The sequence below is a fragment of the Schistocerca nitens genome, chromosome 3 (genome assembly GCF_023898315.1).
Source record: "Schistocerca nitens isolate TAMUIC-IGC-003100 chromosome 3, iqSchNite1.1, whole genome shotgun sequence".
NCBI classification, from domain to species: Eukaryota; Metazoa; Arthropoda; class Insecta; order Orthoptera; family Acrididae; genus Schistocerca; species Schistocerca nitens.
The window spans coordinates 682,865,535-682,937,623 of NC_064616.1; positions in this window are offsets into that span (position 1 = coordinate 682,865,535).

Below are 72,089 nucleotides of genomic sequence, written 5' to 3' on the forward strand. Positions count from 1 at the left end.
CGACGATCACCAGTGGTGTACGGCCAGTGTAGGAGATCGCTCCCCACACCATGATGCCGGGTGTTGGCCCTGTGTGCCTTGGTCGTATGCAGTCCTGATTGTGGCGCTCACCTGCACGGCGCCAAACACGCATACGACCATCATTGGCACCAAGGCAGAAGCGACTCTCATCGCTGAAGACGACACGTCTCCATTCGTCCCTCCATTCACGCCTGTCGCGACACCACTGGAGGCGGGCTGCACGATGTTGGGGCGTGAGCGGAAGACGGCCTAACGGTGTGCGGGACCGTAGCCCAGCTTCATGGAGACGGTTGCGAATGGTCCTCGCCGATACCCCAGGAGCAACAGTGTCCCTAATTTGCTGGGAAGTGGCGGTGCGGTCCCCTACGGCACTGCATAGGATCCTACGGTCTTGGCGTGCATCCGTGCGTCGCTGCGGTCCGGTCCCACGTCGACGGGCACGTGCACCTTCCGCTGACCACTGGTGACAACATCGATGTACTGTGGAGACCTCACGCCCCACGTGTTGAGCAATTCGGCGGTACGTCCACCCGGCCTCCCGCATGCCCACTATACGCCCTCGCTCAAAGTCCGTCAACTGCACATACGGTTCACGTCCACGCTGTCGCGGCATGCTACCAGTGTTAAAGACTGCGATGGAGCTCCGTATGCCACGGCAAACTGGCTGACACTGACGGCGACGGTGCACAAATGCTGCGCAGCTAGCGCCATTCGACGGCCAACACCGCGGTTCCTGGTGTGTCCGCTGTGCCGTGCGTGTGATCATTGCTTGTACAGCCCTCTCGCAGTGTCCGGAGCAAGTATGGTGGGTCTGACACACCGGTGTCAATGTGTTCTTTTTTCCATTTCCAGGAGTGTATTTTATCAACATACTCTGAGAGGAACCTGACAGGTATACAATCTGGACCGGAGGCTTTGCCTTCATTAAGTGATTTAAGCTGCTTTGTTACGCCGTGGATAACTACTTCTATGTTTCTCATCTTGGAAGTTGTTCTTGATTGGAATTCAGGAATATTTACTTCTTCTTCTTTGGTGAAGGAGTTTCGGAACACCGTGTTTAATAACTCTGCTTTAGTGGCACCGTCATCAGTGACTTCACCATTGTTATCGCGCACTGAAGGTATTGATTGTGTCTTGCCACTGGTGTGCTTTATGTATGACCAGAACATCTTTGGATTTTCTGCCAGATGTTATATATGGTTTCATTCACAAGGAGTAAACTTGAAATCACCTGTCGTAAATTACGAAATGAAGAGACGAACGAATAATTTTTACCTTTCCAGCATTCGAACCCGGCACCTATCGCTCGTGCTTTCTAGCAAAAATGGGAGTTAGGTGTAAGTTTCTTTCAGTAGTGGTGAGATTTCGGCATTTTTCAACTAGTAATAGTGTGACTAAGAGTTCATTGCTGACCGACATTTCGTTGTTGATTACACAAGAAGACGTTAAATATCAATTTTTCCTGTGTTAGCTAGGAGTGAAACGTATGAACTTTCAATGACGTGACGGAAAGGTCTGTGTCTTACTGGAAGTTGTAACCGTCCCTTCGCGTTATTGTTGACGACAAATGAAGAGAAGCTAAGAATCAAAAATATTTTCCGCCAGCAATTAGGTGTGCCCATGCTTTAGCTTGGGAAGACATGGTGAAACATTTTGTGCTGGCTGTGGATTCGACACCAGACACGCTCAGAAGTGGAGACAGAGAGGAGTTGGGAATCTTGAGCAGAAAAAGAATTTATGGAACTGTATCGTCATGAAGGGACCAAATCCTGCGCAAGGGAAGATGTGAGTTAGAATACCAGTCCAGAACCGATATACTCAACATTTCAAGATCAAATAAAAGATCGAGCAAATATCCTGTGACATTACATGGCGTTTGGCTCATTAACTAAAATAAAGTTAAAGGTGTTCGAGAAGTTACTACATGCTGACAGTTCCGCCTCTGTCATGACCCAACATAATCTCTAGACGGTATCCAAGGGACCTTATGTTTAATGAGAATTTGCGACAAAGGTACAGAATTACGTTATTAACTTGGCGCTACAAGAGGTGAATAGGATCTGTTTTTGCCTCTTAGAAACCATTTTTTGAGGTGGGAATCGGACCCAGACCCTAAGTATAAATGGTTCAAATGGCTCTGAGCACTATGGGACTTAACATCTATGGTCATCAGTCCCCTAGAACTTAGAACTACTTAAACCTAACTAACCTAAGGACATCACACAACACCCAGTCATCACGAGGCAGAGAAAATCCCTGACTCCGCCGGGAATCGAACCCGGGAACCCGGGCGCGGGAAGGGAGAACGCTACCGCACGACCACGAGCTGCGGACCCCTAAGTATAAAAACCTACTATCAGTCCATCAGACCACGTACCTGCAGATGTAAATCACTCCTGGTTTTGTCATAATGCAGGTGCCCCACACTGGAAGAGTATTCTAACTCCCTGACTTCCTGGAATGGATTGCGACATGTTCAATGCATTCATTTTCTTGTTCAATCGAATCGCCACTAACTAGCTACCTCACATACCCAATGTGTACTTTTGGCTTGATATTGTACTCACTAAAATAAAATTACACTGTGGCCACCTACACAGACTAACAACTCTATAGGTTGCGCAGATAGTGTTACCTTCCACTTGAGCTACTGTGCAGCACTATCTGTTCGTGGTAAGCGTTGTGCAGTGCAAAAAGAAAAGCTGAGTTACTTAATCTGATTCTACCCGAATTTAGAAAACCACACCTTATCTATCTGTTAACATTATCAATCTGTTGGAACCTCAGAGGTATTTTATTTCGTTTTCTAATCAACCAGTAACAAGAAAACCTTGGAAAAGTGTTCCCGAGGAAGAGCTCGTAGCTGCTTGTCCTGATGAGAACAAATTCTGCTTCATCGGCCTACGGCCGCCTGATACTAGCTTGCATCAGCTCAGGTGATCGTGGCGCATCGCGTCTTGAGCCTATGATCTACAGCAGGTGTTTCTGTAAACACATTATCAAGCATAAGATTATTTAATATTGTAGTTTGGTTATCACAGCGAAATTTTTTCGATAAATTGAGTGAACACCGTATAGTAACAACATTGTAACCGGTGCTCATGTATTCTATGCAGTGAGGAATACTAAGTATGTAATCTACAACTGTGGGCAGACTTTATCCAAAAAGTGGAGGTTAGTGCATAGATTCATGAAAATTTTGTGTGTAATGTTGGTACGAAGATTGCTATAAACATATTTATCGATCGTGATTTTTTTATTTGAGGTTCTAGTATTGTTATTTGTGATGACATCTTCAACGTTTCATATACGAAGGTTACGAGTAGCGTTGTTTATGGGTTAGAAAATGGAGCGTTAAACGGAAGGAATTTTAACATTTGTGACATTTTTTCCTCTTTGGACTCAGCAGAAGTGTGAAAGCGCTGAGGTAGCTCGAACATTTGTGCCTTGTGCGGGGTGAGCATTATCGAAGAAATCACATCAGAAAATAATTTTTTCAGAAAAGAATTCAGTTGTCAGTTGCAAATACATTTTTCTTACGCTTTGCCGCTTCGACAAATTAATTTGCCGTCCTGAGAAGTTGAGTATTGGTTTATCAGATGTCAATATCTTCGTCACATAAGAAGCAATTGAGAGATTTATACCAAATAAATTAACAAGCGATGCAGATGATACCCCTCGGAACGAAAACAACATGCCAAATTTAAACAGACGCAAAATCTCCAAGACTGGTGACCTTTTATGAAAGCTCGGAATTTAGCGTAGACTTTAATGCCAGAGGATGATAATAGTTTCCACAACGAATCTTTTTCTCCAACCCTGGCAGAAATTCCAAACAGATTATTCTGGTCGTATGTAAAATATGCTAGTGGTAAGACACTTTCAATGGTTTCTTTTCGCGATAGCAATGCAAAAACTATCAACGACAGTGCTGCTAAAGCAGATTTACTAAACATAGCTGTCCGAAATTCCTTCATAAAAGGAGACGAAGTAAATATTCCAGAATTCTAATCATCGACAGCTGCCTACATGAGTAACGTAGAAGAAGATATCCTCGGAGTTGTGAAGCAGCTTAAATCACTCAATAAACGTAAGTCTTCCGGTTCAGATTATATACCAGTTAGGTTCCTTCCAGAGTATGCTGATGCAATAGCTCCATATTTAACAATCATATACAGTCACTCGCTCGACGAAAGATCCGTACCCAAAAACTGGAAAGTTGCACAGGTCAAGGAAAGACAATATGAGTAATGCACTAAATTACAGCCCCATATCGTTAGCGTCGGTATGCAGAAGGATTTTCGAACATGAATTAGCTCTAAGAGAACGGTCTATTGACAGACAGTCAACACGGATTTAGAAATCATCGTTCTTGTGAAACATAACTAGCTCTTTGCTCACACGAAGACTTGAGTGCTATCGACAAGGGATTTCAAATTGGTTCTGTGTTTCTAGTTTTCCAGAAGGCTTCTGAGGCCGTGCAATCAAATTGCGTGCATGTGGAGTATCGCCTCAGTTATGCGACTCGATGACAGGATTCGTGATTTCCTGCCAGAGAGGTCACAGTTCGTAGTAACTGACGGAAAGTCATCAAGTAAAATAGAAGTGATCTCTAGCGTTCCCCAAGGTAGTGTTATAGGCATTCTGCTGTTCCTTATCTATATAAACGATTTAGGAGACAATCTAAACGGCCGTCGTAGGTTTTCTGCAGATGACGCTGTCGTACATCGCCTACTAAAGTCAGCTAAAGATCAAAACCAATTGCAAAACGATTTAGATAAGACATCTTTATGGTGATAAAATTGGCAGTTGGCCATAAATAATGAAAAATGTCAGGTCATCCATATGAATGCTAAGTGGAATCCGTTAAAGTTCGGTTACACCATAAATCAATCAAATCTAAAGGCCGTAAATTTGAGGGTAGGCTTCATTCACGCATCTGCAGATTACATCACTGAGTTTTACATCGATTCTACCTGATAATTATAATTATATAAAAATGTATAATACCATAGAAAATTATAACTCTAAGTAAAATATCCTGTGATTTAAGGAATTGTGTTATTATAAGTTTATATGCGTAACAGTGTAATGAAGATGTAACTGTACCACATAATTGTCAAAGATGAAAACTCTGACGTAAAAGTTTTCGAGTGCTACTACAGTTATATTTCTAGGATTGCAAAACGTCGATGGTGGTTAGCACGTCAGTTTTCGGCAGCTTTTTGCTAAGAAACGCATATTGTGAGGTAGAGCCAGTACTTCACAAGTATGCCACAAACAGAAAGGAGTAGGAAAGATTGCATTATATTATTGGAACAGTTCATAGAGTATGAGTTAACAGTAAAAGGTGTCAGTTGTTGCTGATGTGTTAGTACTCAAGGATTGTTCGTTGCCATCTGACTACAGCAGATAGAGGTTCCTCATATTAGTACAAGTGGACAGAATTTAAGCCACTTTTTTTTTTTTACAAAAATAGCCGTTGTTCACTGTCAGTAACTTTACAGGAGGCAGAAAAAATCTTCTAGCAACTCACAGTATTCAAATAGTAAAACTGTCTTAGATTGTAACCTAACTAGACTATCAAAGCTATATTTTAATCTATGAATAGATTTACTCTCGAATACTTATGACCAAGGTATACTGCAGTAAAGATGACTATAGAAGGACATGGGCTATTTTTATAAGAAAACTATGGAACAGAAGTTTTTTTAAATGGGAAAAAAAGAAGTTATATTACTTAATAGCTTCATTTGTGTTAATTTTCATGTTACAACGTAAGTGAATTATTTAATTGCTTTCTTTGTGCTAATTTTTAATGTTGCAACATAAATGCGCACTATTAAAACGAGGAAATTTTGTTCCTATACTTTTTTGCTGTTTTCAGTTTATGACTCTTCACCGCTGGTATTATCTGACTCGTCAATATAAGCATGCCTACGTTATTTCGTGTAAGAGAGTTACCAAAACTTCGTCTTTTCTCTGTCAATAAGGGATATAGAGTACGCAAATCATTCATTTTTGTCGTATGATGATGTCCTCCATAGTACAGTATAAGTGTTAGGCACAGACACAAATTGATGTTGCCTTTCCTCTCTGTACAGTCTAAGTTTCTTCAGCTAAAGGGGTGGCGTTTGAGTTTTCGGAAAGTAAGAATCTACAGCTTCCTTTACGATGAAAATATTTTCTTGTACAGCGTTTACAAGCTTAAATGGGCTAGGTTGTCTTTTTTTTTTCTTTTTTTTCCAACATGAAGTCAATATGTGATTTCACCGCTCTGGAGTTTCTACAGCCTCCATGGCTTTTCTTTTAGAGATGATCACTGTGAAAATACGAACGGCTACAAACTGGAAACAGGTAAGTGACCATACTGAACATTTTCAAACAATTCACAAAGGGATACCTGAACTTAATCACGACATCGTTCTTATTCTGGCCATGACACCCATCGGACCCTAAAACAAGATCATCTCTCTTGTTTCCATATTCATAAAGCAATATAAAAGATGTGATGTTGCCTTGTTTTGACCTATCTTTCCAGTTCCCTCATGATACACCCATAGAGGTTCGATATTGTCATGGAAATTGTGTATACCAAAAACAAAATTCCACAACTGTCGAGTATAAAACATCTGGCTTTTGCATAGATGTGGTACAGGCTAATACCGTATATAATCAAACGAAATTACAGAACATTTTCCTTTGCGAGCATGCTGTTCCAGTTTCATTGTCTATTCCCGAAACATCTGGGCTTCTCGGTAACGCAACGCCTTCTACCTCTTACTCATAGCTTTGTCAGCACATAGTGACTGAATTTTGACTTTTACGCTTTGGTGTACATGTTTCAGAAATAGATACTCCTAATTTAATATTAAAAATTTGAGAAAGAACGGTATTTATGTAATACATCTCAAGAAAAACTGCATGTATTTTATTAATAATCAGTGTGTCTGGTGAATATTTGCAGTCAGGATTATCTCTGATTGAGCAATGGAAAGTCCTTGGTTTAAATAACTTAATACGTTCAACAATGGAGTTTTCTACCTCTTTGTGATACTTTCTTGGTCTATTACCACGTTTTCCTCTCTGATCTCTAGATGATGGTTTGTCAGAGACTAGAAAGTAATGGATGTACATCAGACGTAGGCTTGTAATCCAAAAAAAAGCTAAAAAGGCATTTCGACATACGGGTTCATCTGTGAGAGTGCCGTGTTCATTAATCCTAGCCATGTAGAAAAGAGATGACAAGTGGCTGAATCTTGCATTTCCGTTTTCGTTTCCTTTCATTCCTTTCCTGTGATGTACAGCGTCTGTCGTAATTAAACCATCTAAGTAAGTGCCCTGGGAATTTTTCTTCAGCAGTTTGGAGAACTCCAAGAAGCATTCATGGTTCACGTTGCTGTGTATTTATTCTTACAGAGCACTTGGACCGGATACATCTAAAAGAAACAATGAAAATAAGTTATTACTGTCTGTTATTTGAAGTTGCTTAAATATTGTTATTTGTTAAGTCAAACGCAATAGTGGAGCATTATGCTCGAACATTGCAGAGTTTTAGTAAAGAAATGCAAAACAAATAGTTTCCTGCAATCATCACCAATTCTTTTTTCTTTCATCATCTTCCCAGTTTTAATATGACTTTGTCCCTTTACTTTTATATCTCCGATATTTACTTTTTCGCATGCTTCTAAACACCCCACGTAACGTTAGTCTCATTAACCATACTGAAAAGGATGTATGCACATACAGTTCACAGCAGAGTAATCTAACAAAACCAACAATGGAAATGAATAACACTTGAAATGGAGGCAGTCTTCTTGTTTATCAAAATAGCCAACATTTCCAACAAAAACCGGCCGGACAAGGGACTTCTTTTAGAAAAGGAATGATTTTGAAGATCATGGAATTATTTGAACACCTGTATTTCGTAACGTGGACTTGTTTTGCCGAGACTAGTACTATAAGGATTCAGTTCATCACTGTATCTATAGATGGCGTCAGTATGTAAATTATTGTAAATGTTTGACAAGGGCTGTTTTTGCTGTTTTTGAAAGAAGCCTTTCAATTGTAATCCGCCAAATGGCACTGTTTTTATGCTTCTTGAGACAATCCAATCATCAGAGGGAAGTTGCCTCATTTTAGAAAAGACAGATAAAGTTGTACTCCTCCAAATGGTTCAGTTTATTTGTCCTGTGAGAGAATACAGCTGATATGCAAGCATTAGTTCTGATGTCTGTGAAATAGGACCTTAATATCATTATTTAGTGCCGGCGCTACCCCATATCAAAATGAACATGAATCAAAATGCAACACCCGTTCACTCATCTACATCTACATAATTACTCTACAGTTCACAATTAAGTGTCTGGCTGAGGAACTTCTCTATCCTTCCACTCTCGAAAGTCACGCAGGGAAAAAAAAAAAAATTGTTCAAATGGCTCTGAGCACTATGGGACTTAACATCTGAGGTCATCAGTCCCCTAGAACTTAGAACTAATTAAACCTAACTAACCTAAGGACCTCACACATATCCATGCCCGAGGCAGGATTCGAACCTGCGACCGTAGCGGTAGCGCGGTTCCACACTGAAGCGCCTAGAACCTCTCGGCCACACCGGCCGGCTAGCGCAGTAAAAACGAACTCTTAAATCTTTCCGTACGAGCTCTGATTTCTTTCATTTTCTGATGATGATCATTTCTCTATGTACGTGGATGCCAACAAAATATTTCCACACTCTGAGGAGAAAGTTGGTAACTGAAATTTTATGAGAAGTACCTGTAACATGGAAAAATGTCTTTGTTTTAATGGCAGCCATCCCAATTCGTGAATATATAAGTGGCACTCTCTCCCTTATTTCGCGATAATACAATACTCAAATAACTACTGGTCAGTAAAATTCATAACGGCGAGAGAAATATTGCAATGAACTGATAATTGCCGCGCGGGATTAGCCGAGTGGTCTCAGGCGCTGCAGTCATGGACTGTACGCTTGGTCCCGGCGGAGGTTCGAGTCCTCGCTCGGGCATGGGTGTCTGTGTTTGTCCTTAGGATAATTTAGGTTAAGTAGGGTGTAAGTTTAGGGACTGATGACCTTAGCAGTTAAGTCCCATAAGATTTCACACACATTTGAACATTTGAACTGATTCAATTAATCGTAACACATAGTACCTGAACAATGACTTTAATTCATTTGACACCAGAGGATACCGTTTGTTTTGGAAATATCTACATATTTAACATAATTATGACTACAGTGTATTCTGATGTCATTTTAATCGCACTTACCGCATAACACTTGAGATTTACTTTCGTTAAATCAGATTATTCAATCTGATATCATCTACCAGAGACGTCGGTAAAAGACTTAACTCCAGTGTGAACTATATCTAATTGTATCGTTTATTGCACAAAATTGTTATTTACAACTAAAGAGCGTAAATAAACTATTATTAAAATGAAAAACCATGCTTGTGAGGTACAGGTTGTCTCTTCGCAGGTTGTTTTGAGTGATATAATTTACAATAATTACTTATTTCAAACTTAACACCCGCTGAGATATATCAGTTTGCACCACGTTAAAAAAACTGGAAGTTTGGCAACAACAGTGGGCAGCATCTGGATTGTGTCTGCACATTGCAGCGGTAGGAGCGCATACACACCTTGACTCCATTGACGTACGTGACCGTGACCTCGAGCTTCCAAAAGAGACTTAGATGGTGTGAGGACATCGGCTGGAATATCTGATTTTCGTTCTCATTTTGCTCTTTTTGGGCATCCCCAATTTTCTCAGTTAAAAAAAAGCGAATCAATAATATCTGGAGGCAAACAAATGTAATCAGGAACTTCAAGGCATCATGAAGCCTTTACAACAGTCTGCAGGCTTTTTTATAGGTTTTGGACGTGGCGAACACTTCAAGGGAGGGGATCAAGCAATTTTGTTTATCTTTGTGTAGCATGTCTGTCCGCAGCGGAATTGATAGGGGGGACGGCATGTGATAAGTAGTTGGGATCCATAGTAATGTGATAACCTTTTACTATTGTTAATGGCCTCCACAATAAGATGACAGCCCACTATGGAAGGCATCAAATTGTCTACAGCAAGGTGTAAGCATGCGGCATGTTATTGTGATTAACAAAGCAAAAGTATCAACTGTGACAGGAAACCTACAACCATTATGTGTATACTGAGCCCTTGGTTTCCCACCACTTTAGTCGCTTGCTAACTGTTCATTTGTTGTCAAACATTTATTTGCTTACGCGTTTTGTGAATAAGCCATCATCAGACATCATATAAAAGCCTTAACACATAGTATCGTGTCACATGGTTTCAGTCTTAAAATTAAAAATCTAATCACGTGACTTAACCCTATGTATTGTGATTAAAACCGTCTAGATCGCTAAATATACTACTTTATTTATTACTTCGTCCTGGCTGCTGCCATCATCAGATCAGAAACTATATATGAAATTTTTTACGATGTTGTGATCATGGACTATGACAGAAATACGTGAATAAACAAATTTTTGAACAATAAGTGGACTGTTATTATTAACTACTGAATAAAGGAGTGACGAGAAACTTACACATTATTAACTACCATAAAAAGGACTGTGATGTGTGTGAGACACTAGGATATTGATGCCGTTCACGCTCTGCTAAGCATGTTCTCGCAATAATCTGGTTGGAATAGAACACTGTTAGTGAATCATAGTAGTCTGAATTAATGAATCGGCAGCATATGGGCAGTCTCAGCATATTGCACCACCGTCTGCCCATCTGTACCATCGCATTCGTATCCCCAGATGTTGCTGGTTGTCGCTTTGTGCAAAACGCCACACAAAGCTAATTTTTTTTTAGTTTCTTTATCTCTTTGTAGCTGTCTGCGTGATGTTGATGTACTCCTGTGGCCAGTAACATTCCCAGATGTGTCCCCAGTAGAATATGTGCTGAACCAGAACTGACGCCAACTCTGTCCTAGTGCCACTGCCCTTGATATCAAGAATCGTTTAATACAGTTGCGGACCAGCTTGCCTCAGGAATTGATTCAACGTTTCTATGTTACATTTCTCAAGCGAATCGGTGCATGCATCCTGGGCAGGAGGCACGAGACGTCACACTGAAAAGTGGATTCACACTACAAAATCCTTCGAAAATTCTACTTGGTTTTGTAATTATTGCAATAACATCACATACCCTCAGAAATTTTGAAGTTTCGGCTCTTGAAAAAGAATGGGCTGCCATTCCTACACAAACATTCAAACACCTCATTGGAAGCAATGAAATTCAGTTTAACAGGTGCATAACGGTGGTTGACTCTTTCTACTCCGTTTAAATGTGTATGTATATGTAAACTATGAACACACAAAGGTTTCCTGGAAAAGCGGAAACCGGTGAAGAGTAAGGCATGGACCAAAAAAGAAAAGAACATCATAGGAAACAAATAGAGGAGCGTTAACCGGCAGTCAAAGCACGGAAAAGGAGAGAGTTGAATTGACGTAGTCCCTAGTTGCCCGAAATGAAAAAGAAGAAGAAGAACGCTGTAAAAAAGTTGTATATTGCAAGGTTCACTTTCACTGATGGTCTATGAAGAAGTTTCTCTAAGGTCTTTAATTTCATTGTACATATGTACACAAGGGTAAGTAAGAAAACATTGAAAATAAATAACCAGTGAGACCAAAGATTAGCTCTACCCAACGGATATGACACATTAGAAACACAGACTTACTATCAAAGACTGTCCTTTTGGTAATTATTAGGTAAATTATGTAAATCATAATGAAAACAATTACGCAGTGATTTTACTTTTTTGTGTGAGTAGTTGATTTTTAAAAGAAAAGAATATAAGATGAAACAACAGCTGAGACTGAGTGGAATATATTAGGCCAAACTTTCTTGAAAATATTGAGAACTTTGGTATTTTTGCTGTTTGTCTTTTCCTTAAGTATGTGATTTTGTTGTGTAATTTTGTGCTTGAAAATTTCAAAATTTTCTAAAGCTCCGAGTTTCGGCTTTTGTTTCGTATGTGTTCGATCTTTAGGTCATTTTCAATAGTGCCAACAATGACTATAGTTTCAAGAAAACGGGAAGCTGCTCCTGATTTATTTAATGACATAACATCCCTCAAGTGCGATTGCTTCGTTAGTTAATAATGTAAAGCATCAGTAGAATATTAAGAACTCTTACGATCGAGCCTTCGCACTGCGACATGTGTCGGAAACAAAAACAAAGAAACCGAAATGCACTCGACGGATCTTTATTCATAAAATATATAAATTTGGGAAGTCCACGGAAACAACTGTTCTATATTTGTAAAAATGGTTAAAGTTTTGCTGAATTACGCTTTGTCCTGTAATTTTTCGTTGTTTGTTTCACAACTGTTGCTAGTCCTACCACTTTTAGAGCTCAAGTTACGACGCTAAGAGGTAAGAACATATTTTAACTACACCTCAACTGACGTACAGACGTTACATTGGGCCCTATTGTATAAAGAGCCACCATGAAAATGCCCACAAACAACTCTGAACAACTTGTCAATGTTCGTCAGTAAATTTAAGAGCTAGGGCTTCTGCAAGAAAAGATTCATTCATAGTTAGCTAAAGAAACATCGATGATTAAAGCGAAGAAGAAACTTACTATTGGAATTAATACTGTACGTAGGGTCATTACGATAAGGGGACCAAGCATAATGTAAGAAGCTTATTTCATGTTCCGTAACCAAGATTTCTGGCGGTAAGGGAGAATTTCTTTTTGAGACGTATATAACGAGAGGTTTCAGACCCTCACAGTCAACCCCCTTATTAACTGCGGAAGCTTACCTTAGATAACATTGGGTATTGGTTAAGGATACTTAAATTCTCATATTCATTTCCGTAAAAGAAGTTTTGTCCATTGGGAGTTTTCGTTTCTTTTCCTTTCCTCTGCAGGCATCAGCCGCCCTTGTAAAGACCCAGGACTTTTACGTTGTACAGTTACGTGACTCCTTGCTCCTTTGCGTCTCAGTTTCAGGTCAGAAACACTGGACGTGCAAACTGAGATACCTTTCGAAAAAAGGAAGATGTCCGCTGCCCGGGGAGTGGGTGTGGCCCTGACCTCGATCACCGTTGTTCCAGCGCTGCAGCCAGCCGCTGCTCCCATCAGGATGGACGTTTCCAACGTTAGAAAATTACTTTCTTTCTATTCAGAGTCCTTAATAAATACCGTGGCTCTAAGATGTATCGCAATACCTCGTCACACACAGATCGCTTCGGTAGTGGTAGATGCTTAAAAAAAACGTCGTTATCTTTCGTTGGCGGAACGCTGGAACACGTCTGCAGATTGATTTACATGAAACGTGCGACGTCCAAAGGATACAGTGAAAGGGACACACATAATCACACACTAATACGTCACGAAAAATAGGTAGTGGCGCGAGCAATTTTCTATTTCGTGCGTTGTTGTAGAGAACTTGTGCCAGTATCAGCTGTCCTTTCAAACTGCGTTTTGGTGAATGTCGTCAGTAAGATATTGCTGTGTGGTACTATGCAGTGTGTAGAACGTTTACCCTTCCATAATTAGCCGTTCGACAGGGAATAATTCCCAAATTGTCAGTTTTATGTTATATTTCTTCGAATCACATATTTATTTATATTCTTCAATGACTATAATTTATCTACTTATGGAGGGGAAAAATCTTGAATGTGAATATTTTTACATGTCTTGGTAGTGTCGTGGCAAATGATGGGTGTGCTAGTCCTGGGATTATGAACAGGGTAACCAAAGTATCCAAATTCTTCCATTTAGTATGAAGACCTCTCTGGGATAAGGATGTTCCTCTAAGACTTTTATAGACTGTGTTCAAAACTTTCCTTCTCTCTATTATCTTCTACGGAAATGGAAATGAGCGTTTGGCGTCATTGGCCGGGAGGCCCCTTGCGGGGGAGGTCCGGCCGCCTTGGTGCTGGTCTTATTATATGCGACTCCACATTGGGCGACCTGCGCGCCGTATGAGGATGAAACGACGATGAAGACAAGACAACACCCAGTCCCTGAGCGGAGAAAATCTCCGACCCAGCCGGAAATCGAACCTGGGCCCGTAGGACGGCAATCCGTCACGCAGACCACTCAGCTATCAAGGCGGACACTTGCTCCTATAGTCTAAAGAGTTGCGTTGTAAATAAGAGACACGTAGTTCAACTACAAGACTGTGACATAAAATTCCTTAGGCCTGATCTACAAACGACAAGGAAGAAACGTTCAGAAACAGACACAGAAGACGGGACATGTGAAGAAAGGACCATGGAGCAAAGGCTGAGTGCAGCTAGATTGACATGGTTCCGTTGTGTGAACCGGATGCAGCTTCACTGAATTCCCCTCAGGAGAGATGGATAGCGTCATAAAAATGTTAAGAGTGTCAATAAAAGTAACACAATGTTAATGTAATGTAATCGAATCATCCAGGTAATGCTGGGAGAACTGGCTTAGGTCTTAAGTAGTTGACAAGTTGTGCTGTTTGGACAGAAAGTAGCTGACAATTGTCAAAGCAGACGGAATATAAAATGCAGGATAGCAATAACAAGATAAGTGTATCTGAAAAACAGGAATATGAACTAAAGTGTTAGGATCTCTTTTCTAGAGGTATTTGTCTAGTGTGTAGCCCCGACGAAACTGGTATGTGGACGATATACAGTTTAAACAAGGAAACAATAGAATCTTTCGAAATGTAGTGCTGTAGGAGAATGCTCAATGTTAGGTGGGTAACTATTGAGGGATTACTGTATAGAATAAGGGAGAAAATCAATTTTGGCATAACTTGACTAAAAGAAGGGTTTCGTTGATATGTCGTATCCAGTTGCATTAAGGATCGCAAATTTGGTGATGGTGGGAGCTGTGGAATATTTCAGTTCAATTTTAGAGGGAGACCAAAGATTGAAGACAGTAAGCAGATTCGAATGGATGTAGGTTGCAGTAGTTAAGTAGAGATGCCGAGATTAGGATAGGTTAGCGTGGAGAGCTGTTTCTCACTAGTCTTCAGGCTGAAGGCTGAAGGAACGTGCAATAACACAAACACCAAGTGGACGTCCAAGAAAGAGGTTAATGGACCAGATTAAAGAGTGACTGTGGCAGGAAAGGAGAAACATGGAATGCTATGGTGAGGGAGAGTATCTACCAGGACAGAAACAGATAGTACTAAAACGTTCGAAAAAATCTTACCTGGTTTGCTGGAAGGACACCCTGACGATGATGAATACAAGGATGATACTTGTTATTTGCATCTAGCAACGTATGTCAACGATGACTTTATTAATGATAGTTATTCTTTAATTAGTGTCTGAGGAACAAAAGTAAACTCACAAGACTGTAGAATAAACTGAATCAAGATTTATTTTAAGTTTTGAATATAAAATGTTAATTAAGTGGGCCTGATGGTTCATATAGACTGTATCACAAAACGTTTGTATATAACTGGCTTTACCAAAAAATTGCAATTCCAAGCAATGAAAATTTGTTTCTGACTGTGCAAGATATGCTGTAAGATGAAAACTCGGTTAATCAGTCAGATAAATTCAGATTTTTTTCCTATTTTTTTCCGTTTTCTGATCGGAAGATGTAAGGTCTCCCGCTGAGCAAAACATATAACGGCAATGCCGATTAATTATTTTAGGCAGTCAAGTGAAAAGCTTGGAAATTTGTGGAATGACTCTAACCTCCGGCGGGGGTAGCCGCGTGAGCCGTGGCAAGGCGCCCGAAACCGCACGGCTACCCCGCGCGGCTCTCAGTCAATAGCATTTGCGGAGTTTTGTTCGCAAGTACTGATCGTTTGTCGGCCACTGCCCGTAGGAGAGCGATAAATTTTCGAACGTACTGATATTACAGCGATGTTGAAGTTTGTAAACAGTGTGATGTCATACTAATTAAAACATATTTTAGTTCTGACTTTTTGATTTTCCGGTCTAAAAATTTCGTAATGTTTATCATAGCTGCTATTGCGCATCTACACGAAATATAAACGTAGGTTGAATTTTGATTCGTTCTCCTGCAACTTTTAATAGGTGTCACACAAGAAAATTTTCTGAAATTTATTGAGTAAAATGACCATACAGTGTTACCGAAAGTAGGAAAGGGAACGCACAGAAATATTTATGAACTTCGTGGAAGTCCATACGCAGGATGTTCACAAATTCCCGTCACACACTTTTAGGACTTGTAGAGGGGAGTGAGTACATAATATTTTGGATAGGAACCCATGCCCACAGCCGTTTGAAAACATGTTTGCTGTGTAGGTTTGCAACAAGGAAGGCATGGTGGGGGAGGGGGTGTGCTTACGTCGTATTGGCTGATGTCATATGAAATCTGTCCTACCACTCTCACCTGGTTCAAGGCTCATTCACGTGTCTTCAAGTGTTAGAGATGGTATGGAGTGTCGGAGGTGATATGGTTGTGTTGGTTACCCACAACACACCAGACGGTGCTGGGAGCAACATCCATTTCACGTCCAATTGCTCGTGTATTCATTTACGGGTTCCCTTCAAAAAGATGCAGTAAAGCTTCTTCCAGTTCGGGTGTGCGGTGTCTCCTTGGAACACCACAGTCACGTCTGCTGACGGTGAAGGTACCCCTTTCGCGGAGCTGGTGCATAACTGGAACGAGAAGGTTATATGATGGAGTCGGACGTTGTGCATAACGATCTTGATAAAGGCGACGGCGCTGCTGTGGCCGAGCGGTTCTAGGCGCTTCAGTCTGGAACCGCGCGACCGCGACGGTCACAGGTTCGACTCCTGCCTCGGGCATGGGTGTGTGTGATGTCTTAGGTTAGTTAGGTTCAACTAGTACTAGGTTCTAGAGGACTGCTGACCTCAGATGTTAAGTTCTATAGGGCTCAGAGCCATTTTGAAAGGCGACGGGCAGCTCTTCCATTATCGTGAGCTTCGCCATACAAAACGGTTATGTCGGTGTAGTTTGCAAAAGTGTACTCAACCATGTTGCCCTGTCACTCACAGACACGTGAGTGGACTCGAAGCAGGTCAGAGAGGTAGGATAGACGTCAAATGACATCATTCCATTCCATGCAAGCACCTCCCACCATGAGTACCCTGTTACCAACCTCCCTGGCATACAAGTTTTCAAACGGCTGTAGGACATGGATTCCTATTCGAAATATGTACACACGCCCCTCTACCCCCATGAACCATGGACCTTGCCGTTGGTGGGGAGGCTTGCGTGCCTCAGCGATACAGATAGCCGTACCGTAGGTACAACCACAACGGAGGGGTATCTGTTGAGAGGCCAGACAAACGTGTGGTTCCTGAAGAGGGGCAGCAGCCTTTTCAGTAGTTGCAAGGGCAACAGTCTGGATGATTGACTGATCTGGCCTTGTAACAATAACCAAAACGGCCTTGCTGTGCTGGTACTGCGAACGGCTGAAAGCAAGGGGAAACTACGGCCGTAATTTTTCCCGAGGGCATGCAGCTTTACTGTATGATTAAATGATGATGGCGTCCTCTTGGGTAAAATATTCCGGAGGTAAAATAGTCCCCCATTCGGATCTCCGGGCGGGGACTACTCAAGAGGATGTCGTTATCAGGAGAAAGAAAACTGGCGTTCTACGGATCGGAGCGTGGAATGTCAGGTCCCTTAATCGGGCAGGTAGGTTAGAAAATTTGAAAAGGGAAATGGATAGGTTAAAGTTAGATATAGTGGGAATTAGTGAAGTTCGGTGGCGGGAGGAACAAGACTTCTGGTCAGGTGACTACAGGGTTATAAACACAAAGTCAAATAGGGGTAATGCAGGAGTAGGTTTAATAATGAATAGGAAAATAGCAACGCGGGTAAGCTACTACAAACAGCTTAGTGAACGCATTATTGTGGCCAAGATAGATACGAAGCCCACACCTACTACAGTAGTACAAGTTTATATGCCAACTAGCTCTGCAGATGACGAAGAAATTGAAGAAATGTATGATGAAATAAAAGAAATTATTCAGATAGTGAAGGGAGACGAAAATTTAATAGTCATGGGTGACTGGAATTCGAGTGTAGGAAAAGGGAGAGAAGGAAACGTAGTAGGTGAATATGGATTGGGGCTAAGAAATGAAAGAGGAAGCCGCCTTGTAGAATTTTGCACAGAGCACAACTTAATCATAGCTAACACTTGGTTTAAGAATCATGATAGAAGGTTGTATACATGGAAGAACCCTGGAGATACTAAAAGGTATCAGATAGATTATATAATGGTAAGACAGAGATTTAGGAACCAGGTTTTAAATTGTAAGACATTTCCAGGGGCAGATGTGGACTCTGACCACAATCTATTGGTTATGACCTGTAGATTAAAACTGAAGAAACTGCAAAAAGGTGGGAATTTAAGGAGATGGGACCTGGATAAACTGAAAGAACCAGAGGTTGTAGAGAGTTTCAGGGAGAGCATAAGGGAACAATTGACAGGAATGGGGGAAAGAAATACAGTAGAAGAAGAATGGGTAGCTTTGAGGGATGAAGTAGTGAAGGCAGCAGAGGATAAAGTAGGTAAAAAGACGAGGGCTAGTAGAAATCCTTGGGTAACAGAAGAAATATTGAGTTTAATTGATGAAAGGAGAAAATATAAAAATGCAGTAAATGAAGCAGGCAAAAAGGAATACAAACGTCTCAAAAATGAGATTGACAGGAAGTGCAAAATGGCTAAGCAGGGATGGCTAGAGGACAAATGTAAGGATGTAGAGGCTTATCTCACTAGGGGTAAGATAGATACTGCCTACAGGAAAATTAAAGAGACCTTTGGAGATAAGAGAACCACTTCTATGAACATCAAGAGCTCAGATGGAAACCCAGTTCTAAGCAAAGAAGGGAAGGCAGAAAGGTGGAAGGAGTATATAGAGGGTCTATACAAGGGTGATGTACTTGAGGACAATATTATGGAAATAGAAGAGGATGTAGATGAAGATCAAATGGGAGATACTATACTGCGTGAAGAGTTTGACAGAGCACTGAAAGACCTGAGTCGAAACAAGGCCCCCGGAGTAGACAACATTCCATTGGAACTACTGACGGCCTTGGGAGAGCCAGTCCTGACAAAACTCTACCATCTGGTGAGCAAGATGTATGAAACAGGCGAAATACCCTCAGACTTCAAGAAGAATATAATAATTCCAATCCCAAAGAAAGCAGGTGTTGACAGATGTGAGAATTACCGAACAATCAGTTTAATAAGCCACAGCTGCAAAATACTAACACGAATTCTTTACAGACGAATGGAAAAACTGGTAGAAGCCGACCTCGGGGAAGATCAGTTTGGATTCCGTAGAAATACTGGAACACGTGAGGCAATACTGACCTTACGACTTATCTTAGAAGAAAGATTAAGGAAAGGCAAACCTACGTTTCTAGCATTTGTAGACTTAGAGAAAGCTTTTGACAATGTTGACTGGAATACTCTCTTTCAAATTCTAAAGGTGGCAGGGGTAAAATACAGGGAGCGAAAGGCTATTTACAATTTGTACAGAAACCAGATGGCAGTTATAAGAGTCGAGGGACACGAAAGGGAAGCAGTGGTTGGGAAGGGAGTAAGACAGGGTTGTAGCCTCTCCCCGATGTTATTCAATCTGTATATTGAGCAAGCAGTGAAGGAAACAAAAGAAAAATTCGGAGTAGGTATTAAAATCCATGGAGAAGAAATAAAAACTTTGAGGTTCGCCGATGACATTGTAATTCTGTCAGAGACAGCAAAGGACTTGGAAGAGCAGTTGAACGGAATGGATGGTGTCTTGAAGGGAGGATATAAGATGAACATCAACAAAAGCAAAACGAGGATAATGGAATGTAGTCGAAGTAAGTCGGGTGATGTTGAGGGTATTAGATTAGGAAATGAGACACTTAAAGTAGTAAAGGAGTTTTGCTATTTGGGGAGCAAAATAACCGATGATGGTCGAAGTAGAGAGGATATAAAATGTAGACTGGCAATGGCAAGGAAAGCGTTTCTGAAGAAGAGAAATTTGTTAACATCGAGTATAGATTTAAGTGTCAGGAAGTCTTTTCTGAAAGTATTTGTATGGAGTGTAGCCATGTATGGAAGTGAAACATGGACGATAAATAGTTTGGACAAGAAGAGAATAGAAGCTTTCGAAATGTGGTGCTACAGAAGAATGCTGAAGATTAGATGGGTAGATCACATAACTAATGAGGAGGTACTGAATCGGATTGGGGAGGAGAGGAGTTTGTGGCACAACTTGACCAGAAGAAGGGATCGGTTGGTAGGACATATTTTGAGGCATCAAGGGATCACCAATTTAGTATTGGAGGGCAGCGTGGAGGGTAAAAATCGTAGGGGGAGACCAAGAGATGCATACACTAAGCAGATTCAGAAGGATGTAGGTTGCAGTAGGTACTGGGAGATGAAGAAGCTTGCACAGGATAGAGTAGCATGGAGAGCTGCATCAAACCAGTCTCAGGACTGAAGACCACAACAACAACAACAGCCCCTCTACAGCTCCTAGAAGTCTTTAAAGGGAATTTCCGAACACCGCGTGTAGTTATTGCGTTAAAGCGTCCAGACATTCCAATTCACTCTTGACAGAAACGACCTCTAAACATCATTCTAACTGCTTTAAGTAACTCCTTTATTCCCGTAAGATGCAATTCGGAAACATTTTGTTTTGTCTGGGAGCGTATTTCCGGCGTATCAGAATTCTTTGCCTTAAGAATCAAAGTTTGTGTTACGTAAATGAAATCGTAATATTTTACTGCCTTAACACTGTCATTCTAAATCCTTAGCATCTCATTTAAATGACCAGTCTGTCATCACTGAATGTAAAGAAATGTTCAAACAAAATTCTCTCTAGTGATTATGTCTAAAATCTTGGATCAGCTGTCGCAATAGTTACAGGAAGGAACTTGCAAAAGGTAGGATCAAGATTAAATTTTCTGTACATCCTTGCTTAAGTTGTCCGAGGTTTTCCCTTATAACTTTAGGCGAATGGTTACTTTCGTAGAAATGGTTACTACTGATTCCTTCCCCATCATTTTGTGACCTCAGAGCGGACGCAACGTTAATCGGTAAGTTGCATTTTTTTCATCTGCACAGCACTTCAACCCTTTCATAGCAAACAGTTCACAGTGCTGATGATGCTGTGGTGTATGGAATGGTGTTATCGTTGAGTAACTGTAGGCGAGTACAAAACGATTTAGACAAAATTTCCAGTTCGATATCATGAATGGCAGCTAGCTCTAAATGTAGAAAATATAAGTTAATGCCTATGAGTAGGGGAACAAACCTGTAATGTTCGAATACAGCATTAGTAGTGTGCTGCCTGACACAGTCATGGCAGTTAAATGTCTCGGCGTAACAATGCAGAGCGATATGAAATAGAGCGTGCATGTAAAGATTGCAGTAAGGAAGAAGAATGGTCGACTTCAGTCTTTTGTGAGAATGTTAGGAAAATGTGGTTTATGTGTGAAGGAGACCGCGTATAGGTCACTAGACACACCCATCATCAGTGCTGCTCCAGTGTTTGCGATCCCCATAAATTCGGTTTAAAGGAAGACATCGAAGTTATTCAGAGTCATGCTGCTAGATTTGTTACTGGTAACTTCGATCAAAATGCATGTACTACGGAGACGCTTCGGGAACTCAAAAGAGAAACACTAGAGGGAAGGCGACGTTCTTTTCCAGGAACACTATAGAGAAAATTTAGAGAACTAGCATTTGAAGGTGCCTGCAGAACGATTCTACTGCCTCCAACGTATACTTTGCGTAAGAACCACGAAAATAAGGTAAGATAAGAGAAAGTAGAGCTTGCACGGAGAGGCATAGACAGTCGTTTTTCTCTAGCTCTCTTTGAGAGTGGAACAGGAAAGGAAATGACTAGTAGTGGAACAGGGTACCCTCCGACACTTACCGTATGGTGGCTTGCAGGTTATGTCTGAAGATGTTGGTGTGATTTCATTGCGAGTCCCTGAGGAATCTCAGAGCGACTTTTCAGGTAGAGTATATTTTGTAGAATATCGTACTACCGAATCTAATTCCAAATTTTATCCTTGAATTTAATGGACACGAACTGGTCAGACAAGTATCTTAACAAACAACGAGCCACTATCGAGTGCCGCTAGAACTGCAGAGACTGAGGACCACGCCCAGATAAACTGAGCTGCCTGATTCGGCACCTTCGGATATTACTGGAGTGCAAGGTTAGCGCTTTGACAGCAGGTACTGTGTGCTTTGCGACCTGGTGGACCTATATAATGATAAATGATAGTTCATTCGACATTCGTTACATCTTTTGTTTGACTTGAATACAGGAATAGTTTCATACATGTTCACCCCCAAGTAATAGCTGATAATTCACACGTGGAGTAGGTGTACTGTTAAAGGGATAGGTCAAGTTTCCTTTAGATACAGTGGAAATCGTTACATAAAATTTACGTACTTATCTTACTTATCGTTATCCTGCAGTCCCACAACCCGTAAATATTATTAGTAGTTTCTGGTTCCAGGGCGATACGAAGAAATAGATATATGTCGTCTACTTCAGCGGCTGTCGCAGTTTAGGCAGTACTGGAATACGGTTCGAAGTGCTTTTTTTCTCTAGTCGCACTGTCTCTCCGTTTCCTGTAGCTGCGCCAAAAATCTGCAGCTAAGACATTTACGCAGACCGTACTACACATTGTCAGAGCTAAGAATCAAAAGCGTAAAGGTTTTAAATTGAGACTTTTTCGCTTATTACTTGTAGCCTGATATTTGCAAAGCTCATTACACACTTGTCAGAAGAATAAAAAAGAAAGGAAGGCAATTAATAAAAGCATTATCACATATAGTTTTTAACTGCGTTCGTGATACTACTTTTTTAAAACTGAAATGGTCAGCAACTTGTTATTTGCCTAAACACGAAATAAAAGTCCTAAAAACCTTTCAGTGTACGTCTGAAGGAAATTTTTTCAAGCTGTGAGTCAGTCTGGCACCATTTTTTGACTCCATTATATTAGTAAACAAGGTACGTGATTTTTGCTCCTCGCACCACTCTTTGTGTCACTCCTACCATTGCCAGTGCAGTTGAGACTGATAAGACAAAGAAATACGTTTAACGTTTACTATACTTTATAGACATTACCTGAACTTAGAATTATCTTTCCTTCGTATATACTTGGAACTCAGGCCAAGCAAAGTGTGTCTATAATGACACTAATTATGTGAGGGATTGCTTAAGGTACAATAGGCCCACATAGAGGTTGTCTTTATTCCTCGTTGTTTTAGATCTCTTCTTGGGAGACGATTAGGAAATGCACTTTAAAAGACTGTATTTGGCGTTACATCTTTCGTTTGACTTGAATACAGGAATAGTTTCATACATGTTCACCTTCGAATCTGACAGCAACACATGCTGCTCTCGTGTACTTTTCTACAAGAACTTTACAGATATTTGCAAGATACAAATAAAGATCTAGATATAGAGACGGTCTTGTTTCATTGCAACAGTTTCTACTGTAATAATGGGAAGCAGTTTTTCACGACATTCTTCCTAGTGGCGTCGCAAGGAGACTGAATGCTGTCTGTTGGCGCTGTTGACGTGTGGCTTGGTAAGGAAAGTACATTAGTGGAACAGAGACAAATGTGAGATCATTCTATTGATGATGTGACACATAATGGGAAACCCATTGACATAAACGAATTGTAAAAAGGGCAGAATGTTATAGCCTGGCACCTGGAAACTAGCATCATGGAAATGGCGAAGCTGGTGCGCTGTTAGCATGCTTGTGGCGTTAGCATCTGTGGAAAGTGGTTGAAGGATGGTGAAACCACGAATGGAGACAAGATGTGGGACTCCATGCCTCGTAACAGAGCATGGAGATCGGAGGCTTGCAAACTCTGTAAATCAGCATAGGTGGCGATGAACGAATGAATGAGCGTATGGCACTGGTGGCTGGGAGACCCCTCACGGGGCGGTTCGGCCGCCGCTCCACAAGTTCTTTAACGCCACTACGGCGACTTGCGAGTGAATGAGGACGAAATGATGATGAAAGACACACAACACCCAGTCATCTCGAGGTAGAGAAAATCCCTGACCCCGCCGGGAATCGAACCCGGGACCCAGTGCGCGGGAAGCGAGAACGCTATAGGTGGCGATAGTAGTAGAACAAAGAGAGTTTGGACATAGCAAAGTCAAGGTCAAAGTCACCCCTTACCTTAATGCCTTCCCTTCCCCACCCTTTCTAGACCAATTGGCTAACGTCATTTGACACCCTCTCGTGAGCCAAGTGTGACCACATTATATCAGGGGACTCCGGCCCCCAGTGGCAGCTGTCACCATCAGAAGCAGAGACAGTTGGCTTAAACCACCCAGCTCACATCCATATGTGTGTAGAGAGACAGCAAGAGCTTGATACATCAGCTTCCCACCCAAAGGCAGCACAATGTGGAGATACTTTAAGGGGAAATAGAATGTTGTAACTGGATAATGCAAAATTAGGTCCTGTAAAAGGTACATTGTCTTGGAAACCATGCAAGTAAAAGTTCTGAATCTTTAGGGATCACATACAAATATATACTCCCTGTGTAACTACTGAATTTGCAATAATGCAGTATTACCCTTGTAAGGGAAGATAATTTTTTTTTTCTCCTGGCTTGATTGTTTCTTTTACATTTCAGTCCAGTTTTCCTGATAAAGTGTGAAAAACGCAGCTATCCATATTACAAATAACTTCAGGTGATGCAAAATGTATGTTTCTGAATATTGTGAAAATTTTAGCTTTCTCGTTGAGACATCAAAACATGCCTGCTACATACCTTGGATCATCATGGTCCTCCTGATCTGTCAGTTGTGATTTCCTCAGGACACCGTTTTTAGTTTGTCTTGCCTTCCTATGGTACATCTTTAGCTTGTTTTCTGCATTTCTCAGTCTCGCACTGTCCAAATTTCTCATCGTCTCAATAGTGCAACATCTTACACATATTCCTAGAGATTGCAGCATTTCACAGATACCAATGTTCCCTTGATTGGACGTAGCAATGCCATCATACACCCTGAAGTGTAAAGTGTATGACGAAGGTTCTATCATACACCACGTGATCAAAAGTATCCGAACACCCCCAAAAACATACGTTTTTCATATTAGGTGCATTGTGCTACCATCTACTGCTAGGTACGCCATATCAGCGAACTCAGTAGTCATTAGCCATCGTGAGAGAGCAGAATGGGGTGCTCCACAGAACTCATGGACTTCGAATGTGGTCAGGTGACAGGATGTCACTTGGGTCATACATCTGTACGCGAGATTTCCACACGCCTAAACATTCCTAGGTCCACTGTTTCCGATATGATAGTGAAGTGGAAATGTGAAGGGACACGCACAGCGCAAAAGCGTACAGGCCGACCTCGTCCGTTGACTGACAGAGACCGCCGACGGTTGAAGAGGGTCGTAATGTGTGTTAGGCAGACATCTATCCATATCATCATACAGGAATTTCAAACTGCATCAGGATCCACTGCAAGTACTATGACAGTTAGGCGGGAGGTGAGGAAACTTGGATTTCATGGTCAAGCAGCTGCTCATAAGCCCCACATCACCCAGGTAAATGCCAAATGATGCCTCGCTTGGTGTAAGCAGCGTAAACATTGGACGATTGAACAGTGAAATACGTAGTATGGAGTGACGAATCACGGTACACAGAGTATGGCTATGGTGAATACCCAGTGAATATCATCTGCCAGCGTGTGCAGTGCCAACAGTAAGATGTGGAGGTGGTGGTATTATGGTGTGGCCGCGTTTTTCATGAATGGGGATTGCACTCCTTGTTGTTTGCATGGCATTATCACAGCACAGGCCTACATTGATGTTTTTAGCACTGTTGCCAGCCGCGGTGGCCATGCGGTTCTATGCGCTTCAGTCCGGAACCGCGAGACTGCTACGGTCGCAGGTTCGAATCCTGCCTCGGGCATGGATGTGTGTGATGTCCTTAGGTTAGTTAGGTTTAAGTAGTTCTAAGTTCTAGGGGACTGATGACCTCAGATGCTATGTCCCATAGTGCTCAGAGCCATTTGAACCATTTTAGCACTGTTGAAGAGCAATTTCGGGATGGCGATTATATCTTTCAACACGATCGAGCACCTGTTCATAATGCACTGCCTGTAGCGGACAATATCATCCCTGTAATTTACTGGCCTTCACAGAGTCCTGACCTGAATCCTATTGAACACCTTTGGGATGTTTTGCAAAGCCGACTTCGTGCCAGGCCTCACCGACCTACATCGATACCTTTCCTCAGTGTAGCACTTCGTGAAGAATGGGCTGCCATTCCCCAAGAAACCTTCCAGCACCTGATTGAACGTATGCTTGCGAGAGTGGAAGCTGTCATCAAGGCTAAGGGTGGGCCAACACCACATTGAATTCCAGCATTACCAATGGAGGGCGGGCGCCACGAGCTTGTCATTTTCAGCCAGGTGTCCGGATACTTTTGATCACATATTGTGCGAATGAGGTTCCCAAACGGGTGAGTGTCTCGACAACGAGTGTTCGTGAGAGACAGGGTATCGTTAGGAGTACCCAAGGTAAGGGTGACAGAACCGTTCTTATTCTCTCTTTACGTAAAGGACCTCACAGGCAAGGTGAACAGCAATTTACGTCTGTTTACTGACGACGCTGTTGTTTGTGAGAAGATATCATCACTGAGCGACTGTAGGAAGATTACTTAGACAGATTTTATAGTTGGTTTGATGATTGGCAGCTTGTGTAACTGCAGAAAAATGTAAATTAATACTAACGGAGTGGGAAAAACAATCCTCTAAGGTTCTAATGCAGTATTATTACCTGCTTGACACAGTCACATCGGTTAAATATCTAGGCGTAACGCTGCAAAACGATATGAAGTGAAATGAATGCCTCAGGTTGTTGGTAGGGACGACGAATACTCGACTTTGGTATTTTTTGGGTGGGGGGGATTTTGGGACACTGTGGGTCACCTATAAGGAGATGACGTATATCACGATAGTGCAATCCATTCTTGAGTAAGAAAAATATCTAAGCAATTCAGAGGCGTGCTGTTAGATTTGTAGGTTCGATCAGCGTGCAAGTATTACGGAGATGCTTAATGAACTGAAATGGGAATCCCTCGAGAAAAGACGACGCTCTTTTCGCGAGATGCTATTACTGAAACCTACAGAACTGGTATCTGAGGCCCGTTGAGGGTCAATTCTACTGCTGCCAACGTACATTTTCTGTAAGGACCATGACATTAAGATGAGAGAAATCAGGGTTCTTGTGAAGGCTTTTGGACAGTCATTTTCTCTCGCTCTGTTTGTGAATGGAACAGGAAATGATTATTAGTGGTAAGTAGCACCCTCCGCCATGCATCGTATGGTGGCTTGCGGAGTATTTACGTAAATGTAGATGTAAATTATAAACAAACCCATTACCACAGATTCATAAATCAATACTTTGTACATATTATTAACATACACACTGATTAACAACATGGTATTCTGTGCATTTTAATTGTTTAGTTTTGGCTAAGTGCTACACAATTATCTATGCCTCTTGCTGCCACACTATTGTTCCCGTGTAATAGAAATGATAGTTTCGACTCGACACCGTGGCTCACTGAGATTAGCTTGTACAGTTTACCACGTTGGTAGCCGTTAACTACACCACAAATTTCCTTTCTCAGATGATGCTATTGGACGCGTAACACCAGCATGCCACCTTTCTGCTTGTGGTCGAGAGTATTTCCATCATTTAATTTCTATCCCTGCTCCATAAGTGAATGTTGCGTGAATAGAATGACTGTCGGTAAACCTCCGTATTAACTCCCATTTCTCGGATTTTCTCGTTGTGGTCATTTCGCGAGGCATACGTGGGAAGAAGTAATATGTTTCTCAGCTCGCCCCGAAACATACTCTACAGTAAATCTCTCTGTAATACGCAATGCCTCTCTTGCAGCGAATGCCACTGGAGTTTGTTTACCATCTCGCACCGACTAACCAGCTGCCTGCGTGTTGTCCTGCGTTAGATCTTGTCTCTCTCTTCTATTAATCAAACCTGGTAATTGTCTGAGACTGACAAACAATACTCAAAAATCCGTGGACAAGTGTTTTCTAAATCACTTACTTTGTGGATGGATTACATATCCTCAAGATTCTTCCGATGAATCTGAGCCTGGTATCTCTGTTCCCTATAAGTTGTATTATGTAGTCATTCTAATTTAGGTTGATACAAACGGTTACTTCCACACATTTTACGATTGTTACTCTTTCTAGTGGTTTGTGTAATAGCAGAGTACTAGATTTCTTGGCCTGTTTATGTGTACTGCATCACATTTACCTATATTCAGTGTCAATGTCCAGTTCCGGTACCAATCATTCCTTCCTTCAGTAACGAAGTCTAATTACAAAGCATCACAAAACGTGTCTCTCCCATACAGTAATCGTTGTCTGACGGGCAAAGCGTCCATCGGATGGTGCAGTAGCTACAAAAACGCTTGTTGTGTATTTAGGTCATATATTCTGGACTATGCAGCACAGTAAAAAAAGCATACTGTAGAATGCCCTTTCCGTAAATGAATGAAAGTAAACCACGCCCACTTAATTATTTACCGAGTATTGTGACCCTTACGCGGTTCTTATGTTTATAAAAGATGTAACGACACCATTTTCAAAGAAAAAGGAGGATGTCGACTTATTTTTTTTTAAAATCATGCATTTACCATTCATATTTAGTCGTATGAAATATGCAGCAATGCATTTATAATTTCCAAAGCTTGTAATACTTTACTACAAAACACTAAGATGTTCGAACCAAGATTTTACTGCCGTCAGAATAGTTTGTTACACTTCTTTGCTGTAACACAGTGATTTAGGGGGTCAATTGTTGCAATTCAGTCTGTTTATGTGCAACCGAGAATACTATCGGAAATCCTAAAATAATCTACTATACGAATCTATAATGACACAAAATTCGTTCTTTTTGGTAAAAAGTCATTGATTTTGATTCTGACCAGTTGAGAAAGATTGCTTTAACATATAATTCTGATATCTTCAGAGTTTATGCTCTTAAGTTCTGTCCTAAGGCCTATAATTTTACGGAATATGGAGTAAATTTTCGCGTCATATATTTATTAAAGTATTGATACATGATGTCATTTCCCTCATACAGTGCTTTCATTAAAGTTCAACATATTCTGCTGCAAATTCGGAATTCTTTTGCAGGGCATGATTTCAGTCTGTTTGACGTATCAGTTCTTTTTATTAAGACATGTGAAATAACATTGTTTGTGGGAACCGATGCCAATTCGGTAATATCCATATTTGAGGTACTGTGGAAAATAATGTCGTCGACTGTGAAAAATATGTTTCTCCAGCTTTAATATAACACTGCTGTGTAATACTTTAATCATCTTTGTTGGCATCTCTGTTAACAACCCTCACTTAATTTACAGGTAAATAATTAAAACTGTAGGCAGACAGGATATAATTTATAATCTTTTCTCACTTTTGATTGTACAGAAGTTGTATATATACACCAGTTAGCTTTTGTGTGTTCTTATTTTCCCAGTCCACAAACTGCAAAACATTGGTAAATACAACACTGCAGCTGTTTTGTAAGCTGCTTGATAATTTATACCACACATAAATAATTGGCACAAAGGAAATTTCGTTTCCTTTACTATATATTTAAAAATTTTCTGCCTATATTTTAAAAAGCGGTTCGTACATTACACAATTTTACATGTAGTAGTATATTGTTCCAAATTACTAGCAAGTTAGTTTTGAGCAATGAAGCAAGGGTAATAACAATCAGTTACAAAGAAAATTAAATTATTTGGAGGAAATGGGGTGTTAAAATAAGAAAAGTTAGTAATTTAGAAGAAAATAATACACTCCTGGAAATTGAAATAAGAACACCGTGAATTCATTGTCCCAGGAAGGGGAAACTTTATTGACACATTCCTGGGGTCGGATACATCACATGATCACACTGACAGAACCACAGGCACATAGACACAGGCAACAGAGCATGCACAATGTCGGCACTAGTACAGTGTACATCCACCTTTCGCAGCAATGCAGGCTGCTATTCTCCCATGGAGACGATCGTAGAGATGCTGGATGTAGTCCTGTGGAACGGCTTACCATGCCGTTTCCACCTGGCGCCTCAGTTGGACCAGCGTTCGTGCTGGACGTGCAGACCGCGTGAGACGACGCTTCATCCAGTCCCAAACATGCTCAATGGGGGACAGATCCGGAGATCTTGCTGTCCAGGGTAGTTGACTTACACCTTCTAGAGCACGTTGGATGGCACGGGATACATGCGGACGTGCATTGTCCTGTTGGAACAGCAAGTTCCCTTGCCAGTCTAGGAATGGTAGAACGATGGGTTCGATAACGGTTTGGATGTACCGTGCACTATTCAGTGTCCCCTCGACGATCACCAGTGGTGTACGGCCAGTGTAGGAGATCGCTCCCCACACCATGATGCCGGGTGTTGGCCCTGTGTGCCTCGGTCGTATGCAGTCCTGATTGTGGCGCTCACCTGCACGGCGCCAAACACGCATACGACCATCATTGGCACCAAGGCAGAAGCGACTCTCATCGCTGAAGACGACACGTCTCCATTCGTCCCTCCATTCACGCCTGTCGCGACACCACTGGAGGCGGGCTGCACGATGTTGGGGCGTGAGCGGAAGACGGCCTAACGGTGTGCGGGACCATAGCCCAGCTTCATGGAGACGGTTGCGAATGGTCCTCGCCGATACCCCAGGAGCAACAGTGTCCCTAATTTGCTGGGAAGTGGCGGTGCGGTCCCCTACGGCACTGCGTAGGATCCTACGGTCTTGGCGTGCATCCGTGCGTCGCTGCGGTCCGGTCCCAGGTCGACGGGCACGTGCACCTTCCGCCGACCACTGGCGACAACATCGATGTACTGTGGAGACCTCACACCCCACGTGTTGAGCAAGTCGGCGGTACGTCCACCCGGCCTCCCGCATGCCCACTATACGCCCTCGCTCAAAGTCCGTCAACTGCACATACGGTTCACGTCCACGCTGTCGCGGCATGCTACCAGTGTTAAAGACTGCGATGGAGCTCCGTATGCCACGGCAAACTGGCTGACACTGACGGCGGCGGTGCACAAATGCTGCGCAGCTAGCGCCATTCGACGGCCAACACCGCGGTTCCTGGTGTGTCCGCTGTGCCGTGCGTGTGATCATTGCTTGTACAGTCCTCTCGCAGTGTCCGGAGCAAGTATGGTGGGTCTGACACACCGGTGTCAATGTGTTCTTTTTTCCATTTCCAGGAGTGTAGGAGGATAGGAAAGAGGTGATCTGCAAGTTTTCTTTTACTGTTAAAACAAAATATAACATATAAATTATGGTTCATGTCGCTTCTATTCCAGGTTGGTGGGGAGGGGGGGAGGGGGGGCTGAGCAGAAACTTCGAGCCTGTCCCACTTGAAGAAGCATACAAAATTATGTCTTATATTACTAAATGAATTACATCAAGAATGACTCTGTGTATATTTGTTTATACTGTCTAAGAACTAGTACTACTTATTAAACCCTTAAGTGCTTATGTAGGGCATACCCACTGCACTATTCATATTGCTATACCTAGCATAGCTCTACATGCTGTATGTGTGCTGTTATGTTGTATGTTAGTGTCCATGATGCTCTTTTTCTTAACCAGTGCCGTAGTCGAGAAGGGAGCCTCGGACCTTAAACTTCGAGTCTCGACTGCCGTATGGCGTATTCCTTAGATATAATGATTGTCTCGTTGCCTATATTAATCATTTTCCTTTACATTATTCAGCTATCATGTTAAAAATGCAAGTTAGATACATGAACCAATCATGTTCTATGTCTGCTTTTCTTATAATTATCTTATTTATCTATGTTAGATGCTATACTCCTTATATTATGAGTTTGTGGCTGATTTTGTTGGTGGGTTTGAGTCATTTTGGGTATCTGCATACAGATCAGTGTCCATGACTGTGTCTGAGTTTGTGTCATCCCAAGGATACCGTTGTCGTATTTGTTGTTTGTTTGTTCTAGGTCTGCTGTATTAATTTTCTTGTGTATAGCGATGTTGCCTAAAGCACACCATTTGTTTCGGTCTCGTAACATTTCTTTGATGTTATTATATTCTGTTACATGTCTTACGTACGTTAGGGTGTTGTAATTTAATGCCATATGTTCAGGAGATACATATGTCCACATGAGCACATAGTGCTCCGGCTAAGGCCCATGCGTTTCAAATGTGCTGGGTACATTCCGTGGCCCGTCGAAAAGTGAACCATGTCACAACTTGCATCCGCATGCTTCAGCTTCATTCGTTCCCGTATACTGAGAAAGAAGGAGAAAACGAGACGGCCTTTGTGGGTCATCCACCACTCCCATTGCCATATGACAAGGCGCCAGCCGTGTAATTTCCGCATGTCTTCGATGTTTCCACCAGTTAATTCACGAACCTTGTCCTGTCTGCCCCTCTTTACACAGTATGCCGCGTCTTGTGATGGATAGTGATGTCAGTGAGACAAGTTCACGGAACCACACACAAGAATTCTGTCGATGTGGAGCCAAAAGCACCCGCCGTTATGCTCCTTTCTCCACGACTCACTGTATTTCTATAGGTCACTAGAGACAGGTGGCGCGCCCGTGCACTTGATGCGATGCATACCATCGCTTCCATGAGAGCTGTGTGATACGACCGTAGCCTCTGCAGAGGTAGTCTGTATTGAGTGGCGATTAGTCTCGCAAGTTTGTGCATCAGTTTCGTCGTTGTGTCAATTGCCAGTCTGGTGTGCACATTGAAGGCACGAGTAAGTCGTTCGTCAATATTTATTCCTGAACATCGTGTTACTTGAAACTTCCTGGCAGATTAAAACTGTGTGCCCGACCGAGACTCGAACTCGGGACCTTTGCCTTTCGCGGGCAAGTGCTCTACCACTGAGCTAGCGAAGCACGACTCACGACCGGTACTCACAGCTTTACTTCTGCCAGTACCTCGTCTCCTACCTTCCAAACTTTACAGAAGCAGATCCCGAGTTCGAGTCTCGGTCGGGCACACAGTTTTAATCTGCCAGGAAGTTTCATATCAGCGCACACTCCGCTGCAGAGTGAAAATCTCATTCTGGAAACATCCCCCAGGCTGTGGCTAAGCCATGTCTCCGCAATATCCTTTCTTTCAGGAGTGCTAGTTCTGCAAGTTTCGCAGGAGAGCTTCTGTAAAGTTTGGAAGGTAGGAGACGAGGTACTGGCAGAAGTAAAGCTGTGAGTACCGGTCGTGAGTCGTGCTTCGCTAGCTCAGTGGTAGAGCACTTGCCCGCGAAAGGCAAAGGTCCCGAGTTCGAGTCTCGGTCGGGCACACAGTTTTAATCTGCTAGGAAGTTTCATATCAGCGCACACTCCGCTGCAGAGTGAAAATCTCATTCTGGAAACATCCCCCAGGCTGTGGCTAAGCCATGTCTCCGCAATATCCTTTCTTTCAGGAGTGCTAGTTCTGCAAGTTTCGCAGGAGAGCTTCTGTAAAGTTTGGAAGGTAGGAGACGAGGTACTGGCAGAAGTAAAGCTGTGAGTACCGGTCGTGAGTCGTGCTTCGCTAGCTCAGTGGTAGAGCACTTGCCCGCGAAAGGCAAAGGTCCCGAGTTCGAGTCTCGGTCGGGCACACAGTTTTAATCTGCCAGGAAGTTTCATATCAGCGCACACTCCGCTGCAGAGTGAAAATCTCATTCTGGATCGTGTTACTTGTTTCCTCTTTATGTTAAAGTTATCTAGTTTCATAACTGATTGCGTTTCAGTGTACCTTTGAGTTGGTTTGTTTCCAGTTATTTTGAGTTTGTTTTGGCAACGCTAATTACTTATAGTTATGAGAAGTTGCGTCGTTTTGTTTTCTAGGTGTACTCATCAGTTTACTGATATAACTAGTAGGTCATCTGCATAAACGGCTGCGCGTTTACCCTGTCATCCGCATCCAAGTTGTTTACGAGTCGCTCGATAGCAGTGTCCCAGAATATTGATCCACAGATTGAGCCTTACGTGCATCCTTTCGTTATTCTGTTGACTATTTTCTGGTGTCCTGTTTCCCTCTCTGCTATCCTATTTTGAAATAATCTAGCAAGCTATTATACGGGGTAGTTGGTAGTTGCATCTCCCTCAGCCTAGCGAACAACGCAATCTACCAAAGGTTATCAAAAGCACTTGCGCTGTCGGTTAAAACCGCAGCTACATATTTATCTTTTGCCATTTGTATTATTTCTAGTGTGCAGTTGATTGCATATCTTAGTCATGAAATCGTATTGATGTGGGCTGAGGCGAAAGAGGTGCCTGTGTGATTGTAGTCGATCACAAATGGGATGCTTCTGTACCTTAGCCAATGTGTTTAGGAGGTAGAATGCCCTGTATGTTTTGGGGTCAGTTGAGTCCCTGTCCTCTGATTTCTTAATGACGACGGCACTGGCTGTTTTCCAAAGAGCAGGGCTCCCTCTTGTTGTAAGGCGTCATTTAACATGCCCGATCTATGTGAGGGTATTTTTAAGAGTTGGGCGCCTTCCTATTATTAAGTCTAGCTATCTCTAACGCTACCTCTTCACTCTGCTTACCATCTCCAGCCCTGTTTCATACTGTCTCCCCGTTTTAATGTCGACAGAATTGTTGGGATCTTAATTCCTTTTTTTTTTTTTTTACTTAAACGTTTCTCCCCATATATTGTTTTGCAGTTGTGTTTTTACGAAGTTGTCCCAATGGACTTGTCGTTTTCTTTTTTAGTTCTTTTTTGTATTTTTGTTTCGCAATGCGGTATAGTCCAAGTCTGAACTGTAGTTGTTGTGCTATCTTTGCTCTTTTGTGGTATCTTCTTTAGTTACATGAGTATTGCCGTAGTCTAGTCAAGTCTGTAGACCGTGACAGTCTATGTTTCCGTCTGATTTTCGCTCGTGGAATGTGCTCTTTGGAGTAAGTCTGTTAAAACATGAGTTTGTAGTTTATACTACCTTGTATGGCGTGTAATGGAAAATCTTCTCCTGTGTCTCTAATCTCCTTCCAATCTGCTTTACCTAGAAGTAATCGCTGAGGTTGTAGGGTCGAAGTATCCGTGTTCATGTATGTGTTTGTATGAATGATTATGGCATTGTGATCACTGTGTGTTGCTTAGTCCAGTACTTCTCTTTTTTATGTGTACTAGTGAGTTTTTGTTTGCTAGTGATACGTCTATATTACTGATTCCTCCAGTGTTACTACAACATGCTGGTGCTTGTTCTTCTTGTTTAATACAAAGAGGTTGCACTCATTTATGATGTCAGCTATTGTATGTCCTCTAGTATGTGTTCTATCAGCATATCAGAGTGTAGAACGGACGTCAATGTCTGTGAGTATAAACAGCCTTCTGCCTATGGAAAATTGTGCAGCTTCTCGGATTGGGTCTGCAGGTGGTTCAATCTCGTACGAGTACTGTGCATACCTTGATTGGATTATCCACGTGTCGCGACTATGAGTGATTTCAACTGTGACTGTGTGCTCCAAAGACATCTGTGTGATCTTTGTTACCGTGAAGGTCTAGTTTGCAACTACTATTGCAGCCTTTGCGTCTTTTGCCACTGTGGGTGTCATGTAATGTTTTAGAAGTCCTAGAATTTTTCTACCACACATATATAATTCCTGTAGACATATTACATTCACTCCTACTTTGCCCAGAAGCCTGCTTGTTCGATTCCTACTAATGTACAGTCGTGCACAAAAGTATCCGAACGACCTGAATTGCATTTCGCCTGATTCGCATTAAACCAGCATAACGCAGCTGTCTGGCAGGTCCTCTAATCGCTCCTTGGTACAGTCGTTTGACTATTGAAAATGGCTCCAACAAGTCACCACTAGAAAACTCCGCTCTGTAACGCAATAACTCAAACTGTAAAGTCATATTACGATACTACAAATATCAGGGAACACCTTATCACAGATATGACTGTCCTTAAGGCTTGTAAGCTCACATTTATTGCAATGAATGACATACCTGAAATGTTACCACTCTCATTATTACGTCAGATAGGTAATGCACCTAGTAAGTTCGTCGTATTCCTGATTTCCTCTTCAAAGTAACATACCGTACTTGTTATTTAACAAAAAATGACATTAAAAATTTAAGTTAATCACGAGCAGCTAGTTGAGAATATGTATGAACTTCAAATGACACAACTAACCGTCTCGTTCTGCATATGAATTCAAACCCAGGTCATGCAGACTAAGATTTCGTGACTGACGCAAACTAACAGTCATTCATTCCTGACTAGGCATACAGAGAGTGATATACCTCGATTTTAGACAGTATCAGTTAGCAAATATCAACTTTAAATTACATAAGGTAAACATTTTTAACGGACCCAAATTCCTACCGAGCATCTATTGTCCCTGATAACGAACTGCCTGCCGAAGTGGCCGTGCGGTTCTAGGCACTGCAGTCTGGAACCGCGAGACCGCTACGGTCGTAGGTTCGAATCCTGCCTCGGGCATGGATGTGTGCGATGTCCTTAGGTTCGTTAGGTTTAAGTAGTTCTAAGTTCTAGGGGACTGATGACCTCAGAAGTTGAGTCCCATAGTGCTCAGAGCCATCTGAACCATTTTTGTTAACGAACTACGAGAGATGTTAAATATTGCTTCTTCACTGGTAACTTACTTGAAATGCCATGAGGTACAGCTTTGTGTTGGACGGGGATTCGAACCCAGAGCCTAATCGGATTGTTATCGAAGCACAGTCAACTGTCAAATACTGGATTTTTTCGTCAGTAGCTAGATGTTTTAACTGAATTGACGAGACGAAACATTAATTTTTTGCTTCCCAGGACTCCAACCCGGAACCTATCGCTGTTATATTCTAGAGAAAACGAACGTTAAATGTGGGTTTGTTACATCGGCAGTGACATGTGAGCATGTTTGAACTACAAATAATATGACGAAGAGTTCAGTGCTGACTGGGAATCGAACCCCACATATACCGTTGTTGACTACACACAAAGAGACGGTAGCTACCGAATTTTTCTCCACCATCAGCTCGGAATAACATCCTTGAACTTACAGTGATCTCTCAAATAGTCCTGTGTCTCACTGGGAGTAAAAACTGTCAGATATCATTAGCGTTAACAACGCATGAAAATTCATTAAAAATAAAAATTATTATTCACCAGCAGACCGGTAATCTCATGCTAGAGCCTGATAATACATAATGAAAACTTTAGTGCCGGGCCAGCATTCGAACCCATTCACGCATAATATGTGGAGACGTTGAGGAATCTGCAGTTTTGAGCAAACAACAAATTGTAGTCGAGCTGTGTTGTCACGAAGGGATCAAATTCCGCGTTAAGGGCGGTCTGAGTTGCATTCCAAGTTCAGAACCAATTTTCGAGAAATGGTTCAAATGGCTCTGAGCACAATGGGACTTAACATCTGTCGTCGTCAGTCCCCTAGATCTACTTAAATCTAACTAACCTAAGGACATCACACACATCCATGCCCGAGGCAGGATTCGAACCTGCGATCGTAGTGGTTATGCGGTTAGAGACTGAAGCGCCTAGAACCGCACGGCCACACCGTCCGGCAGAACCAATTTTATCGACATACACAAGCTCAAATAAAAGATGGATTAAGGGACCTGTGACCCTACATAGCGTTAGTTTCGTCACTAGAAATAAATAACTAGTATAAGGAAGGTTACTGGAGATAGAGTTCCCACATTTTGCCACTCCTGACTTTATTGTGGTTCAACCTTACGTCTACTTGGTAGAGAAGGAATATCAGACCACAATGCCATTATACCTTCTTCACTTGGCGTAGCCAGAAGAGTTTAGAATCAGTCTCTCCCTATTAAACATCATTGGCAGAAGCTGGAATCGAACCCAGACCATCATCAGAGGAAGCTATCACCAATCCAACTGACCACCAACGCCTCTTCTGTATAACTCATTTTCTATCATAACACTGTTGCGGCACACTCGATAAGAATTCTGACACACAGATCTCCCTGTAGTGGTTTGCAGCATGTTCAGTACATTCATTTACTTGGTTGACCGAATCGCCATGAACTAGCTGCCTCGGCTACCCAGTGCATACATTCGACTCTATTTTGTAATCACCGAAATAAAATCACGTAACTGCCACCTACACACAACTTCCAACAGTGTAGGATGCAGAAATTTAAATAGGAAGTGTTCCTTTCCAGTTGAGCTACTCTATTGCGCTATCTGTTTGTTGAAAACGTCCTGCAGTGCAAAAGAAAAGCTGTAACTGTCTGTCTCTCAGAAGTCTAGATCCGGCCATATGGATTATCTCTCAGCACTGTGGAATGCGGAAGTTCTGGAGGAACTGTTCTTGACTTCTGGAGGAGCTCACACTAGATGACAGCTAGTAGCGTCTCGGTAAGTGTTGTGTCCTGTAGCTAAGACGTCGCGAGTTCTATTGCATTCGCTGCTATATTTTTTACAGCGCAATTCTGCTGTCTGCTGAAGTTACCAATTTAATGGAACTTTGAACAAAATTCCATTCACTTCTCAACTCAAAATAGCCGCATGTGGAAAAAGGACTAATTTCTGTGACACTGTGACATTTTGTTGTTTTCAGGTTTAATAGACGGCTAGGGAGCAGATGCATCTCGAAGCTTTTATATTATGTATGGGGAGAGCGCATCGTACGAAAATAGTCAGAAAAGTATTTTCTACATTAGCTGTCGTCTGGAAGTGGCATTTTATTCTTCTTCAAACCTTGTTTGCCAACTTAAATTCAGAACAAGTTTTTTACATTCATGTCATCAATAAACTGCATGTGCATTGTCAGACTGTCATATATAACATCAGGGAATTCGCATATATCGTTGACGATTAATTTCTCTCTCATGGTTAGTATTGTTTTAACAACACTAAAAAAGACCTTACGAAACTGCAAATATAGCATTTTATAAATAAAGTTACATATTCCTAGAGACCCAAAATCTGCTTATCAGCAGCGGAACGAGGCGTTAACAGTTGTGCAGCATTGTAAGTTTTTCACCATTGCACTATGAGCTGAAAGTATTTTCTTGCGATTTTCTTATCGATGTTTGAGCTGACTGCTTGTAGCTCTTTCACAGAAGGATTAAAAACGTTACATTCAGCGAGAATGGAACCACGAACCATAACAGACTCTTTTTCAGAGGTCAGCACGTCACCACAGAGCTAGCGAAGAGGTATGTGTTTTGCAATCTTCTTACGAGACCAATAGTGGTTAGAAGTCGTAAACCGCTATTTAAAGGACGAGTTTCGCTGCGATTTCCACATGCAATGACTTTCCTGGGCTCAAAACCGTAAATTTACAATCTTTTTTTACACCTCAAGCGATAATAACTCAGATTATTCAATGGAAATGACAGGAAAAATCAAGTGAACTTTGAGGTTTAATTCCGTGCACACCAGGAAGTAACTCGTCGATCACAGAGTTGCCAAATATACCTTGCCTTGTTGCCAAATCTCAGTTACAGTACTAGCAGGAAGTAGACGAACCGATGTGGTCCAACAGCGGGCTGGGAAGTGACCATAGCTGGCCTCTGAAAGACGCGGCTGCTACGGCCTGGAATACGTAATGCGTCTGATTCGCATTTCTGTAACCAGTTTTAGGGACTGGAGCGTAGTTACAAATAATACTCAGAACTGACTGCAAACTAAGCATCATAAATCAGTAACTCTCATAGTTGTTTTTATATTTCTTTCGTAACTGTACTCAAAACTAAGAAACTCATTCACGGACGTTTTCGTGCCTCGCCGATAGTCGAGCACACCAAACAAATAAAAAAAAGTTTGTGTGTGTGTGTGTGTGTGTGTGAGAGAGAGAGAGAGAGAGAGAGAGAGAGAGCGAGAGGAAGAGAGAGAGAGAGAGAGACAGACAGTAATAAAGATAAAGAAGAATGAGAGAGACGGTAAAAAAATTTTGTAAAGAAATTGAATAGAAGTATGTAAAGAAATCTTTCATTAAAATAACACATTCCATAACACTACGGAATGTCGTATTCATGATCCATGGAACAAGTATTAATCTCATCTAATCTAATCATATCGCATTGCTGACTAGCCCTGAAGAGTCATGAATTATCGAAATTTTCGCCGATATCTGTAACCAAATCTAAACTTGAAAATAAAAGACGACAGCTCTTGTAATAAACCGGGACTCCTATCAAGACCCTTTCATCCCTGTTAACTAACCACGGAAGATGTCTGATATACCTCTATTCAGAAGTAACAAAGTGTGTATGCATGTAAAGATGAAGTGCATGATGTGTATTTCTGTGACGGAGGTACGAATCTAAAATAAAGATACAAATTTTTGTGCCTGAGCGACAATCGTAGCGCACTCCTATCGTTCTTCTTTATCGTTGCTTACTCACCCAATGTAAAAGGTGTCCGTGTTTGACCAGAAATTGTTGGCAACACATGGACAGACATTAAAAATATACGTTAATCTTTACTAGCAGGCCTGTGCGCACGTGATAGGGCTAGAAATGAATTTATGAACATTTTTGTACTGGATTTGGAATCGGACCCACATACTCACCTTTGGAGGAAACCTAGAGAAGATTGCAGTCTTGGAAAAAGGAACGAAATGATTGAACTATACTGTTCCGAGAGATTCAGATCCTCGAAAGGGGAGATACGAATTCGAATCACAGTCCAGCACCAAATTTTTCAACGTCTCTAGTTCAATCAAGTATAAGTAAAACAAGAGCCCTGTTTCTTTAAGTGGCTATCGGTTTATCAAATTGAATAAAATTTTGTAGTGAAAGTAAGTTTACTGGCGACAGTATTTCTGTTTACATGACCTCCGCCTATGTCATTTCTCAAAGCAAACCGGCTCTGTGCAGTTGGGAATGAAGGAACGTGATGTTTAATGCGGATTCTGGATTATAACGTCTTTGTCTTGAGGTTACCAGAGATAAAGTAAATCTGTTTGTGCCTCTTAAAAGTAAATGCCTGAACCCACGCATTGCACTTGTGATAGTTCGTTCCACCAGACCATTGTGGCCATATTTCCCAGCCCCAAGAGTGTGCTGTAACGGATGATGTTCATAGCTTACAAAATTAGTCACGGCGGTAAAAAAGGGCGGGTCTATTAAATGGTTAAGTATAAGCAAGCTTCTGACGCGGAGATTATGCTGTTCTCACGTCAGCAGGATGTAAAGACTGTTCTAGGCATCATAGCCTCGATGTGAAGCCATTTTGAAATTTTCATTAATTCAGGAAATTTCTTAGTTCGAGAAAATCCGCTGTGAAGAGTAAAGTTACCGGATAAATCGATTATTACCGTCATTATTACTATCATTTTCTTCATACCGCTGCTGGAACACATGTGCTTGAAGAGCATTTAAGGCCTTTTGATCATTATAGAGGTAGTTGCCCAAGAACAGGTTCTTTCCCTGTCTACTGAATCCTTTTCATGTTAATATCAAACATCAGCAACTATTCGTAGATTACATTAAAACTAAAGTGATTGATGAAGTCGTTACATGATAACAAAAACGCGCTGCCTTTCTCCATTTACTTGCGCCTAGAAATGGCTGTCGAATACTGCCAAACCAAAAGCCAAGGGATCTTACTGCCTTCCGATATACGTCGCTGTCAGTTCTTCCATATGATTTGGTCGACGTGACCTGTTTCAGGTTGTGTATGACAGAGAATGTTTTAGAAAATCAGTTGTTTTCCTTTGCAGTAAACAGAAAGATTTTCATTCTAGGCTATCCAAGTTAAAAATTTTCGCAATATTAGTTCAAATTTAATATTCGCTTCTATAATGTAGGAAAGTATTTCACAGTTTCAAAACCCCGCATCCGGCTCATTGTCCTTACACTTAGTTCAAAATGGTTCAAATGGCTCTGAGCACTATGGGACTTAACTGCTGACGTCATCATTCCTCTAGAACATAGAACTACTTAAACCTAACTAACCTAAGGACATCACACACATCCATGCCCGATACAGGATTCGAACCTGCAACCGTAGCGGTCGCGAGGTTCGAGACTGTAGCGCCTAGAACCGATCGGCCACTCCCGCCGGCTTACACTTAGTCGCTGACCATAAATTCTAGCCCAGAGGGACATCAGTTTAAGTAACCTAATGTAGCGAACACTGTTTCCCAGTGCTCTTTCTCACGGGTAAATCTGTAATTCACTCTTTGGTCTCCATAAGTACACTGTAACAGTGATTTCTGTGTGTATGCAATGCATACGGATTGTAGAATTTAGTGGTGCTCTCTCTTCCACTTCTGTATACAATATTCCTGACTTAAAGAGGCCCTTCATCATTACAAGCCCTGGGCGTTGCAACATCATACCTACAACAGTAATGTGCTGATACTGACAACCTCACTGTTCGTTTGACCTGGTTTTGTAATCATTTAAATAAAACAACATGACCTTCCAGTGGGAGACATCTCGTCCCCCTTCTCCTCGTGTGAAATTTGTCAGTAAACTTTTTGCCTTCCCACCAGTGAAATGCGGCAGAGCACGGCCGGTAAACGATTCACAAACCACGATTTAGTGCCGTTAAGACGATTTCTTTAAACATTGGCGTAGCTAAAGGAATTTAGTTTCTTCTTAAATCGTCTTATGCAGCAATGTTCACAGATATCTCAAATAGGAAAAGCTCTTTATCCAGGTACGAAGGTTGTAAAACAAACTTCCCAGAGTTTGTGTCAGGTTGATCTTTTCGTCTGATAGCACTGCGTAAGTATTTTGTCTAAGAGGTACCACAAGTAGTGTTCCTGTAGCTGTGGGAATCATTGGTTAAAACGAGTTTAACACCAGTGGGTACAGCACTGCTAAATATTCAAAATGATTATCAACCTAAGTCTGAGTTCATCCACAAAGTGAGGCGTATTTATAATATTGAAGCTAGGCTGTGTATCCTTGACTTCCTTGAGTGGGCATCGGAAGGCGTTTACACCCACTTATACGAGGGTAATCCCAAAAGTAAGGTCTCCTAAGGGACAGGCATGTGCCAACGCAGGCACAAATGAGAGATCCTTAATTTTAATGGTAAGCAGAGACCACAGTAGCAGCTGCATAGTGGCAAAGTGATAAAGAGCAAGAGAACGAATACGAAGGTATCAGGTTCAATCCCTCGTTAGGCCCACGATTTATATGTGCCATTTTGCACTTATTTCCCGTCAGGCAGTGTTTGTTGATGTGAAAAATGCCGAGTTGCACTGTGGTAAGAAAGCCACGTTAAACTGTAGGTACCCCTATTAACTGGCTAGGTACGTTAACTCAAAGGTCGGAGGAAAGCAACGGCATACCACCTCCTACAAGACCGTGCCTATTAAAGCACTGTGGTGTTCAAACCACTCTTCCGACTGATAACTGCTTTACTTTCTATGGGTTCCAAAGTTAATGATCTTCGGGTTATTAACATTTTTGTGCTTTGATGCTGTAGCTTTGATACCAGCAAATGTAAGTAACCGGCCGAGCACTGTCACCGTTCGAGTTTTCAAGGTGGTAGACGACGATGCTGTCGACCCCAGTTACAGTCTTGGTCATGGCTATGTTTCAGTCGAATACCTCCATGTGACTTTCTGCGTATTTCAAGATATACTTTTATACACTTGGTACGCATCCAAATTGATATCTGATAGAGCTGTATTTGGCAACATGAGTCAGATATGTTTTCCGTGCAATATATCGGACAACACGTCAGTGCAGCGAGATTCCGTTTGTGTGATGCGCATGGTGTAAGAAATATTTGTGTTTTGCTTGCTTCTGTGATAGGTTTCACCCCACTGAATGCAAGCAAGCTCACGAATAGACTGTCAATAACTGGAATTACGCAATAATACACTTAAAAGTTGTGTTTTTGCATTATGTGTCCCAATGAAAATAACAGTAAACAAGTTATATGCCTACTTGCTTATTACTCGCGCTTCTCCATGCTTTCTTAAAAAAAGAAAAAGAAAAAGAGAGAGGCAGATAGAGAAAACAGAAATGTATTTCAAATATCATCTCGGTGACGCCGTGTTCGTCTCGTGATGTAAAGTAAGGATAATTGATAGGTAATATCTCGTTGTATTAGCGATATGTGTGGTTAAAGGGTTCTTTCTTTTCTCTCTGCAAACAACCAGAACAGAATTCAGTAACAAAGTGGTAAGAACACCTATGCAGTGGGCCAATTAAACACTCAGCTTTTTCTTGGTTATTTTGTTAATCGTCTGTAATGCAGTAACATCCTTGATTACTGATTAGTTATTACTACCATATTTATTGTTATTCGTCACCTCACAACAGCTTCCCTATCACTCATTGCTGCCGATGCATGTAATGAATGGATCAGAATGAATGGAATATGGGATGTTTCGTCACGGAGAATATACACATTTATCTCGGCGCCCTGTGTTCAGGGCAATACGAAAATCTCAAATAAGAGAAGACGACAACGGGATGCCGGTGATGCAGGCAATAACACCCAACTATTTCTGTCGACTTAATACCACGACGACTGGACTGTGATCCGAATTCGTATCTCCCCCTTCGAGGATCTGAATCTGTCGGAACAGTATAGTTCAATCATTTCGTTCCTTTTTCCAAGACTGCAATCTTCTCTAGGTCTCCTCCAAAGGTAAGTATGTGCGTCCGATTCCTGATCCAGTACAAAAATATTCATAATTTCATTTCAAGCCCTATCACGTGCACGCCGGCCTGCTAGTGAAAATTAACGTGCATTTTTAATGTATGTTCATGTGTTGCCAACAATCGCAGTAGGTGTCGTTATTTCTGCTCAAACACGCACACATCTTACTCTTGGTGAGTAAGCAAGTGTTACTTAAGCTATGTTCGTGGATGATAAAGAAGGTGCGGTTCGATTGTTGTTCAGGCACAAAAATTTGTATCCTTATTTTAGATTCGTACCTCCGTCACAGACCTTCACATCATGCACTTCATCTTTACATGCGTACACACTTTGTTACTTCTGAATGGAGGTATATCAGACATCTGTCGTGGTTAGTTACCAGGGATGAAAGGGTCTTGATAGGAGTCCCGGTTTATTACAAAAACTGTCGTCTTTTTTTTTTCAAGATTAGATTTGGTTACAGATATCGGCGAAAATTTCGATAAGTCATGACTCATCAGGGCTAGTCAGCAATATGATATGATTAGATTAGATGAGATTAATACTTGTTCCATGGATCATGAATACGACATTCCGTAGTGATATGGAATGTGTTATTTTAATGAAAGATTTCTTTACATACTGGTATTCAATTCCTTTACAAAATTTTTTTACCGTCTCTCTCATTCTTTTTTATCTTTATTACTGTCTGTCTCTCTCTCTCTCTCTCTCTTCCTCTCGCTCTCTCTCTCTCTCTCTCTCTCTCTCTCTCACACACACACACACACACACACAAACTTTTTTTTATTTGTTTGGTGTGCTCGACTATCGGCGAGGCACGAAAACGTCCGTGAATGAGTTTCTTAGTTTTGAGTACAGTTACGAAAGAAATATAAAAACAACTATGAGAGTTACTGATTTATGATGCTTAGTTTGCAGTCAGTTCTGAGTATTATTTGTAACTACGCTCCAGTCCCTAAAACTGGTTACAGAAATGCGAATCAGACGCATTACGTATTCCAGGCCGTAGCAGCCGCGTCTTTCAGAGGCCAGCTATGGTCACTTCCCAGCCCGCTGTTGGACCACATCGGTTCGTCTACTTCCTGCTAGTACTGTAACTGAGATTTGGCAACAAGGCAAGGTATATTTGGCAACTCTGTGATCGACGAGTTACTTCCTGGTGTGCACGGAATTAAGCCTCAAAGTTCACTTGATTTTTCCTGTCATTTCCATTGAATAATCTGAGTTATTATCGCTTGAAGTGTAACAAAAGATTGTAAATTTACGGTTTTGAGCCCAGGAAAGTCATTGCATGTGGAAATCGCAACTAAACTCGTCCTTTAAATAGCGGTTTACGACTTATATCCACTAAGGGCCTCGTAAGAGTATTGCAAAACACATACCTCTTCGCTAGCTCTGTGGTGACGTGCTGACCTCTGAAAAAGAGTCTGTTACGGTTCGTGGTTCCATTCTCGCTGATAAGTCTGCTTTCGGCCGGTGAGCGGCGTGGACGTCTTGTTTACGTCCCGTCCGCAGAGTCGCGAGCGCGCGTATTTTGTTTACTTCCTCGCCGCAGCTAATACTCGCGTCCGTTAACACTGAGTCGCCATGGCTCATTCGTACAGAAAAGCTACCATCAAGATCAGCTTCCAGCCCGACTACGGACGACCACGAGCCTTTGAAGTCGAACGATTCATCCGTGACGAAGTTCAAATACCAACACAGCACATCATCGGTATCCACCTATCCATCACAAGTAGCGTCGTTTACGTCAAGATGGTCGATGACGAGTTATGTCACGCAGTTGTGAACAGATGGGCGAACACTCTCAAGTTCAAACACTCCGATGGTCACATCGGAGAGGTTACTGTTGACCATGCTGGACTAGGATTACGCACACTAAGAGTCTTCGAACTCCCTTTCGAAGTACCACCGGACGTCGTTAGCTCAGCTTTCCGCCCTTATTGGACGGTAATTCGCCACGTGACCGAAAAATGGAACACCTTCGAGACGTACCAGGTCCTCAACGGCGTCCGACAAGTGAAAATTGAATTAAAGAAACATGTGCCGTCCTACTTAGTCATAGGTGGCTGTCGAGCAATAGTAATGTACGACGGACAACCTCGTACTTGTTCTGGTTGCGGCCAGGAGGGTCATGTGCGCTCGGCGTGTATTCAACGTCGGGTTACACAACTTCCATTGCATGACACGACACCACCTCCTAGGCTCACGGCCCTCGCCCTCAATTACGCAGAGGTGACACGATCGACCGTCATGACTGACGACAACCCCCCCGGAAGACAGGAAGCGTTAGAATGCGCACCTGTCGCCGGTCCTGGATTGAGGAACACCATTACGGTGTCAGCAGAGGTTGAAGAACGCCGCCCACCGACTCCACATGAAGATTCGGACGAGAGGATAGAACTCGACGCTAGGGTTGTACCGACCTCTACCTTTCTACCTGAGGGGGATGCTATACGGGAACCACAAACTCTTTCGGACACAGAAACCCACGTCCGCAAACAAAGGTCACCGAGAAACCATAAAAAGCGACGTCGCACACCGTCAGACGATTGCCTCCAGCGGACGTCTTCTCCAGTTGACGACCGGACGGCCGACGATACGACGAGGAAAATGGATGACACAAGATCGCCCTCACCTGTCACTTTGTTTGATTTTGACAAACCCGATTCCACTCTCTCGGACAAACGGATGACCAGCACAGCGCCCGCCGTTGGTACACAACCGGAAACAACTGCGGATTCACCCTTAGTCACTCAGCCCACAAGTGTTCCACCGCAGCCACCGTTAACTTACGGACTTAGGCGGATGACATTGAAGACGATTCTACTGCCGCTGTGGTGGATGAGGAGAGGGGTCTCTCCTCCCACACCTCGGCCCCTCCAGAGTAGCAACAGATGACGGCGCGGACGCGGCCGGCAGATCACAGGCCCCACCTTTTACGGCGACAGTGACGGCGGCCCCCACCGCAGGAGACGATCTACAGACCTATCGCTTAACTACCATCAACATCAACACCATTCGGACACGTACGAAGTTGTCGCTGCTCCACGACATGCTCAATGCAGCAGACGTTGACATTGTCTTTCTCCAATAAGTCTTCGTCGCCGATTTCCCGGGTATGTATTGTTATACGGCTCATGTGTCCCACGCCTCGCCAACTAACAGTGGAGTCGCAATTCTCCTCAGAGAGGGCCTCGAGGCGGACGAGGTCCGTTATCTCCCCGACGCTAGAGGAATGGCCGTAACGGTGCAAGGCGTCCGGTTTATCAATGTGTACGCCCCTTCTGGAACGAATCGCCGTCGTGACCGATCGCTCTTCTACGCAGAAGGAATAGCACCGCTTTTTCAGGGCAGGCACGATGACGATATTAGGGGGCGATTTCAATTGCACCCAAGCACCAAAAGATCAGCTGCCACGCCATTCACCGTGCCCCGAACTTGGGACACTCATCGGCGATCTCCAGCTGGTAGATACATGGGAACATGTCCGAGGAAACAGACCGGGATACACCCATTTCACGAGTCACTCGTTTAGTCGCATCGATAGGATTTACGTCTCCCGTTCTCTCGCGGCAACAGCGAGTGTTGCGGAGGTGTGGCCAGTAACCTTTTCTGATCACGAGGCCTATATATGTACCGTCACCCTTCGTCGCCAACGGGTGTGGCGCAGCCGACATCCCTGGAAATTAAACCTTGCTCATCTCGCTTCTCCGGATTGTCGACGCGCCATCGAAGACACGTGGAGTTTGTGCATCCGCCGCCTTCCAACGTATCCTACGTCGATTAGTTGGTGGTTAACCTGCGCCAAGCCGGCCCTACGGCGAACCTTTATTACGTATGGTCTTGAGGCTGCTGCTTGGAGGCGGCAGACGCTTGATTTTTATTTCACCGTCCTTCGCGAATGCGCCTCCTTGCCACCCACACCGGAACGACAGTTGACAGTTCAACGTGCGAAAGCACAGATCGTAGCCCATATGGGCCGACAACTCGAAGGGACGATCGTCCGAGCGCGAACACAAGACAGACTCGCAACGGAACGACCCACCATGTACCACGTCATCCGAGAACGTACACTGCGAAGACGGGCGCTGATACACGCCATCACCACAGAGGACGGCCGTCATCACACCACACAACGCGATATTGCTGCAGCCTTCTTCGACCATTACGCACGACTTTATTCTGCTCAATGTTCCGACCCGACGACGGTGACAGCAGTCTCACAACTGGTTTACGGTATTGTCCCACAGGATTTACAAACTGAATTATTGAACGACACTACGGAAGATGAAGTTATCGACGCCATGGGTAAAGGAGCGGCGAATAAGTCTCCTGGCCCCGACGGGCTCCCTGTGCAGTTTCATAGAACTTTCCAGTATTTACTGGCTCCCAAGTTAACAGACAGCTGTCGGGAGCTTATGTCCCCCGCGGTGCCGCTCCCTGCGACCTTCGTAGAAGGAATAATTATACCGGTTCACAAACCTAAAGGTGGGGCTCGAATACAAGATTACCGCCCGCTAACACTCGTCAACCGCGACATGAAGATATTCACCAGACTATTGGCAAACCGTCTACGACCGACCCTACCTTACGTCATCTAGCCAGATCAGACTTCCCTAGGGGGTATCAACAACATCCACACAGCACTGTGTCGATACCGTGACTTAATAGCCCTAGCCAGGGCACGCCGCATCCCGGTAGCGCTGGCATCACTAGATTTTAGCCAAGCTTTTGATCGAGTGGATCACGCTTACCTAACGTCCGCTCTGCAGCACGTGCAGTACCCACAGCAATTCACAGACGCCGTGATGCGCCTCCTCCGAGGGGCGACTTCCAAAGTGTTCGTTTACGGGCGTCTCTCGCAGTCCCTCCCGATTTTCCGCTCCGTGCGTCAAGGCTGCCCCTTGTCAACGTTACTATATGCTCTGGCACTGGAACCGCTCCTCTGTGGCCTCTGTCAACGCCTCACCGGTCTTACCCTACGTGACGTCACATTTCGCTGTACAGCATATGCAGACGACCTGGTTCTCGTGTTCCGCAATCGCGACGATGTCAACAGAGCACTCGATTACCACGTACGGTGTGGCTTCCGGCAGCTGTCTCAACGTCGCCAAATCGGTCGCCATGGCCATAGGAGACGGGTTGACCCCAGCGTGTATCGAACCCCTACAGCTTCGTGGCACTATCAAATGTCTCGGAATAGAGTTTCACGACGACATACGGCGCACTGCGGCTCTTAACTACCGCCGCTTATTACAACAAATTCGGGTCCAGATCGTCAACCTTCGTCTGCGGACCCTCGACATTCTTCAAAGGACACACTTCGTCAATGTTTACCTCGCATCGCGCATTCCACACATAGCACGTGTTCTTCCAATACCGTTCATGATGGCTCGACGTCTATTCGCGGCATTCGGAGCCTACGTCAGTACAGGCATGCTCTTCACAGTCAGTTATGAGTCACTGACCCTTCCCCCAGAAAGGGGAGGTCTTGGTCTAGTCCATGTCCACGACAGAGCTGTGGCTCTGTATGTCAGCTCACACATCAAGCTGTGGCGCCACCACCCGGAAAGTTTGACAGGTTTGCTGTTGGAGTCCTTAGCTCCGCCCTCCCTTATGCCCCCACTGACGACGCAAGATATACCCCCACCCTTCTACTACTTCGGGGACTTTTACATTGAACACAGCTATGTCCGTATCGCAGTACCACCGACGAAACAGGCGTCGGCGCGGGATATATGTCATGTCCTACAGCAGAGGCGCCCACCGAACATCGTGGAGACCAAAAGCCCTCAGGTTAATTGGAAGGTGGTGTGGAAGACGATTCACGCGGTTACACTGGACACAGCCGTCCGATCCACATGGTACATCACAGTCAATGGTAAACAGATCACCCGATCACGCCTCCACAAGATAAACATGGCGGAATCGCCTCTCTGCGTTGACTGCGGGATACCAGACACGGACGAACACCGTCTCACATGTGGCGCGGCAGAAGACGTATGGCACTTGGTGCGACAAATTTTGTCGTATTTTCTACGAGTGACTCCGGAACACATTCCACCTCGGTTTCTACTATTTCCGGATCAACAGTATTTCCCGCGCGCCAAGACCAACGCTGTCACGTGGATCCGTGCGCATGCGGTACACTACTTATTTCACGAAGGACCTAAAGATGTATTCGGCTTTTGGAACTACCTACAAGAACGTCATTGCAAGATCGTACGGAACCCAAAATACAGACAGTATTTTTCTAATTACTTAGGGAGTGCCCTACGCGATCCTCCACGCAGCTGGATCATCAACAGGTAGGAGAAGATACCCATTGAGTGAGCTGACAAGACTAAGTTCGATTCTCGGTGGAATAACATGATATACGTGAAGACGTACCTGGATGATGAAGCGTAAGGAGAGTAGCGACACACACTTCTGGACCCTGTATGAAGCACTTTTTTTTTGTTTTCCCCATATACTTTACCTCGGTGTAGGAACGTGCCGAGATATTGTTTTCTTTTTCTCAGAGCACGATGCGGTGCTAGATACATTTATTTTTGCTGTGGTGCAAAGTAAAACCACATTAAGAATGTATTAAAAACAGTAAATAACAATAAAAAAATAAATAATAATTCCCACAAAAGATTTCCCCTTCCCATCCCTGATGCCTTGATTCCTTGACGGTCGAGGGGGACACTGTGACGAGGCCTCGGGTTACGACCCCTGATCGCTCTGCCTTCCCCGCCCTCCACCACCACATTAAAAAAAAGTAACGTTTTGAATCCTTCTGTGAAAGAGCTACAAGCAGTCAGCTCAAACATCGATAAGAAAATCGCAAGAAAATACTTTCAGCTCATAGTGCAATGGTGAAAAACTTACAATGCTGCACAACTGTTAACGCCTCGTTCCGCTGCTGATAAGCAAATTTTGGGTCTCTAGGAATATGTAGCTTTATTTATAAAATGCCACATTTGCAGTTTCGTAAGGCCTTTTTTAGTGCTGTTAAAAGAATACTAAACATGAGAGAGAAATTAATCGTCAACGATATATGCGAATTCCCTGATGTTATATATGACAGTCTGACAATGTACATGCAGTTTATTGATGACATGAATGTAAAAAACTTGTTCTGAATTTAAGTTGGCAAACAAGGTTTGAAGAAGAATAAAATGCCACTTCCAGACGACAGCTAATGTAGAAAATACTTTTCTGACTATTTTCGTACGATGCGCTCTCCCCATACATAATACAAAAGCTTCGAGATGCATCTGCTCCCTAGCCGTCTATTAAACCTGAAAACAACAAAATGTCACAGTGTCACAGAAATTAGTCCTTTTTCCACATGCGGCTATTTTGAGTTGAGAAGTGAATGGAATTTTGTTCAAAGTTCCATTAAATTGGTAACTTCAGCAGACAGCAGTATTGCGTTGTAAAAAATATAGCAGCGAATGCAATAGAACTCGCGACGTCTTAGCTATAGGACACAACACTTACCGAGACGCTACTAGCTGTCATCTAGTGTGAGCTCCTCCAGAAGTCAAGAACAGTTCCTCCAGAACTTCCGCATTCCACAGTGCTGAGAGATAATCCATATGGCCGGATCTAGACTTCTGAGAGACAGACAGTTACAGCTTTTCTTTTGCACTGCAGGACGTTTTCAACAAACAGATAGCGCAATAGAGTAACTCAACTGGAAAGGAACACTTCCTATTTAAATTTCTGCATCCTACACTGTTGGAAGTTGTGTGTAGGTGGCAGTTACGTGATTTTATTTCGGTGATTACAAAATAGAGTCGAATGTATGCACTGGGTAGCCGAGGCAGCTAGTTCATGGCGATTCGGTCAACCAAGTAAATGAATGTACTGAACATGCTGCAAACCACTACAGGGAGATCTGTGTGTCAGAATTCTTATCGAGTGTGCCGCAACAGTGTTATGATAGAAAATGAGTTATACAGAAGAGGCGTTGGTGGTCAGTTGGATTGGTGATAGCTTCCTCTGATGATGGTCTGGGTTCGATTCCAGCTTCTGCCAATGATGTTTAACAGGGAGAGACTGATTCTAAACTCTTCTAGCTACGCCAAGTGAAGAAGGTATAATGGCATTGTGGTCTGATATTCCTTCTCTACCAAGTAGACGTAAGGTTGAACCACAATAAAGTCAGGAGTGGCAAAATGTGGGAACTCTATCTCCAGTAACCTTCCTTATACTAGTTATTTATTTCTAGTGACGAAACTAACGCTATGTAGGGTCACAGGTCCCTTAATCCATCTTTTATTTGAGCTTGTGTATGTCGATAAAATTGGTTCTGCCGGACGGTGTGGCCGTGCGGTTCTAGGCGCTTCAGTCTCTAACCGCATAACCACTACGATCGCAGGTTCGAATCCTGCCTCGGGCATGGATGTGTGTGATGTCCTTAGGTTAGTTAGATTTAAGTAGATCTAGGGGACTGACGACGACAGATGTTAAGTCCCATTGTGCTCAGAGCCATTTGAACCATTTCTCGAAAATTGGTTCTGAACTTGGAATGCAACTCAGACCGCCCTTAACGCGGAATTTGATCCCTTCGTGACAACACAGCTCGACTACAATTTGTTGTTTGCTCAAAACTGCAGATTCCTCAACGTCTCCACATATTATGCGTGAATGGGTTCGAATGCTGGCCCGGCACTAAAGTTTTCATTATGTATTATCAGGCTCTAGCATGAGATTACCGGTCTGCTGGTGAATAATAATTTTTATTTTTAATGAATTTTCATGCGTTGTTAACGCTAATGATATCTGACAGTTTTGACTCCCAGTGAGACACAGGACTATTTGAGAGATCACTGTAAGTTCAAGGATGTTATTCCGGGCTGCTGGTGGAGAAAAATTCGGTAGCTATCGTCTCTTTGTGTGTAGTCAACAACGGTATATGTGGGGTTCGATTCCCAGTCAGCACTGAACTCTTCGTCATATTATTTGTAGTTCAAACATGCTCACATGTCACTGCTGATGTAACAAACCCACATTTAACGTTCGTTTTCTCTAGAATATAACAGCGATAGGTTCCGGGTTGGAGTCCTGGGAAGCAAAAAATTAATGTTTCGTCTCGTCAATTCAGTTAAAACATCTAGCCACTGACGTAAAAATCCAATATTTGACAGTTGACTATGCTTCGATAACAATCAGATTAGGTTCTGGGTTAGAATCCCTGTCCAACACAAAGCTGTACCTCACGGCATTTCAAGTAAGTTACCTGTGAAGAAGCAATATTTAACATCTCTCGTAGTTCGTTAACAGGGACAATAGATGCTCGGTAGGAATTCGCGTCCGTTAAAAATGTTTAAGTTATGTAATTTTAAGTTGATATTTGCTAACTGATACTGTCTATAATCGAGATATAGCACTCTCTGTATGCCTAATCAGGAATGAGTGTTAGTTTGCGTCAGTCACGAAATCTTAGTCTGCATGACCTGGGTTTGAATCCATATGCAGAACGAGACGGTTAGTTGTGTCATTTGAAGTTCATACATATTCTCAACTAGCTGCTCGTGAATAACTTAAATTTTTAATGTCATTTTGTGTTAAATAACAAGTACTGTATGTTACTTTGAAGAGGAAGTCGTGAATACGACGAACGTGCTAGGTGCATTACCTATCTGACGTAATAATGAGAGTGGTAACACTTCAGGTATGTCATTTATTGCAATAAATGAGAGCTTACAAGACGTAACGACAGTCTTATCTGTGATAAGGTGTCCCTGATATTTGTAGTATCGTGGTATTACTTTACATCTTGAGTTATTGCGATACAGAGCCGAGTTTTCTAGTGGTGACTTATTGGAGCCATTTTCAATAGTCAAACGACTGTACCAAGGAGCGATTAGAGGACCTGCCAGACAGCTGTGTTATGTGGGTTGCATGCGAATCAGGTGAAATGCAATTTAGGTCGTTCGGATACTTTTGAGCACGACTGTACTCCTCATACAATTTCATTTCATTTTCCTCAGAATGGATATTTAGTTTATGCGAAACACTGTAGTGTAGTCTCCTTGGTGATGAAGTAGACGCATCCATGTTCTCGTACAAAGTCCTTGTATACACTTTATAGGTTCAAGCCCTCTCCCCATTCGTATGCAAGCTGATCCCAAGAGGTTGCAGAGTTTACGTCTGACGGTTGGGAGGTTTATAGTTCGGAGGATCATACAGTCTGTCTGCTCAGTGGTCGGGCAGCATATTGTGTGTAAGTTTGGATGAGTGAGACGTGTAACTTATCGTAGTGCCCTTTGAAATATATATTTATTTTTGAGCCTATTGATATGTAAGTTTGTCTCAATGTCATTATAATCGATTACGTTTATTATGTTAGTCCATGTTTCTGGCCCGCGTCTGGTGATACCTCCTGATTGTTAGCTTTATTAGTTAGGAGTAGTACTGTGGAATTTATACCTATTTCTGATTGATTGATTGATTGGTTGGTATTATTAATACACGTAACACAGGTGGATGCAGATTATCTTTGTTTGCAGTGTTTGTATTTTCATATGTTTTATATGTCTGTGTGGATCTTGTCTCCATGTATGTGTTTGTTGCATCTACACTACTGTTGGCTTCACTCCTACTAACTGTTACTGGTGTTGTTTTAATCTTTGCTTTGTATGTATTCTGATCGTATGTCGCTGAGCTGTCTATTACAGATACCTGAATGTGTTGACTGTGTGTAGATCCTCCATAAGCAAGGCGCACTGGATTTTTGTAAGGTCTACGTTTTGTTGTATCGTATTCTGGTTTTAATCTCTATGTGCTTGCTGTGGGAGTGTTGGGACTTTGTGTTGTATTACTATTTGGTAACGTGTTAGTGTGAGTACAAGGTGTATATATGTCCAGATGGGCAGTTGTTTCATTAATTTAGGTTTCCTGGTGTTGAGTACTACAATTATTCCATTGCTTATTCGTTGTGTCTACATGTGTGTGTGTGTGTGTTATCAGTATCTAGATGGGAGATTTACGCTTCAAATACCTCCATTCTGAGTAAGACCCCGATGTGAAAGATGGCCCATTGACACATGTCGTGTGTGATTTGCCTGGCTGTGTAGTAGTCTATGGCACCTTTCATGTATGCATGTATACATACATACATACATCGTTGATGTAGTTTGTGATATGAAAGTATCTCGGCTAAATTATATCATATGACCATATGAATGAAGTGATGGCAGTTTGCCTGTTTCTAGGTCCACCTTTGGTAAAAGTCCTATGTGTTGCCTCCACATGACCGCACGATGCGAAGCTCTGGTTCTAGTTGATAGTGACTTGTTCCTGTTTTATAGTCTGTACCAACGTTTGAGTGGGGGATGTTGTACCGCCAGTGTGGTTATATCCTGTATTAGCGAACGTTGTCTGTGATTTCGCATTCAGTGCATTAAATCTGCCGTTCATATAACTGGCTCAAATGGCTCTGAGCACTATGGGACTCAACAGTTGAGGTTATAAGACCCCTAGAACTTAGAACTACTTAATCCTAACTAACCTAAGGTCATCACACACATCCATGCCCGAGGCAGGATTCGAACCTGCGACCGTAACAGTCGCGCGGTTCCGGACTGAAGCGCCTAGAACCGCTCGGCCACCGTGGCCGGCGTTCATATAACTGCCTGTATGTTGGAGATTTCGGTTCCCCAGCCATGTCACATCCCCTATTTCGATATTCGCAAGGAAATTCTCTATGTCGATATTTGCAAGGAATACAGCCAACAGCTGTTTCTTTGCGGCAGTCTGCCCTCCTGCAGTATTTTTTTGCGCATCTTCCATGGAGCTGTCCTCTGTCACAGAGTTTTGGAGGATGGCCTAGGCCCCAGCAGTTGAAACGCTTCTGCGCTGCTATGAAATCTTTGATGCCTCGAATTGGGTATACACTCTCTCACTTTGTAGCAGCAGGAGACAGGCCCTGAAAGAATACTGTTCACAGTACGTTTTCTTCTCGTTCCAGTTTTAAATTTAATATTTACTTCGCTTGGTCGATCAATACAGTGGCTGTTAATGCGGTTTGTCGATGACGCTGGAGATGTGGGCCGATGATGTCCCATATATGCTAGATTGGAGACAGATCTCGCTATCGAGCAGAACAAGACAACATGTCAACACTCTGTAGAGAATGTTATATTGCAATAGCGGTATGGGTGAGCGTTGTGCTGTTGGAAAGTACCCCTCGAATGCCGTTCATGAATGACAGCACAACAACCAGAACCACCAGAATGAAGTGGAAATTAGCTGTCAGGGTGCGTGGGGTAAGCGCGAGAGTGCTCCTGCTGTCATACGACTTCGCACCACAGACCATAACTCCAGGTGTAGGTCCAGTATGCCTAGCACGCATACAGATTGGTTGCAGGCCCTCGACTTGCCCCCTCCTAACCGACACAAGGCCATCAGTGGCACCGAGGCAGAACCAGCTTTCATCAGCTGTCCTCCATCCTGTCCTCCAATGAGCTCTCGCTTGACGTCACTGAAATCACAAACGACGGTAATTAGGGGTCAGTGGTGTTACGTACCGCCCGCATCTCGTGGTCGTGCGGTAGCGTTCTCGCTTCCCACGCCCGGGTTCCCGGGTTCGATTCCCGGCGGGGTCAGGGATTTTCACTGCCTCGTGATGGCTGGGTGTTGTGTGATGTCCTTAGGTTAGTTAGGTTTAAGTAGTTCTAAGTTCTAGGGGACTGATGACCATAGATGTTAAGTCCCATAGTGCTCAGAGCCATTTTTTTGTTACGTACCAACCCTGTATCAGGCAGCTGGCAGCAGAATTTCATAATTGCGAGATCTCGTTCACTTTGTATTCCGTGCGGAAGTGTCAACAAGCGCTACACGAAACAGCAGCGTTTCATCACGTTAGCAGGTCAGGCAGAAAGCAGGACACCAGCGCTTTGCGCGAACTGGGTAGCTAGCATCAGCAGGAGTTTAGTAAAGCATTACAACGGCGAAATATCACGTCACCTTGTTATGTGAAGTAAGAGGTCGCGTCGTTAACGCAAGAAGGCGTGCTGAATATTGTTATGGACCAGTCTGTTGGTATAACAAATGTTTTAAGCAAATAGGACACGATATGAAACGCTGATACATTTGTATTAGGAAAACCTACGCGGTCATTTACGAGTGGCGTTGGGTCAACACCAGCCGATATTTCACACTATAAATATTCCAGCAAATGAGTTCAGAAGGGAGTTTGTCAGAAGGATCTATGGCGTACAGGACGCGCGTACTCGATTCTCTGACACGGTATTAACGCTGGGTATAAGTCTGTTGTAGATTTCCTGCTCGTATTCAACACCGCCAACAGCCGCCGGAGAGATGTCTTCCTCTCCACGAGCACTAGTCACAAGTTCGGACCTGCTGGCAGCTTCCAACGCAGATGGGAAGGCCTGGTGGTCTCCCGTGTCGACTTGGGCGTGGACACCAGCGTTCCTGATACTTCAGCGGAGCCACGGGGCCTACCTGTACGGCAGGCCAAGGTCGGTGTACCTCTCGACCACACGACAACCGTCATCGCGGTTCAGAGAGCAGAGGTGAGCCACAGTTACGAGAGGGGATCGAGGACCTCCTAAGCTGGCGTGTGTAAGCCACATACGCACGCGCCAACTTCTTCGAGTGCGGAGGGTGGAGACGCAGCATCCACTTCCTGAGTAGTTGCCGGGCTCTCGCAGCGCACCCGGACAAGCAGCGGCAGAGGACCGCCGTAGCATCGCTAAAGGAGAGATGTACACTGCTGGCCACCGTAAATGCAACACCAAGAAAGACAAGAGGTAGCAGAACAAAATTTATTTTGTAGATAACATGTTGACCAAGTATCAAATGATTACGTTTACAGACGTCTGTGACATGTGGTTCCTGCCAGAATCAGTAGCCAGAGTAGCCGCCATTGTTGGAGATCACCGCTGCCACACGTCTCGGCATTGAGTCAAAGAGACGTTGGATGTGTTCCTGGGGTACAGCAGCCCAAGCAGCTTCCACACGTTGCCAAAGATCATCTGGTGTGGCAGCTGGGGATGTAATCTGGGTCACTCGTTGAGCAACCATGGACCACATGTTTTCTATCGGCGAAAGATCCGGAGAGCGAGCCGGCCAGGGAAGCAATTCAATCTGGTTATTGACGAAGAACCTTTGGACAATGCGTGCCACGTGTGGTCGCGCATTATCCTGTTGAAATATGGCTGTGGCCGAGCCCTGAAGGTAAGGAAGAGCAACTGGCTCCAGCACCTCGGATATGTAGCGCCGGCTATTTAAAGAAACCGGCAATTCGTACTAGAGGCGTGCGAGAGTAATATCCAATACCGCCCCATACCATGATACCCGGTGCAAGGCCAGTGTGGCGGTGCATAATGCAGCTGTCCAGCATCCTCTCTCCACGGTGTCTCGACACTCGAATCCGACCATCGTGGTGCTGCAGACAGAAGCGTGCCTCGTCAGTAAAGACAACGTCATTCCATTCTGCCGTCCACATCCGTCTGTCATCACACCATTGGCGACGGAGACGTCTGTGGTTCTGCGTCAATGGTAGACGAAGCAATGGACGTCTTGCGGACAGACCACTCTGCTGTAAACGGCGTCGAATGGTACGCGCAGACACTGGATGATGCGTTACAGACGCAATGTGCTGTGCTATGGTTCGGGATGTCACTGAGCGATCCGTCACTGCCATGCGCACAATTTGCCTATCAGCAATTGCAGTGGTGCACCGAGGTGAATGCGATCGACCACGTCGGTCCGTCGTACCCTCCTGCATCCAACGGTCACATATCCGCATTACAGTTGTTTGGTTTCGTCCAACACGACTAGCGATTTCTCTGTATGATAATCCACAATCTCGGTAAGCCACTATCCTTCCTCTGTCGAACTCGGATACTTGGTCAAAAGATGTTCGCTGTTGTCTACGAGGCATAACTGATCGTCTTGTGAAACAACCACAACGTAAACACACGTGCCGAACGTACACTCGTCGAAATCGCCAAGCCTTAAATGGCGCTATGAGGTGGCGCCACAGGCGCGCGTGATGTGCGTCTGCGCTGAAATTCTAATCAGTTGCATATCTCATCGCTGCAAACTCATGGTGTAAATTTCACTTGATTCGGATGCTTCCTTCAGGGTGTTGCATTTACGGTGGCCAGCAGTGTATTTTCAGAAATAAATGGTTAAAAGTTACTCTTCTTTTGCTGCTCCAAGCGGCGTATACAGGCTAGAACCACCTCCTCTACCCTGAGGAACCGGCAAGTAGCGAACTGGGACAGTGCCTCCTGACACGCCACCCATCTGCCACGCCTCCCAATATTCGCCACCTGTAAATGGAATGCACGCCACAGGACGTCTGGCTCGGTTCTGTCCTTAAAGTAACCGATTTGTAACTGTTCGTTGTGTCGCTGTGGTGTTGCTGCAGATGCAGTACGATTTACCAGAGCCATACACCGAAAACGACGGTCTTCCGTCTCGGTAGTGCCACCTGGCCGTCCAGAGCCCGATCTTATTGCGACTGTAGGTTCTTACACTCCTGCCAAGTCTTCCTGCGGTATCGCAGAAGGAACATACAGCTTCTCGTAGCCCTATTACACGACCTCGTTCAAACTCAGTGAGATGATGATAATGGCGTCTTTGCCGCGTAAAAGGTATTCTTGACTAACATCAACTCACTACATTCAATCTTAAACGTGAGTAACGCTAACGATGTCACACCGTGTATATAAAACAAACCTGATTTGCATCCTCATGGTGGCGTGCTAGCGCCACTCTTATCCGACTGGCGCGAAATGTGTATAGACATCATCTTTGAGACGTAGAAACACGCATCACAGCTCCTTCTTGCCGTTGCGATTTTTTTTCCTTCATTGTAATTCATAAAGCTCTTTCAGAAACTCCAGGTCCGCCAGTGTGGCAGGTACTTAATATACTGTCAACAATGGTCTGAATTTCCGAGATCCCCACAGCATATATTTTTTTTAATTTTGCTATCTTCTCAATGATTTTCTTTTTGTATGCTTGCGATGCTGCCTCTAGAATTATTGTATTTGCAGTTGATATGACGGTTTTTATTTTGACGTGGCTTGGTGGCTGCTGCTGGCGGTTCGGATTCCGCTGTCGATTGTGAGGTTGCCGCATGACATGACACCGTACGGCGTACTGAAACGCAAGAACCGACGAATCTGACCCGTGTAACCGACATGCGCCAGGCCAGCGAGTCATCGTCGCCCTCTCTCAACTCATGCGGCGGACAATTGCCATCCGACGAAAGCACTTCAAATACTTTAATCACTCTTTCTGTTTGAAGTACAGGATCTAATGATTAAGCGAGAAGCGCACTACATCAGAGACATCTACATCTAGATCTACACTCCTGGAAATTCAAATAAGAACACCGTGAATTCATTGTCCCAGGAAGGGGAAACTTTATTGACACATTCCTGGGGTCAGATACATCACATGATCACACTGACAGAACCACAGGCACATAGACACAGGCAACAGAGCATGCACAATGTCGGCAATAGTACAGTGTATATCCACCTTTCGCAGCAATGCAGGCTGCTATTCTCCCATGGAGACGATCGTAGAGATGTTGGATGTAGTCCTGTGGAACGGCTTGCCATGCCATTTCCACCTGGCGCCTCAGTTGGACCAGCGTTCGTGCTGGACGTGCAGACCGCGTGAGACGACGCTTCATCCAGTCCCAAACATGCTCAATGGGGGACAGATCCGGAGATCTTGCTGGCCAGGGTAGTTGACTTACACCTTCTAGAGCACGTTGGGTGGCACGGGATACATGCGGACGTGCATTGTCCTGTTGGAACAGCAAGTTCCCTTGCCGGTCTAGGAATGGTAGAACGATGGGTTCGATGACGGTTTGGATGTACCGTGCACTATTCAGTGTCCCATCGACGATCACCAGTGGTGTACGGCCAGTGTAGGAGATCGCTCCCCACACCATGATGCCGGGTGTTGGCCCTGTGTGCCTCGGTCGTATGCAGTCCTGATTGTGGCGCTCACCTGCACGGCGCCAAACACGCATACGACCATCATTGGCACCAAGGCAGAAGCGACTCTCATCGCTGAAGACGACACGTCTCCATTCGTCCCTCCATTCACGCCTGTCGCGACACCATTGGAGGCGGGCTGCACGATGTTGGGGCGTGAGCGGAAGACGGCCTAACGGTGTGCGGGACCGTAGCCCAGCTTCATGGAGACGGTTGCGAATGGTCCTCGCCGATACCCCAGGAGCAACAGTGTCCCTAATTTGCTGGGAAGTGGCGGTGCGGTCCCCTACGGCACTGCGTAGGATCCTACGGTCTTGGCGTGCATCCGTGCGTCGCTGCGGTCCGGTCCCAGGTCGACGGGCACGTGCACCTTCCGCCGACCACTGGCGACAACATCGATGTACTGTGGAGACCTCACGCCCCACGTGTTGAGCAATTCGGCGGTACGTCCACCCGGCCTCCCGCATGCCCACTATACGCCCTCGCTCAAAGTCCGTCAACTGCACATACGGTTCACGTCCACGCTGTCGCGGCATGCTACCAGTGTTAAAGACTGCGATGGAGCTCCGTATGCCACGGCAAACTGGCTGACACTGACGACGGCGGTGCACAAATGCTGCGCAGCTAGCGCCATTCGACGGCCAACACCGCGGTTCCTGGTGTGTCCGCTGTGCCGTGCGTGTGATCATTGCTTGTACAGCCCTCTCGCAGTGTCCGGAGCAAGTATGGTGGGTCTGACACACCGGTGTCAATGTGTTCTTTTTTCCATTTCCAGGAGTGTATGTTAATGACTTGCCACTCTGAATTCGTGAAGATGCAAAGCTGGCTCTTTTTACTGATGATAGAAGTATAGTAAACACACCCAACAAACAATCAGCTGAGGAAATTGTAAATAACATCTTTCAGAGAATTATTAATGATAATCTGCAAACGGACTAACAAACTTTTGAGAATATATAGTGTATACAATTCATAACACCATTGCTAAATATATCCTATGAACTGAAGTCTGTTGCTGAGGGAGAATATGCAAAATTTCTGGGTGTGCACATTGATGAAAAACTGAATTAGAAGAAACACATTGCTGATCTGCAGAAATAGTTATGTTCAACTACTTGTGCTATTAGGGTTATTGCAAATTTTGGTGATAAACATATCAGTAAATTAGCCTATTTTATTCACTGCTTTCATATGACATATATTGAGGTAATCCATCATTAAGAGAAAAACAGAAGTGTGTAATCAGAATAATAGCTGGAACCTACCCAAGATCACCTTGCACACATTTACTTAAGGAAGTACCTCCTCAATACATATATTCACTTATGAAATTCGTTATTAATAACCCACCCCAGTTCAAAAATAACAGTGGATGCATAGTTACAACAGTACAAGATAGGATGATCTTCACTATTCTGGGTTAAATCTGACTTTGGCACAGAAAGGGGTGAATTATGCCACCACAAAAATCTTTGGCTATTTGCCAAATAGCATTAAAAATTTGGCAGATAGCCAACGAACATTTAAGAACAAAAGAATTTCTGAATGACAACTCCTAAATATTTCGATATGAATTAACAACTAAATTAATTATTTTGTGTAAAGAAAAATTATGTTAAAGTGACACATTCCACATCACTACGAAATGTCATATTCATGGTAGAGGGAACAAATAATGTATGAAACTTCCTGGTAGATTAAAACTGTATGCCAGACTGAGACTCCAACTCGGGACTGTTGGGCAGGTGCTCTACCATCTGAGCTATCCTGCTACAGAAGCAGGAGAGGCGTGAGTCGTGCTTGGATAGCTCAGATGGTAGATTACTTGCCTGTGAAAGGCAAAGTTCCCGAGTTCGAGTCTCGGTCCAGCACACAGTTTTAATCTGCCAGGAAGTTTCATCTCAGCGCGCACTCCGCTGCAGATTGAAAATCTCATTCTGGAAACATCCCCCAGGCTGTGGCTAAGCCATGTCTCCGCAATATCCTTTCTTTCAGGAGTGCTAATCCTGCAAGTTTCGCAGGAGAGCTGCTGTAAAGTTTGTAAAGTAGGAGGCGAGGTACTGGCGGAAGTAAGGCTGTGAGGACGGGGCGTAAGTCGTGCTTGGGTAGCTCAGAAGGTAGAGCACTTGCCTGCAAAAGGCAAAGGTCTCGAGTTCGAGTCTCAGTCCAGCACACAGTTTCAATCTGCCAGGAAGTTTCATATCAGCGCACAGTCAGCTGCAGAGTGAAAATCTTATTCTGTAAATATTAATTTATGAATGTATGTAACCAAGAGGTTGTATCAGATTAACAATATTAAACTTACAACAGACCCACTCTATGCCACTTAGAAAATAAAAATGATTTCCATTGACATACTTATGAAGTAAAAGAACATGGAGCTAGTAACTGTTGGATGCACTTAATTCTTATAATTACAGCTTGATTATAAATTTAGTTTAGGAAGATAATACTTTTCAGTTGCTGAATTTTTTGCAAAATGATTAGTAGCCAAGAGGATGTCGTCATCCAGTGGTGCCATAAAAATAAAATGGCGCCATACATTCTTACTTCCATCCTATAATATTAATCAGTTTCATATTGTAAGGGTAATTCCTCAAAGTAAGCTAGTGTATTCTGTGCACAAAACAGTATAAAATTTATTTGTCAGTTTAGCTGAAGAAGATACTTCAACACCTGTTCAGAATATTCACTATGCTAAGTGCACTTCATGGTATGTTTATAAACCTAAAGAAATTTCTTCTAAATAGTATTTTTTTCAACCAGCAGACCAATTCAGGAACTATTAGGGATAACTTAACAGAAAAGCATGTTGCAAGTTACGTTGTTAAGAAAAAGTGTTTATTATTAACAAAAAACCATTATAAACAATGTGGAAAACAATCATAAAACTTAAGTTACTAGAAAGCACATTCTGATAGGTGCCTACAGGCATTATTGGTGACCAAATTCTCCTACTTCATCAATGAGTTATTATCACAACTAGTTTATGAAAATAACAGTGATGATATTATAACATATAAGTTGGATGTAATATTAAACTTCTGTTCACTTTAAGGGGTGTAATGTGATCAGTATAAGTTAACATTGCAAAACTCATTTTCATTTGTTATTTGTCTACATTAATTAAGAACTATTTTTTACTTTAAAATAAGTACATTTACATGTCTATAATGACTAATGTGTTAGTCTACAGATGAAAGAATAGTTTTAATCTTGCTTATTTCTTCCATGATAGTCCACCAAGAATGAACGAAATGAATTCCACAGCTTCAAGGATATATTCATGTTAGGTCTACAGAAGTAAGGAAACATTTTACGTAATCTATAGTATGTCATTGCTCTGTGACCACAGAATACGTTATTAACCATTCCTTTGTGAGTTCTGAATGTAAAAACATTTTTGAATAGTGTATATTTATGTTACTTTACACATTAATGGGAAGTGACCTCTTCTCATGGCAACTAGTTAAATTTTAAAACCCTTGAATGTCATGTTTCTTGAAGTTCCTAATTACTGTAATATGTGTTACAAGTTGATAATTAGCACTTATGAATTTCCATACTCTTCTGTCTATAGACTACAGCTTCATATTCCATATGAATGAAAGAAGCATCTCAGAGATATAGTCTTCAAACATTTACTCTGATATCAGGATGCAGCAATGGCGTTATTTATTTTATACATATGCTCACCACTCTGCAGGTGACAGGAATTTTCTGACAACATTTAATAAAATTTTTAATCTAATGGATAGCATTCATTTCTCCGAACTTACATTCCTGTGACTGCTATAAAATTGACAAAGATTTTAGTTTCTAAATAAAATTTGCAAAGTGAAGACAAGAATGTAACTAATGTGAGACACTATATATAATTCTTTAGACAGAAATACAGCTCACGATTTATAATGTAAATTGATGAACCTATGTAACTTTAGAAGTTCTTTGTCTTTACTTTCTTCATTTAGTTGATAGTTCAGATACATACATTTATATGATAGACCCTTCACTTGCAAATATCCCCTGTTCAGCCATATGACAGACGGCTCAATGCTAAAATTTTTAAACAAAGAAAGAAAAGCTATTTGTCGAATTTCAGCGAAACCTATGTATCATTTTACGTTATTTATTTTGCTATACGTCACAAACAAGTGATTAACCACAAAAGCAATATTTTTCAATTGTTATGGTTTCTTTCTTTGGATGAAGACCATATATGTTCATGATAAAAATGAATGTAAGTCGATGGTACCTGCATTTCTTTTATTTTAATTAAAATTATGTTTAGAATTGGAGACCTGATAGAGATATTGCAAATTACAAAATTTGAAGCTCCAGTTTTAATAAAAATGTACGCACTAGAAGATATGTTTTCAGATAAACTATACTGTTCATAATGTTTATGTGGGAAAGAAAAGACTACCTATGAGCAGTAATGATCTAATTTCATGCACATGTCTTCCTAAATTATTAAGCAAGTACATTTTTCATTGAAAACAGTTACCTTTCTATCAGTGTTATAAGAAATTATTGATGATACACCAATTACGTGTTATGGAAGAAATTGAACAGATCAACGTGTTTCACAGAATTATGAAGTTCACTGCTGAATGCGAAGAAAAAACCTCTGTAACGTTTCTTAGTATTAGCTCATATATATAGATTGCAAACCTACGCTAGTATCACTATATACATCTCACCACCACACGAGATACAAATATGCCATCTTTACATCAACAGATAATGTAAATACTACCCTTTACTAAGGTCAACCTCCAGTGAGAGTTGAAAACAATAAAGAATAGCAAAAAAGATTATTATAAAGAAAAAAATACTTATAACCTATGCAACAAAAGCATGAACTAGCTCAAAATTAGAGGAAACAAGGATTGCTCCACAAAAAGTATGAGAGCAAATCGTATCTCGGAAATGATTCCAAAAAATAGTCTACTTTCAAGAAATGTAAGATCTAAATTTATTTTTACACAAACAACAAGCTAGGACAATGAATAACTCAACACAAATTCACACAAGGACAAAAAAGAAAATAGTTAAATACATAAATTATGTTCAAAAACTCGCAAAATTTAATAGCTTAAGTATATTTTCATAGCACATATAAAAACATTAACAAAATAATTTATGTCTGAAGGAGACTGATTCATCATAAGAATTACCATTTGCATCATGGAAAATGTGAACTGTATTAAGCCATTTTCATTATAAACAACAGTAAAGGAAAGCTATTTGTTTTCTACTGCACTATATTTTACACAAAACATGATTCAAGTGCAAACAAGACGCCAGAGAGTTATCTGAAAATACAGTGCAATTGAAGATGGAAATTTCAGCACAATGTAGGTTGTGCTTAATAGCCACATCTGTTCGGTATTATTGAGATTATCTGAGATGTGGCGCAGAAACGTGAATTGCACGCGTTCCCCACGGAGTGAAATAAAAAAGCGGAGCAAAGAGGCATCAGTGAGCATCTGACAATTAATGTCCATGTGTTCACTATACTCTACTATCGTTATCATGCTACTAGTACAAGCGCTTAGGGATATGAGTGGGCAAACGCGGCAACCTTTTTCGTCTCCTTTGTGCTCTTTTCTGTCGATGTCCTTTTGCTGGCAAATGTTTTCCACGCCGCCCCCGGAGAGCTCTGAAAAAAGGGAAATTATCATTATGAAGTTTCTTCTTCTGCTATATCCCAAAATGAAAATCTCTAAACATATTACATTCTCAACTGTCTCTACATAACATCAATTACTACTCCAGCGTAATAATGGGAAAATCTCACAGATCATCATCTCTGCTCAGGATTGTTTATAATATCAAGTTTTTTCTCAAAACAATAACGTTTGTATTTGTATGACTTTCTCATGTGTTGTTCATTACTTTCTACTGATTGTGGAACGAAGGTATTGAAACTAAGATTTCCGTATCTTACATTGCCATTATTACAGTTTACAGGTTCCTTCGAACGGTACTGCGTTAAATGATAAAGACACTAGAGACTGTCACAGTCATATTGTACAATTTATAGCGAATGGGCAAAATATTGGAACCACGTCAATGATTCTCTATTCTTAATATCATTGTCCACCCTATTGTTTTACTGCAGCTCGACTCGACAGAAACGTGTATGAAGTGTCAGTTGAATGTTTCGAGTGTGTTTAATGGAATGTGTGACTTCGCAGCTGCACGGAAGAAGGAATTATGTTTGTTCTTTTTGCTCTTGTAACGGAACTTCCTTCTTCCAGGAGTAGTCGATCAAAGTATGTAGGAGAGCTTCTATGAGGCTGAACAGTAGGACAGATGTATTGTTATAATCGAAACTGTAAGGGCTTGTCGTGAGTCATGCTTGGGTAGCTTAATAGATGAGCACATTCCCATTGAAAAGTAAGGCTCTGGGTAAGGGCTCCGCTTAGCCATGCCAACTAACCACGCTGTGTTGCCTCCGCTCACAAGTTGTGAGCTGTTATTTGTAAGATAGACGCTATGAACACTACTTATAATTTGCAGATTAAACGGATCTACTGGTAAGAGGAAGGATAAATGTAAGTACATGTGATTCGATCGCATGGCAACAGCGACAAGCTATAGCTATTCAGCTAACGATGACACAGTTTAGCTCAGCAGTACGCAAGAGGTGAAATCTTCCAGTACTATACGCCAGCTGAGGTTAGCTTTGTACATATACACACTCACACACACACACACACACACACACACACACACACACACACACGCACACTCCGCAACCCTGTGCAGAGTACTACGTATCGTTTTTGGCCACTATCTTCTGTGCAGTTGCCGGCCGTTGTGGCCGAGCGGTTCTAGGCGCTTCAGTCTGGAACCGCGCGACCGCTACGGTCGCAGGTTCGAATCCTGCCTCGGGCATGGGTGTGTGTGATGTCCTTAGGTTATTTAGGTTTAAGTAGTTCTAAGTTCTAGGGGACTAATGACCACAGATGTTAAGTCTCTTAGTGCTCAGAGCCATTTGAACCATTTTTTTTTCTGTGCAGTTTGGGAATGGAACGATGGAGATGGATGACATACTCCAAGAACGCCATCATAGACTGAATATGGTGCGCCTAAATTGGTCAAGTACTTCATGAGTAGTTTCTGATAGCTATAATCTGGATTTACAAGGCATCGCATTGAGTCACCTACGCCCGATGTACAGTGCATTCGGCATCAATGGACGATAATGACGTACAAACAGTCAAGACGGAAACTGCTAGACTTTTGCTAGCTGACCATAAATGCATAGTTTGAGCTCTGTATCTAGTTAGCTATCCACACAACAGACCTTTCTTCACAAAGAGAGTCTTTCATAATAGCTCGCTCCATGTGGTAAACGTAGCATAATCTGTTTTACATTTCGATCAATGACAGAAGATATTGCACCAAGCAGTAAAATTCTAGCTTCTATCAGCTAAACAGCACATAATACTTTTAAGTTTTCTCATAGGGCATGCACTGATCTTGCTAGCTTAAGTTAACCAACTTCCTTTTAAGTTTGTAAGAGTGGCGAACTTCAGATAGGTCTACACTAACGATGCCTCTCACCACTGCAAAGGAGTGGCAGTTGACACAAGTAAACTTCTAATGGTTGGTTGGTTGGTTTGAAAGAGGGGCGAAGGGACAAAACTACAAGGTCATCGGTCCCTTGTTCCTAATAAAACAATGTCACAAGTGTGAGAATAAAACAGACGAGATATATAACACAAAACGGAAAGAAAGGAAAACCACAAGTACGAAGGAAAGGCCACGAACACTAAGCGGAACAAAGGAGGACAAGAAAACAATGGAGAGACGCTAGAAACAGAAGAGAGTAAAACAGGAAAGTAGATTACAGTGGCTGGCCGGCCACGACAATAAAAAGGAGAAGTCAGCCACTCTACAACACATTAAAACCTCCACCCTAAACGCACTAGGGTTGAGGACACAGAGGGACAAAGGATATGTGCTAAAACTTAGATCAAATAATAAAACCCACCCTCACGAATAAAACGTAGAACTAAATCAGCCTGAGGCGTTGTCAGAGAAAATGAGCGGCAACGAGTCCAGTTACCCAAGATTTCGTCGCTGGGCAATCAAAGTGGACCAGTGCACCAGAATATGGGCCACTGTCAACCGGGCGCGGCACCGACACTTCACGGCTTAAGAGATAACCATGGGTCGCCCAAGTGTGGCTAATGCGGAGCCGGCAGAGGACAACTGATTCCCTGTAAGAGATCCGCATGGAAGACTTACACACATTTGTAGTCTTCTTAATGACACGGAGTTTGTGGTGTGTACTGTTATGCCATTCCGCCTCCCAAAGCCGAAAAACGCTACGGCGTAGGTCAGAACACAGGTCAGGTTCAGAGATGCCCATCTCCAGAAGCGATTTCCGCGTAGCCTGTTTGGCCAGCCTGTCGGCACGTTCGTTGCCTGGGATGCCGACGTGTCCAGGGGTCCACACGAACACCACTGAAAGACGGGACCGGTCCAGGGCATAGATGGACTCCTGGATGCACGCCACCAAAGGATGGAGAAGGTAGCACTGGTCGACAGCTTGTAGGCTCCTCAAGGAGTCTGTACACAGAAGAAACGATTCCTCGGGGCATGAACGGTTATACTGAAGTGTTTGAGATATGGCCACTAGCTCTGCAGTGAATACACTGCAGCCATCGGGCAAAGAATGCTGTTCAATATATCCTCCATGGACATACGCGAATCCGACGTGAGCATCAGCCATCGAGCCGTCGGTGTAAACTCCTTTGAGGCCTCTGTACTTGTCAAGAAGCGAGAGGAAGTGGCAGCGGAGAGCTGTGGGGTTAACTGAGTCCTTAGGGCCATGTGAAAGGTCCACGCGAAGCTGCGGCCTAGGTGTACGGACCGCAAGTATAGTTGGTAAAGGCAAGGACTCCAGTTCAGAAAGGAAGGATAGGACACGAACTGCAATTGTTTGCCCTGACCTGGGCCGCCGATGTGGGAGAAGAACCGCTGTGGCTGAGAAAAGGAGACGGTGATTCGGACGTGCAGGAGAACTACGAACATGTGCTACGTAACTGGCCAGCAGTTGTGCACGCCTAACCTGCAATGGAGGCACTCCAGCTTCCACAAGGACGCTGGTCACTGGACTCGTCCTAATAGCTCCTGTCGCTAGGCGAACGCCACAGTGGTGCACTGGGTCGAGTAAACGCAACGCCGAGGGCGCCGCCGAACCATAAACCAGACTCCCATAGTCAAGGCGGGATTGAGCAAGGGCTCTGTAGAGCTACAGCAGCGTAGAGCAATCTGCAGAACAGTTGGTGTTGCTCAGGCAACGGAGGATATTGAGGTGCTGCCAGCACTTCCGCTTAAGCTGACGAAGGTGAGGAAGCCATGTCGAAAATCAGTCCTAACAATCGATATGTCTCCACTACAGTGAGTGGATCGTTATTAAGGTAAAGTTCTGGTTTGGGGTGAATGGTACGACGCAGACAGAAGTGCATAACACACGACTTTGCAGCCGAAAACTGGAAACCGTGGGCTAGATTGAGCCCATGATTGAGCCTTGTGGATGGCTCCATGTAGCCGCCGCTCAGCAACACTAGTACTTGTGGAGCAGTATGAGATGCAGAAGTCGTCTGCATACTGAGAAGGTGAGATGGACGAGCCCTGTAGGACCCCATTCTCCTAGATATGGGGGGAACTATGAGAGGCACCAACTTGGACATGGAAGCGACAGGAAATTCTGGATAAAGATCGGGAGTGGGCCTCGGAGACCCCACCTATAATATGGCAAGGATATGATGCCACCAGGTCGTGTCATAAGATTTACATAAATCAAAAAAGACGGCAACCAGGTGTTGATGTCTGGAAAAAGCTGTTCAAATGGTTGGCTCTAGGGACACAAGATTATCAGTGGTAGAGTGACTCTAGCGGAAGCCGACCTGACATGGAGCCAGCAGGTCACGTGACTCCAAGACCCAAGCCAACCACCGACACCATACGTTCCAGCAGCTTACAAAGAACGTTGGTGAAGCTGATGGGCCTATAGCTATCCACATCAAGCGGGTTTTTACCGGGTTGGAGCACTGGAATGATGGTGCTCTCCCGCAATTGCGATGGAAAGACGCCATCGCACCAGATCCGGTTGAAGATGACATGTCGCTTGTAATCAGATGAGAGATGTTTAATCATCTGGCTGTGGATCCGATCAGGCTTAGGAGCTGTGTCGGGGCAATGTTCAAGGGCACTGAGGAGCTCCCACTCTGTATGGGGCGTTATAAGATTCACTGTGGCGTGTAGTAAACGGGGGGACTTTCCATTCCAGCCACCGTTTGAGAATGCGAAAGGCTGGGGGGTAATTCTCCGACACAGAGACTCGAGCATTGTGCTCAGCAAAGTGCTCGGCAATTTCGTTTGCTTCGGTAGATAACACGCCATTTATGTTAACACTGGGAACATCTGTTGGGGTCTAGTACCCGAAAACACGTTTGATCTTTGCCCAGAGTTGGGATGGTGACG